Source organism: Cryptomeria japonica, chromosome 3 (assembly GCF_030272615.1).
Source record: "Cryptomeria japonica chromosome 3, Sugi_1.0, whole genome shotgun sequence".
Taxonomy (NCBI): Eukaryota; Viridiplantae; Streptophyta; class Pinopsida; order Cupressales; family Cupressaceae; genus Cryptomeria; species Cryptomeria japonica.
Genome location: NC_081407.1, coordinates 162,195,299 through 162,267,387, shown reverse-complemented (window position 1 = coordinate 162,267,387; position 72,089 = coordinate 162,195,299). Strand labels below are relative to the sequence as shown.

Below are 72,089 nucleotides of genomic sequence, written 5' to 3'. Positions count from 1 at the left end.
TGGACAAGTTTCCTTTGTTCGACCTTGTTTGTCTCGGGCTTGCTCCGATGTGATTTTTTACTATTTGCAATCTTTTCTTGTTATAGTCTCTGACTATGTTAAGGTTCAGTGCCCTAGTTAATGCTTCTTTTTTAATCAAAAACAATAATATGATTGCCCAATAAGTAAAAACATAAAAATTAGCCTTCTCTGAGAATATTTCATGCATGTAAAAAATTACACATACCAAAAAAAAAATTGTTCCTACCAAAAATAATCCTATATATTTTATATATTTTTCTAAAACTATACTCGTTTGGAATAGTAGCCCAAATAGGTATGCAGCTAATCTAGATTAGAAATATTTCAAAAGTAACCAAAATTGTGTTTGGAAATACTAGGTTTAGGTGTTTTTGAACTGTATACTCTTTGATATACTTGTCTTGGTTGTAAATAGTGAACAATGGATAATTTTTAGAGCATAAAGTATGGAGGATTTCACCACCTTGTACTCACACTATCCCAACCACAAAATCAAATAGTTGAAAGGATTCCTAATTTTATACATACATACATACATATATATATATATTGGCACTTCTTATATATCATGAGGTACGTTGAAACCAAAATTTGTATTTAAAAATTGTTTGAACAAAATTCTAAAATAGAGGATTTTTAGGGGAAAAAAAATAGTTTCAACTGTTAGTACCCCACTACATTCATCATTTTTTATCAACCAAGATCCCATGAAGGGCAAGCTAAGAGCATGAAAATGGTTATTGGTAGTAATTCGCTAAATTATAGAATTGAAACTTGGTTGCAAAAAATAAAAGACAACAAAGATTTAAATATGCAAAAAAAAATTATAATTTGTTGATATTTCTACCCATATTGCATGAAGTGTGACTTTTATTATTGTGCTAACATATTAATGTTTTTCATTCTCCAAAATTGGTGCAATTTCCACAAAACATTTTCCCAAATACATGTAGCAATGAAATGAAAGTTATATAACTAAAATAATAGATTTAGAACGGAAGGAGCTTGACAACATTTTTTTCTAAATGTTTATATGCTTGAGATTTGTCAAAGTTGTGAGTTTTCTCTTACAATGATATGTCAGCCATATGCTCCCTATGTCCTTATATAGTCCTATATAGATTTGGTAGAGGCTATAGATAAGATTTGGAGAGTAGTTGTCTAAAATAGTAAGTTGATTTAACAAATGATTAACTAGTATAACTCAGCTCCTTAAGAGTAGTTACCTTATAAAACATGACCATTTAAGATAGAACTTTACTATCAAGGCAAATAGTATGCAAATAAGTGAGCATTAATTAATACATTATTCATGAATTATTACAATGAATTTTCATAATTTATTACAAAGAATATCCATGGATTATATTACAATGAATACGTGTGCATCTTAAAACTACACAAAAGTGTATCTTTAGTTAAATACACTAACAACAAAAATAGAACTGCAATTATCAAGTCCGAAAGATAATTCACCTTCAATAGCTCTTCTCTAAACTATTGGGCCTTCTTTTCATTGTTTTCATTTCCTTTCCACTCTTTCTCACTCTTTTTCTTAATGAATTTGTCACCATTTATAGTCAAGATTGATGCAATAGGTTGGCACCAACCAAAAATTTAGTATAGTCCTACATGCAATTAAGATAAAGATCATGGGAACAATATTAAATTATTTCTCCATGAAGTTTGTCATTCAGTAGATGCAAACTATTGGAACATGTAAATGGTCTTTTTTTCTTATGTGACAAGTTAAATATCTCTAAGCTCGATGTGACTCTAAACATGAATATCCTTATAACCAATGATGTCACCAATGACATTATTGTTGGAATCCAAGAACACTGAGAGGGGGGGGTGAATCAGTGTTCTATCAGTTATAATATTTTTATCCTTATTAACAAATTCAATTATTAACCGGTATGTATAAAACAAAGTAACAAGAAGTAATATTAATGCAACCACATGAATCAACATCATAACACAGATATTTATACATGGAAAACCTCAAAGAGGAAAAACCACGGTGGGATTCGTGACCCACAATATCTATCCACTGGCCAACTGAATAAATATTACAAGAGGGGCTTGCACATGCAAGAAGGCACACTGCCTAGAGCACACTACTCATCACAAAAGGAGCCTCACTAACTACAAATCCAAAGCACTGGATTACAAAAAAAAACTTAACTCAGAATGTGCATCTGCTATGCTAGATGAGTTCCAATTTAAGCATTGGTTGTACCGGTTTATACTGTAACCTCCCTTACCGGTAACCTAGATCGCTTCCCAAACCTCTAGACAAGTAATCAAGACTGATTACATATCTTTATATTCGCATTCTATCAATCAAGATCTTGCTCGCATAACATCACATAACCTATCGCATCTCATATTTGTCATATCTCGAAAATGACCTAACCTGAACTAACTTATATACCCATTTACATGAATAAACATAAATGCCTTATGTCGCCATACAATCATATTTCAAAAGATAAGACACATGTCAGCCCAAACAAAATATAAACATGAAACAATATGGCAGTTACCACTTCTACACTTGTCGGATCAATCTCCTATGTCGGCCTTACAATACCAGTTCCAAGTTTGTCGGTTACATGCATGTCGATTCCAGAAATGTCAAATCTCTCATGTAGTGCGTTGTCATTAATGACAACACCTAGAACCCAGATGAGTGTCAATTGCCAACAATCTCCCCCTTTGGCATTGATGGCAACACTCATGTGAAAAATGGATCGTTGAAGTGTTGTACTGGTTCCTGTCCAAAATTTGATCTCCCAAAGCTGGTCTCAGAAGGATGCTCCCCCTGAGTTGTATATTGCTTCTTATGTCCCTTAACATTTTTCACATCCGACCTCTCCCCCTTCGACATCAATGCTAAAGGTCAGGGCAAAAAATAAGAAATGAAATTTTGTACAAATCAAAATTGTGAATTTTGGATCTAAATGTACTTGAAAATATCCGGATAAGCACCCTTCAAAAAGGCCAAATAAGTATCCTAGCCGGACTTTAAATTTCCCAAAATTGATACAAACTTGTTCAGAATGTAAGCGTGCAGTTCTTCTTCTGTTAGGGTTGTCGGTGTGGGCATATTAATCTGGTCCATACATTCCCGCTTATAAAGTAATAAAGTATTAAGTCGGGGACTTACCAAACCTCTTAATTATTTGGCCCATCGGATTAACTTGTCATTTTCCTTCTCCAGGGCTGAAATTTTGGACTCTAAAAGAAAATTTTGACCATCAACAGTGTTGGTCAATGACTCGGTACCATCAAAACTAACTACAAGTTGTTACAACTTGTCCTTATCCGCCTTAATTTTATTATCCAGGTCTGTTGTTAGTTTGGTTGTGTTAGTGCAAGACCAGTATATACAACTACATTGATGAAGAGCTTCATAAATCCTTGTCATCTCTTTTATCAGCTTAGCTTTGTCAGATGTGATCATATTATCACAGGTGACCTTCCTAGTTGCATCATATCTTTCCACCAACTGTTCGTTTGACACTTATTGAAGAGTTTTATACTCTTTTACAATGTGCTTATTCAAACCTTTCAACTTACCAAATGGACTTGCAACTTGATCTATCTTGCATTTTGGTGCAAGCTACTGCAAAATTGGAATAGCCTGCTCAATAACCTGCTTATCCTCTAATCCTTCCTTCCTCAAATTTTGAGCTGCAACAAACATCAATTCAAAACTGTTGAGTTGATCAATATTCTTATTCTCAAAACGACCAAAATCTTATTGACTAGATGATTCAAGTGCCAACAATGAGGGACCAACAACGGGTGAAGGTGTCGGTACCCTAACTTCAATCTGTTCAACCTGACCTTTCTCCTCTATCTTTAGTTCAACTGCATCCTTTACCTTCTCCTCAGTACTGGTGGCTTCACCACTTGGTGCAATTATTTCTACTGCCTCTACCTCATGAATTTAAATTGACTCGACATCAATTACCAAAGGATGATTGTCTTCTACCGGTATGTTGATCTCTACATCCTATACATGTGTTACTGCTAGAGGAACGTCCTTAGTTATTTTCTGTTCCAAAACTAGTGGATCTCCACCTATTATACCTTTACCCTTAGCATCAACCGGGATGTCTAGAATGTCAAACTTAGGAGGAGAATCTGGTGATGTAAAGAAACTTGGTTTATCAACAAAGAACTTAACCCAAGCCTCATGAATTTCCTTGACAATTTCATTTACTCTGCCCACCATAACACTTATATGTCGGTGTCTACTCTGGAAAGTTGTTTTGTTAGCAAAATCTAGACACTATTGCATCTCATCTCCAGTAATAGCTCCACAAACAGTTAATATTTCTTGAACCTTGATATGTTTGTCTTCCTCAATAGCAGACAATCTCCTAGAATCTAAATTATTATACAAATATGTCGATATTTTCTTCTCAATCTCAAGTAAAGCTTTCTTATATATGTCTAAGTATAACAAAATTGATTCCTCTATCTCTTTTTTCTCTTTATCATCCATATCGACATAATAATGTTGTATGTTACTCAAAATACCATCCTTTGTAATTTGATCAATTAATTCAGCAACAGAAAGAGGACCAATAACCTTAACATGTTTACCATATTCAAGAGTTGTATCTAGATCTGATTTCTTCTTCTTATCGAGGGTGGAAGCAGACTCCTTGACCAGTTTTCTTTTCTTATTAGCCTTCCTCTCCTTCAAAATTTTCTTCTAAGTTGTCGAAGGAGTGACTTTCATTTTCTACAACTTCCTCTGGCTTCTTCCTCTGAATTCTCATGTAGATCTTAGGAATCTTCGGGGGTTCATCCTTTGTCTCAAAACCAGATTCAACAAGGGCAATGAATTTTTCCAGTTTATTCCTCTTCATTACACCTTTGTCGGTTCCTGCTTCTCGAGAAGCTTGTACAGCTATCGGAGGAGATGTCTCTGCTAAACCAATGATTTGTTTGATCTCATAAGACATCTTCTGGATAGCCTGTCCAACCTTCTATATTTGTCCTTCCCTTTTCTTCTTGTTGAAACCTATCTTTACTTAATATTCCTTCTGCTTTGTAGTTCCAAAGGTTTTATCCTTCTCATCAACCAGGGCATCTATAAGCATCTTGGCATAAAGGTCCAAGATCTATGCATCAACCTCATAGCCCATTTCAGTAACCCAAATAGTTCCAGGTTACACTACCTCCATTAAGGTTTCATCCTTCTTGACTATGAAGCATATGTCGATAGATTATTTATCAACTATATGCTTAGGTATCCTTTCCCTCTTCTTCATTGCTTTCTGAAATGCTTTGAAATAACACCACATAATGGAGTCTATGTCCGGTCCCAAATTCCTTAAGGTATCCTTAATTTGTTTTCCTACCGGTATATCTAAGGCCCATTGCCTCTCACCGGATCTCGATATCTCATTTAAAATGAAAAGCATTAAACAAACAATGAGATTTCCATACCGGAATGTACCTTACTTTTCTCCCTTAATCTTTCCCAAATTAGAAATCAATTCATCGCACATCCATTGACATAGATCATATTTCACATTTTCCTTTACCATCTTATGTGCACATTAGATAAAGGAACTAGAAATTGAGTTCAACCGATTGGATTGAATTACCTTGTATCTAATTACCATGCTTACAAATTGAACATATTTGTCCCTGATTCTGCTAGACCACATCGACCGGTTGTCAAAGGTGGCACTGATTAGCTTGTTCACTTCATTGTTTGGAATCTTCCTCTTACCCGGTGTCTGTCCGACCTGGGGTAAACCGGTGATAGCACAAATCGCCTTAAATTTGCTCTGCTTCCCTATGAGTGTTGTGTGATCAGAAATGAAGCAACTTTTCCCTTTTAATCTATGAAACCCTAATTTCTTATTGGCATTAATGCATATCAGCATATCATACCAGATACAAAATACATTATCTCAGTGTCGGTTATCCTTCAGAGTGACTTCACCAAGATCTGAAACAAGCTTTCAGACCACTACCGGGGGTAATGCAAAATTTGTCATTACTTTGCCTCCCCCTAAGGCTAATGGCTTAGTTACCGGATGTGTTTCCTACCAGTGTAGAAACATTCTACTATGTTGATTGAGTAACCGAGGAATTTGCATCTGTTGATTGATCTCCAGACTTTCTAACCCACTGTTTAGCATGAGCTTGTTGGATTTCATCGACCTTTTGCTTTCACTTCTCATTGGATGTGTCATTCATTTCCGATGTATTCTTGCTTCTACAATATTTAGCAATGTGTCCTATTTTGTTGCATGCATAGCAAGTAACATTGTTCTTCTGAATCGCCTTGTTGATTCCTTGATCATTCCTTGACCTACAATGATTAGCCATATGTCCAAACTTTCCACATACATGACATCTCACATACATTCTACAATCTTCTATCCTATGACCATACTTTTTACAATTTGAACACTGACCGAGAACTATATTATTATTCTAATTTGCTCTATTCCTGCATTGACTTGCTCTATGACCAAACTTATTGCAAACAAAGCATCTACCATTAATTTTATGTGCATTGGGTTGCCTTACCGGTGATCTCTAATTCCTATTGTCTGGTAGGTTCTCCTGATTTGCAATATTGGAGCTTTCTCCATTCTCAAATCCAAGACCTCTAGTGTCTCCAGTGTCTCTTTGATCCTTCAGTAATTCATCAAGCTTTGGAGACCTGACCCTTAACTTTTCTTTGTATTCATTTGCAGCATCCAGATCACTACTTAGGATTGTTATCATTCTTTCCAACTCTTGCTCATTGTTTTGTGATTGCACCAACTCAGTTCTCAACACATCATTCTCATGTGCCAACCTAATGCATTCCTCATATCTGTCTTTCAGAGATATAGCAAGATTTTCTTCATTCTTCTTCCGATCTTCAATCTCCTTGGACATCCTCATGGTCATGGCTTGCATTTCATTATTTATGACATTATTCTCCTAACTCAAATTCTGACATAATTCCTTAAGGACATTCTTCTCTTCATCATCCTGATTTTGTAAGAGTTCCTTCCTTTTAGCTTGAGCAGATGATAACCTCTCTTGCAGGGTAAGGATGAATTCCTTTGCAGAATTTAACTCATCTTGCAACTTCAAGTTCTTCAACCTTTCAGCATCATAGTCTTCAAGTGCTACTTTAAGTTCCTTCTGTAGACTCATCTCCATGGATTCCAAATTCAGGATCTTCCTCAAGTTGTTAGACTTTGTAAAGTGGAAGATTGGATCCTAGTGACTCCTCACCTAGGAGAGAGAAAGGAAGCCACTAGGATGATTTTCACTTGGAAAGACTTTACATTCAAAAGAGGGGCTTGAATCCACTAGATCCAATTCCAAGGGAAACAAGGATGTGAATTCTAGGTGGATTGCAAGGGTTGAAGTGTGATTTACCCTCTTTTGTAAATAAGAAAATTGACTTGTTGACTATGTAGAAAAGAGAAATGAAATGAGTGAAAGGAGGGGCTACCGATTCGGGATCATGTTGTAACTTCGGATCTGAGATATCTAGACTGGTACAGATCTACCCTGTGAGTTTGAGGAGAAGTTGTCAGGACCATGTTGAAAGTGTCCACGGTCCTCCGAAAAATCCACGAAATGAAAAGGGTTTCTTTGTCTCTGCAAATGAATCCCAAACCCGCAATTATAGTTGTGCACCTGCAACCTTGTAGATCTGCAATTTGTTGATAATGGTTTCTTTGCTTCTTGAATGTAATCACAAATGTTGTATGCAATGGCATGTAACATGACAAAACCCTAACACACACATATGCTTACAAATAAATATTGTAAATATTGTTCCAATAGATTAATGAAGAAAATACATGAAGAAAAAGACTTGATGAATGATGGAAGACTTAAATGCTTGAATTTCACCTATTGTGTATATTTCTTCCTTTGTCTCTTTTGTATCGCCCATTCATATATATCCAAATGAGAGGGCCATCTCCCTTTTATGTATGCCTCGGAGGATTAATTCACCAAAGGTCAACATCAAGGAAGTTCAGAATCTCGAAATATAGATAGGACCGGAGGGACCTATCTTGGGACCACCCTAAGAGGGGGGGACAGGAGTGCCATGCCCTTGTCCTGCCCTATCTTGGCATACGGACAGATTCCTGAGGTCATCTCAGGGCTTTAACAAGGAGAGGTTCAAGGTGGAAATGCAGAGAGAAGTCTTGGTTGGGAAGGAAGATGTTGTCATCAAGGTGAGGACCTCAAATGTGGTTAAAATTGCTAGGGTTGCAATTTTATGACACTACAGACTTATTTCAAGGCACCATGCTCTGATACCAATTGTTGGAATCCAAGAAAACTAAGAGGGGGGGTGAATCAGTGTTCTCTCGGTTATAATATTTTTAGCCTTATTAACAAATCCACTTATTAACTGGTGTGTATAAAAGAAAGTAACAGCAAGTAATATTAATGCAACCACATGAATCAACACCATAACACAGATATTTATACGTGGAAAATCTCAAATAGGAAAAACCACGGTGGGATTGATGACCCACAATATCTATCCACTGGCCAACTGAATAAATATTATAAGAAGGGACATGCACATGCAGGAAGGCACACTGCCTAGAGCACACTACTCATCACAAAAGGAGCCTCACTGACTACATATCCAAAGTACTGGATTACAAACAAAAACTGAACTCAAAATGTGCATCTGCTATGATGGATGAGTTTCGGTTAAAGCACTGTCTGTACCGATTTATACTGTAACCTCCCTTATTGGTAGCTTAGATCGCTTCCCAAACCTCTAGACAAATAATCAAGACCAATTACAAATATTTACATTCGCATTCTATTGATCAAGATCTCGCTTGCATAACATCACATAACCTATCGCATCTCTTATATGTCATATCTCTAAAATGACCTAACCCGAACTAACTTATATACCCATTTACATGAATAAGCATAAATGTCTTATGTCGGCTTGCAGTCATATTTCAAAAGATAAGACACATGTCGGCCCAAACAAAATATAAACATGAAACAATATGACCGTTGTTGCTTCCATGCTTGTCGGATCAATCTCCTATGTCGGCCTTAGAATATTTGTTCCAAGTTTGTCGGTTACATGCCTATCGGTTCACTAAATGTCGGATCTCCCATGAAGTGTGTTGTCATCAATGACAACACCTAGAACCCGGATGAGTGTCAATTGCCAACAATTATACATTTACACAAATGTCAAAAACATAGTACAAAGTGATTTGATGAGCCACCCATATAAAGAACATAAATTATTAAAGTGGATTGCGAAGCTCTTGATGCGACGCGGCTGGATGCCTCTGTTGTGGATGGTGGTTTTGCTTCAGGGGTTTCAAGAGTGGCTTGCTCCACTTTCGGGGCTTCTAAGGGTTCTTATGCAGATCGTCTGGCTTCTGGAGGGGGTAAGGGATCTTCTTATGTTGACTCTAAGCCTTTTCCTATTTGTCAGTCTATTTCTATTAATCTGGAAGAAGAGACGGTTAATGTGATTGATCAGATTACCTCTGATCTTTCAACTCTTGCGATTATATGTCGGTTTAGGGGTTTTTGGCCCAGTCTTTCGGGACTCCATGAATGGGTCTCTAAGCATTGGGAACCCCTCATTTCGGATTCGGTTTAGATTATTTGGCCAAAGGTTTTTTTTATTGCTAAATTTGAAAAACTCGTGGATAGAAAGATTATTCTATGTGAAAATTTTTTTACTTGGGAGAATCGCTTCCCGTTGATGATTAAACCCTGGCATGAGGATTTCAACGCATCACCTGAATCCTTCTATAAAATGTCGATTTGGGTTAGACTCCCCAACCTCCCACTTCATTTTTGGGTGGACCAACTCCTTGAGGAAGTGGGTTAGGCTTTGGGAGATTTTCTTGTGGTGGATGTGGAGTCCTCTGATATCCTTCATTCTATCTACGCATGTATTTTGGTAGATATTGATGCTTCTAAGGGGTTGCCAGTAGAGATCAAACTTTCGACCCCCAAGGGTTTCTAGATTCAATCTTTGGATTATGAAGGGATTCCCTTCATATATAGAAGATGCTTCAAGATTGGGCATGTCGCGACTAAATGTGATTTAGAGAGAGTTAAAATAAAGAAGCCCCCTTCGTGCTGGAAAGGTGCCTCTTCTCAACATTATACAGTATTCAAGAGCTCTTCTCAAACGGTTGGGCAGGATCTTCGCATTAATGGCTCTAAAGTGTTTGTGGTAGATTCTGATGGATTTTCTCCCAAGGTCCTTGTTGATAGGGTTGTCCCTTTAGCTGACATTTCTAATCGTGTTCCTGTTTCGATTCCTTCTAAGCCAACTGGTGGTTCTAATTTGTTTGTTGGATTTGCCCCTGTTGTTGGATGTGATAGGATTCTTGTGGGTACGTTTGTTGGTGTTGCCCCTTTGCCTGCTTCTTCTTCTATAGCTTTTGTTGGATTTGACTTACTGTCAATCTCGTCTTCCAGTGATGTGTCTGGCCCTGGCTCTGTTGGTCTTGTTGGCTTTTTGGGGTCTGCTGGTATCTCCTTAGATGTTGGCTTTCCTGATTTGGATTCGTTGGTTTGGCAAGATGAGGTTGCTAAGGTTGAAGAAGGTTGGATTTTGGTTAAAAGCAAACACTCTAAAAGGTCTTTGCCTTCTTTTGATATGACCCTTAGATCCCAAAAGAAGGTATCCAAAGGGAAATCCTAATGTTGGTTGGTTTCTCCTGGTTGGGGGTACTTATTGTTCGAACTGCCTATAGACTTTCCATGCATATATTCTTATTTGTCAAGCAACTTTTCTTTCTGGAGGGGTCCGTCCGCTTAGATTCCCTTTTCTTGGCTTTGATCTGCCTCTTCTTTGTTTCGCTTTGTTTTGTGGATGATGATCTTGAATATTTTTAGTTATGGGTTTCAGGTCCTCCCTATTAAACCTACTTTGTACAAGATTTCAGGTCCCTTAAAAACCTATTTCTAACTTAATCAAAAACATAAATTATTAAAGTAATATGTTGAGATGCACTATATGTTTTGTTGATGATATAAACAAAATCTCATGGCAAGTTGATCCATATGCATTATTGCACAAACGAATTTCTCTTCAAGACTGAATGTTGAAAATGATAATCATGTCTAGTAATCCAACTGAGACAAACTAAAATGATTGTTATTAAACTAGGAACTTTAAAAAAATACAATCAAACATAAAAATGAATTTTTTTGTTGATGTAAGATTCTCTATAGGCTTGAGATACTCCTACATCATTAAGGACAATAAATTAATAACAATTTCCAAAATTATATATAAATAGACAATTTAATCTCAAAAATAAATACAACAATAAAGAATATTTTTATACAAAAATTCAAATATAAAGATCTACAATACCAACTTTCATAATAAAATAAAATATTATAACTTTTTACATTATTTTTTAATTACTTAATCTATAAATTTGACATATATCAAATATATTGATATTATACTAGTTAAATAGACATAATTGCTATTTGTTAAATGCGTCACTATAAAAGAACTTTAAATAATTTATGTAGCCTAAGATGTTTATATCATCCTCATAGCTAAGTGATTCTTATTCAATGTTTTGCAACTTGGTCTTATAACAAAGCTTGTGATAACTTCAACAAGGTTACTCCAAATAATTAAAGGACTTTGAGAATAACAGCCTCCAAAGTTATTATACAAATCCAAATCTAAAAATATTCAAAAAAAATTGTACTTGAAGTGACTAAAATTATTAGTATAATCTTCAATTCAATGTAAAAAGATGCATTTGAAGTAGTGCAAGTATCTTTTGAAGTTTCATATTTCAAGAATGATCTACATTTAATTATTCATTTTGCAAAATAGCATTTCAAAGTATATATAAATCATCAAAGGAAACATTTTTTTAAATCAAAAGTATCTCAATCAAACCCCACTTAAAAAAAAGTGAACAATCATTTGAGTGCTAAATTCAACATTAATCATTGTACACGACTTTGTGCACCTACCCCACTTAAAATCCACTTTTAAATTTTTTGTGATTACTTAAAAGAATAACCCTCATTGAAGAGCGCCAAATTTTACTTGAGATCTAATTATAGCTTTTTGAAAGTAAATGCAATTTTATAGATAATATTTTTAGATTTTTTTAAAGTGTTTTTATGATCTAGGCGATAAATATGATTCGTATATATTATTCAATTTAATTATAACTTTTGAAAGAAAATATTTCTTAGATATTCTTTTTAATACTGATGAATTTTATAGGTAGTAGAAATGGTTATTCTTAAATATCATTTTATTTAATCATAACTTTCAAAAGTAGATATAATTTTATGAAATATTATTTCCAATATTCTTATGAATTTTTAAGGGATGGAAATGGTTATTCTTAAGTATCATTGAGTTTAATTATAATCTTTGAAAGTAAATACAACTTTATAGATATTCTTTCACATAATTATTAAAAAAAATATTTTGTTTAGTTATAATTTTGAAATCAAATATAATTTAATAGATAATCTTTCTCATTCTCATTAAAATTATAAGTGATAAAAATGACTATTCATAATATCATTGAATTTAATAGTTAAAGATAAATTTTGGGTAATAAAAATAAGACAATTATTTACCACTTTTTAATGATGATAAAGCATCAAATTGTTATTTGCTTGTTTGACCATTAAAACCAATAATATTTAAATAAAATAAATGGAAATAAGAAACTAGATGTCTTTGAAAATAAGTTCACATCCAATAAATTTTATAGCACTAAATGAATCAAATTCATTGTTGTTTTATTTCTTTCTTTTTTTTGAAAAAGAAGCAAACAATACTGAGTGATAAGTCTTATGTTACAAACAAAAGTGTTATGTAGGTGTTAAAAAGTTAGATAAAATTTTATAAAATTATAAATACAAATAGATTGCCTATATTTTTTGTTTGAAATTTATATTTTATAAGGATATTATTGTTAGAATATGTAAACAAATATGTAGCTCAAAATTTAGTGTAATGAATATAATTATCAAAATGATAGATTAAAATAATATTCAAATCAAAATACCAAAACAAAGCTAGTCTTTAAGAGAAATGCAAGAGTTCACAATGGCTTGCTTTAATGTTCTATAACAAGGAAAGAGGGCTACAAATATATATAGTCTAATTGTTTTCAAAACTAATGAGGATGAGGATGAGGATGTGGCATGAAAAAAAAAATTAAAAACCTAATTATCCAAGATTTCATATCTATTAAAATAAAGAAGAAAGTAGAGTGTGGTGAATGTGGAACTCATTATCCTATCCTACCAAAGTAATTAAAGTAAATTACCTAAGTAAATTTAAGTAATATGTGCAATATCATACTTAACGTAAACATGTCCAAAGTAATTAAATATTACACAAAAAAAATATTTTGAAGATATTGAGATTTCGAGATTTGAAGTAATTATCCTATCCCAATTGAGATATGTGAAGGAGGACAACATAGCATTACCACCCCATAAAGTATATAACATTGAACCAAGCCTAAAATCATGCCATGTTAACTAAGTTAATGCAAATAGTATTAGTTGAAGTAGCCAAATTGTTGATGTCACAAGCACCCCCATAGAAGACAAAAAGATACTATAAAGCTCACCCACAACAAAATAGCCAATGTGCCAAAAAAGGATGCACATATAAAAATGTTAAAGATTATCTATTTGTGTCAAATGACATTTCTCCCCTTAGGAAGAAATATCTCCAATGGTGAATGTTGAAGCAACTCCCACCAAAAGAAGCAATGTGAGGTAGGAAGTCTCATTATGCATCATGTCTCAAAACTTTATTCAAGTGTCCCCATGTGAATATCAAAAGGTGTTGCAACCAAATTGAGGTTCTCATGCCTAAATGAAACAAGTGTTCTCAAACCCATGAGGAAACAAACAAACAATAGGTGTCAAAGGAGATGATGAGGCAATGTCAAAAAACATTACATCAACAAGGAAAACAAGACCCTCAAGAATGTCATCTAAATCCAAAATGTGGGACTCTACAAATAAGCTAAAAATGTTTTGTAGAAATCTATCCCAATGAGGTGCATCTAGAAAACAAATATGATCCTACTAGGAAGAAGCATTAGAAACTCTTGAAGAAGTGACTCTAAACACTATAGTAGCAACATGGAGAGGATTTGGAATGTTCTTCATTGTGTCAATCAAATAGATTTATCATCCCATGATGATATTTCCACAAAAGATTGGGTAGTAGAAGTCATACTATCATCCACAAGTGTCTAGTCATCAAAGGAAACGTCACTATCAAATGAAATCCAAAGTCTTTGGATACAACTGTAGGAGGAGGATCCAAGCAATGAAAGGACACTCAATGTACTTTGTGCTATTGAATATCATCAAAAATAGGTAAGACATATCAGTTTGTAAACCATATCATTGTTGTTAAATCATGCATTTTTTTGTTCATGTCACTTGTCTTAGAAATGAGTCCAAAAAGATAGGGCAATTGACATACTCAAAGATTGTTATTTCCAAGAAAAATAATTCTTTGAAGTTAGCCTAACAATAGAAAGATGTTATCTCGTGACGCAAGGGTGTTGCGACCTAGTGGAAGGACGTTATGTTAGATCATTTGACTATCTATGCTTCTAAGGAGATTTCAGATGGCTCGGGTGAGGAGTCCCAAGATGCGTTTACAACTGCTCCTTCTTGTGAGACTCAGCAGTCTTGTTTTGTGGATCCTTTGCAACCTACTACAACTTCACTACAACCTTTGGATTCTACCAGAATTGTCCCAGTTGTGGTACTTGTCCAACCCTTCGCAGCTCCTATGTAGCCTGTTGCTAATTCTTCTAGTCATATTCCTACGGACCCCCTTTTGAATGATCTCTCACTTGATGAGCCAAATGATTGTATTGCCTAGACAGTGGTTCGTCGTAGGCGAAAGCGGAAATCCTTCCCCTTTTCCAAACCCCTCCCAATCGAGGCTTGGGTGCTTCTACTCCTCCTTGATTCAGGTTTGTTTTTCTTTTGGTCTTGCACACTCCTCTGTTTGCTCGTCTAACCTTGTTTTGTGGGACTTGCTCCCTTAGTTTTTCTTATCACCTGTGAGCTATTGTTAAGGGTCAACACCCTAGTTTTGCAGCTATAATTATCAAAAACAATAGAAAGATGGAATTTAATATAAAAATTCATGATTAAACACCCAAAATAAAACTTTATTCAGTGTATGATTATAATAACCCCATAAAAGATTCCCTTGTAACTAAATCAATGAATCATAATGAAAAAAAAAAGTGAACAAAAAGAGCACATATACACCCCATCTTTTCACTAGTATATAGAATGAACTCCCCAAAATTACAAAGTTTGGTACTTTATAGTTAATGCATTGTACAATGTTTTTGACTAGATAACAAGTTTTTAAAGGCCCAATAATAGTTAAAATGTTGGAATCACAATCAACTTATTATAGTTAAGGGATGGCAATGATTATAGTTAAAAGTACACCAATATGTGGAGCTAAAAAGAATTTTTTTTAAATGGCACTTAAAAAAGAGCCTACTTGTGAAAGTTACAAGAGTTTGAAGTAACAAAATCATTTTTTTATAAATATTAAGTTAAATCAAAAAACTAATTTCACCACTACGTAAAGCACAAAATCCTATCTCAAATAAAAAATACATCAAAAAAGACCTCTATGGCCAACAACAAAACCTCGTGAAGTTGAGGTGCAAAAATGAAAATGTAAATGGTGAGGGGGCAATGTTGAAAACTTTGTTCTAGACCCAAAACATTATTCACTACTAAAAAGTTGGAAAGGTCACTATAAAAAACTATTCAAATCCCCAAAAATATTGTTCACAACCAAAATCACTATTAATTGTGAAAGCATTGTTCATTGTCAAACACTCTATATCACTGAAAACACTATTAACATGGTTGTACAACCTATGGACAAAAATATTGTCTTTTCTACTCTCGACACTAAAATAAGGCAAACTTTATATGAAAACAAGGGTTCTTAGATCTTATCAATGTAATGGTAAGGTTCATTTGGCTTGAAAGTATCATGTTTCTGAGTTGATTGTCCAATTTGAGCTACTATTGTGTTATATGTTCTCTAAATAGCATTTTCTAATTTTCTCAATCCTCTCACACATGTTGGAATAGCTAAAAATGCTATCAATATAACCAAAAAAGTTACAATCACCCAAATTAGAGAACACACATTTAAAAGCCTAGAATTTAAAAAACTCTCATTTAAGTTTTTTTGTTTCTCCAAATCATCTGAAGATGCAAGAGAACAAAAAATTTAGTTTTCACAAAACTTGCATGTTGATTAGTCCCCCAAAATCTCTTATATGCGAGGACTATAAAAACTATCCTATCATTAATAAGAAAGGGAAGAGAAAATACACAAGCAGATGGCCACGGTGCAGTTAGTGTTAAAAGGGTGTGCTTGACTAACCACGGACAATGACATAGATCATTTTTGCCCTCCCAACCATAGACGATATAGTATTATCGTCTCCCCCGAGCACAACTTTTTTGGATAAAGCAGATTAACTATATATTTGATCTACCTATGTGTCGACTTGCTTGTCTTCTACACTCTGCTATGTCTATTTGATCTTCTTATTGTGTGTTCTCTCAATATGCTAAGGAGAAGTCTATCTTCCTTTATACCGATGCAAGGTGACTCTCCATGAAGAGTCGGCGCCTTTCAGGCAACGTATCCTTTCATTAAGGGTGGTGGACTTTCCCAAAAGTCGGCCCTCTTAATAAATAAATATATTATATTTATTTTGCATATAGTTAAGAGATCGCACAACTTAGGTGATTATCAAGCATCATAAAATATTGTTTACATTTAATAAGTTGATTCACATGAATGTCTAAGGCTTATAGGCCAATTAGACATTTATGTCAGCTATGTCGGTCTAAAGGAATCCGACCATAGCTACCTACCATTAACACTCCCTCTTAGCTAGGGAGGAATCCTTCTCGATGTCTAAGTCATGTAGTGATATCCACCATGGCTACTCCCAGAGGGTGGGTCCATCATGGCTACTCCCAGAGGGTGAATAAACACAAGTGCTAAGTCATGGAGTCTCTCAACGTGACATCCACCATGGCTATTCCTAGAGGGTGGATCCACCATAGCTACTCCTAGAGGGTGGAACAAGGGCTTTCACCTCAAACTTCTCTCTCACAGAGAAAAATGCATTAACAAGGGCTTGCACCTCAAACTTCTCTCTCATAGAGAAGAATGCATTAACAAAGGCTTGCACCTCAAACTTCTCCCACGCAGAGAAGAATGCATTATAGTACATCTCATGAAATCACTGATGTTGAGACTCCCTCTCAACAAGTGCTTCATTCTCCACAACTCCAAGCTTGTCTCGAAAATGCACAAACTTCACTTTGGCAAGAGGCTTGGTGAGAATAGCGGTCGTTTGATCATCAGTGTTAATGTACGTCAACTGAAAGGCTTTCCTCAACACGGTCCAATCAACTACCTGCACTTGGTATGATCTACCAGATCTTCATGATGATGTGGCTCCCTCTGAAGCTCCAAGTTCTTGCATCAACCTCCTGACCTCCTTGTCCAAGGTTGCCTGCAATGATGTTTAAGAGGAATGGTTTCCAATGCAGACCTCTGGCACTACTGACTTGCAAGAGTTCAAGACTGTCCTTCTCAACCTCATCTTAGATCATCCTATTCTGAATAGGTTTGTGGTGCTACCAAAGTCAAATCCAGATTGACTTGTCTTGTGCAATTATGTTCTCTATATCTGAAGAGGTCTTCCAAGGGGTTTTGCACTTGGCCTTGCAACACTGCAACCTTCACTTCTTCTCAGAGCTCCCTCTTGATCCCTCAAGCCTGAATCTTCAAAAATTAACTCCCTCTATATGTCATTTCTAGCTCAATCACATGGCTGCAAGCATCAAGTTCTTCCCTTGAATGCAGTCTCTTATGCTTCTTGGTTCGTCCTAAAAGCATTTTAGAGAATTTAATAATAGCATACATGATTCACTATCCCAATGTTACAACAAGAATTACATAAAAATTCATGGTCATTATCCAAAGTACAAACATAAAAAAGATACTTATCTCTTTATTACAAATATCCAATCAGTGATGCCTTTCAGATTTTGATCTTCACAGCCATCACAGCTTCATTACGGCTTCTCCTATAGATTCACAGCTAGAATGATGTCTTGGTAAAGCAATGTTGACCCAGTTGCATTCTACCAAGTATCGAGCTCCTTTATATTTAGCTGGTTGCAATTGTGTTATTTGAAGTAGTGCGAACTTTCTCAGCACGCATCCGAATGTGTCGTGGAGAGTTGCACCTGGAATTGTCAATGAAGACTCACAAAGTCGAAATGATGATAAGTTGTGATTTCAATACTCAACAAAGCACGAATTCTCTAGCAAGGAATTGATCACCAAGATGAATTCGATCCACTCAATACTGAAATAATTCTTTAATGAATCAAACTTCCCAATGTCTGAAAATACTCCTCAAAAACTTCACAAAACCGAACTTCCAAAAATCTAGATATTGTACTAGTTGAGTGGACAACAATTGAAGATAACGGCGCCCAAAGGTGGTGCCCTCCCTCAAACCGCATGGAGAATAAGCGCCAACAAAAAATCTCTTTATATTTTCCGACACTTGCTCCATTTTGTTGGACTACATCAACAACAAAATCTTCAATAGACTCGACAAAATTATGACTCCATTCATCACAGTTGTAATGAAATGCCGCTATGTCTCTGTCATGGTGAGGGAGGCTCTAGTTCGTCGTGTTAAGGGTTGTAATACCACATCGACTGTCATCAGCCCTGCCAAAACCAAGCGAGGTTTGCTCAGTCAACTGATCTCACGCCTCTGATCTCAACAGAGGTCGATGAATAACGAACATGTGTTGTTCAAATATGGGTGGCCCGTGCATAGAAGAGGCACCAATGTAACACGCCTTACAAATTAACACTCATGAAGGTCCGCAATTCGATCAGGCATGAAGGCATCAATAATATTGCCACAAAATAGAAAAACGGCACCACGAGCAGCGAAGGACTAAAAGAGGTTTAGAGCCCCTGATCAATAAGGAACAAAGGTACCCACAAGACAACACTATGTTATACTAATGAGATGCCACCGCTACATTTGAATGAGCTTGATTTGTCAATATCATATCGGCAATGAGGATGGATGGCCTGAGTAATACGCCAGCGTTTAAACTCAATGTAGGTGAATGTAACTCGCAAAGCAAGGAAGTGCAGTCAAAGACCGATCACAATTATCCTTAATATGCCACAACAATGTGCACTGTCCAACGCAGATACACATTGCGTGCATATACCTCATGCTAATACACAATGCGACTCTTCTATTCTTCAATTGTCGGATGCTTGAATCTCTGACATGTCTTCAATCAAGAAGACTTCAATCTGTTATGCTTGAACTACTACTTCTAGAATACCACAGAAAGCACCTTCAAAGAAATGATGCCACACAAACTTCCTCATATAGAGGCTATCATGCTAGAAGGGATATCACTGCAACATTCATTCAAATCGTTCAATAGTTCCTTCCTCACATACCTGGAAGTATTGCCTCTTCAGTCATAATTGCTCGTCTCAGACATAGACCTGGCCAATATAAGCATTTCACATCACAATAATCCTTCAATGGTAATATGCTTCGCTTCACGATAGGATATAGAGGCTCCGCTCAATACATATACCTCACTCGGTTAGTTAGAGGAGCCGCAGAATCCTTGAAATGGTGTGCTTCAATATACACAAAAGCCAGTGAATGTCTCAAGAGAACATCGGCCGCTTAGGAGGGATTGAGTGCATTTAGATGCAAGGATCCCAATTATTTGGTAATGTCGGCGCTAGCATAAAATAATCTGGTGTCTCATGGATTGAACAATTCCCATGGTGTCACTATTGGAATGCCCGACAAATGATCATACAGTCGTTGTCGTCTGATGGTAACAAGGCACTGCAACCAAATATTCATCCAATGTGTGTTGATTACTCCTGTGCTCTTATGGACAATTAGAGACACATACATGCCATCGGATTTTGACTCGCAACCTTCCTTAGATGATTCTGCAAGAACCTGGCTCTGATACCATGTTAAAAGGGTGTGCTCGATTAACCACGGGCAATGACACGGATCATTGTTGCCCTCCCAACCATAGACAATATACTATTATCGTCTCCCCCGAGCACAACTTTCTGGATAAAGCAAATTAACTGTATATTTGATCTACCTGTGTGTCGACCTACTTGTCTTCTACGCTCTGCTATGTGTATTTGATCTCCTTATTGTGTGTTCTCTCAATATGCTAAGGAGAAGTCTATCTTCCTTTATACCCGTGCAAGGTGACTCTCCATGAAGAGTCGGCACCTTTAAGGCAACGTATCTTTTCATTAAGGGTGGTGGACTTTCCCAAAAGTCGGCCCCCTTAATAAATATATATATATATATATTATATTTATTTTCCATATAGTGAAGAGATCGCACAACTTAGGTGATTATCGGGCACCATAAAATATTGTTTACAATTAATAAGTTGATTCACATGAATGTCTAAGGCGGATAGGCCAATTAAACATTTATGTCAGCTATGTCGGTCTGAAGGAATCCGACCATAACTACCTAACATTAACAATTAGTAGATAATTAAAGATTCACTATGCACCCTCCATCTTCAATTTGAAATCATAAACTATAGCTATTCGATTTGAATAAGAGAAGATTAGTATGCATTGTATTTATCAAAAAAATTAAATGAGATAATTTGAAGCTTTAAAAAAAAAAATTGAAGAGTTATAGAGTAAATGAAGGTTTTGCAGTTGTCCTCTCCCTTAAAAAATTAGAGTGCATAATGAACCCAACAAATGTAGTAGGAAGAAATATTAACAATGTATACGAAAGAAAAGAATAGTTATATAGTAAAAATATGCAAGGGAAGGAAAAAGAACTGACATGTGAAAACTACTACTTCTGGTGAAGAGAACTATGGAATCCCCTAGAGAAAGATTGGCTACATAAAAGGGCTTTGAACTTTGGTGCACAGTATTGTACAAAGCTTGGGTATGTTATCTCAAGCAACTAAAATGAAGCTGTAAAATAGATAAACACATAAATCCTATATAATCGGTTTCAAATGTGCAAGGATGACTACAAAAGTGGTTTTAAATGTGTCAGGTTGCGTTTCAAATCGCCTCTATTGAAAGCAATGGTTTCATTTGAACTTAGAAAAACATCCCGTTATGTTGCGAATTGTTTTGTTTCTTTAATTTCTTTGATCTTTCCAACTTCTTGGAGTTTCTTAAGGCTTTGTAATCTATTATGCAATATAAAGTCGAAATGGGTTTCAAGATGAGCAAGTAGGAGATTCAGAGTAACATTTTATGCACGATTCTGAGTTCCTAGTGAATGTTGTAAGTTATTGGGTGAGGTTGTCGGATTCTTGTGAGATCGTCGAGGTCTGTGAGGCAATATAGCATGCAGTATGATTCTAAGTGATACATATTGGGTTTCTCCAAGGTTTATTGGTGTCACTATGGTATCTAATTCTCTCTAGTTTCGCATAACTTAGAAGTCAATTCAATCAATTAATTGGTTTCAACTAATCCATTATTGGAGAATGGTATTTCTCTACTAGTTTATGAATCAAGAGGCCGTAAGCAATGAAGCAGCGTGGAGGATAATGATGAAAAGGAAAATAATTAAGCGTAGACTGAATTATATACACTAACGCCTCGAGTTGTCATTGGAATGTGGTTTAGAATGATGGAGTGATTAAATCCTAGAGTGCGATGTGAAAAGTAACAATGTAGGCAGAGTATGATTCAAGTGGATAAGTGGATGTTTAATTTTTTTGAATTAAATGAGGTATAAATGCAAAATAGCTCATATACGATTCGTGTAAATATTGAAAATGAAAGTTCATGCATGGGAGTAGGGTTACGCACAAATTTAGCCTCATTGTTAGTGTCGAGGTAGATTGCTTATGGTGTTAGGATCCCTCTCAGGGCAAAAAGAAACCATTGAAGACTTGTAAATTGAATGTATGTGAATTGAAATCTAGGAAATCTATTTAAAAATGTAATTTGTAGTTTTCTATCTTTGTGGAGAGATAAACTGGGTTGCTTGTGGGGATGTGGATCATTCCTCCCCCATTTCAAAGGAGTAACTTCTCTTTCCTATCAAGGCTCTACTCCTTGTCATTCCATGTGCTCAAAAACCTTGTCACACATTCAACCCCTCTATTCAAAGTCCCAAGGCTTTTTTGTTGCACTCATCTAGTTTTTCAACATCTATATGCTGATGTATAACATTTATCAAAGATGCCAGTATTTATGGTAGACAAGTATGATCCCTTCAATAGATAAGCTTTTTAAAGGATCAGACTGCAACTAAAGGCAAGGAATTTTGTTTTTGTATATAGTGATGGGGTTATCATTGGGCATTGTGAAAGACATTGTTTGCATCATGTGAGAAGTCAGAATACACAGGATCTGCTTATGATGGTGGTGATGATGCTGTCCATCTGGTCTATCAAAAGCCTCATTTCTCTTTATGGTTAGAACAGAGAGTATTCCATTTATGGTCTTTAGCACTTCACCTTTCAATTAATCATCTTCCAGATTATTCATTCATGGTATTGCTCTGGATGTAGACACTCGAGCTGTCACCATCTAGGGTTAACTCTTTTAGGAAGTACAACCCTACACTTTTAGAGATTTCCCACGTTGATTTCTATAGGGTAAACTTGTGTTCAGTTTACTGTTTTTGTGTTATTCCAGCACTTATTCATCAAGATTCTAAAAATGTTTCTTTTCTTTAGCGAAGTACTAAAAAGACAACAATCTAAATCAGCTATAGCAAATTTCTAGTATCTTAAAATTTACAGCAGTGAATTAGGAACAGAATATCTATCCTAGCTACAAATTAGAGAAGCGTAGGGATTAAGTCACTAAAATCTCTTATTTGTATTGGCTTGTCATCAGGATTAAACTAAGTATGATAATCTACCAGGTGAGCAAATTAAAGCCTATATGGCTCCAGTTATTTGCCTGCTCATTGGTATTTTTGAGTAGTTACTTTCCATTGCTGCACAAAAACTAAGTTTTAAGTGAAGCAAATTTTATTCTTGCCTGCAAAACATGGGAGGTGGCCAGCATGGATTATTGATGTCAACCAATTGCAGATTCATATCCGATATCCAAGGAGATACTTGAGGATCAAGAAAAATGTGTGATAGTTGAATTGTTATAGGTTATTCATGGCCTGCTCAATTAATTGGGGGATTGAACATTTTATTATTCAAGAAAATGAGCAGTAGCCTGGCAAGACCACAAATCAAATGAAAAACATGGAGGTGTAGCTTAAGGGTGATTATAAATGGCTTTTTGATCTGAGTTCCACAGAATTATAAAGCTAACATTATAGGTAGGAATGAGGATTTCCAGAAGACCGCTTATGTTTTTCACTACTAGCTTCACGACAGTAATTTCATGCAACCTAAGCTGGGGTATACAAACATGGCTCAATTCTGTTATGATTCTTCCTTCACGGAACTCAAATGGGGAACCCAGAAATTTCTCCTCCAACCTATAATGATATACTTGTTATATGACAAGTGACAAAACCCTCAATCCCGACAGCGTATGTTAGAGCCAAATTGTGGTATACTAAAAGCTACTGCAGAGTAACAGGTAAGGTTATCTTCTTCACCCTATTTACAGATGCCTCCAAAAATCCAGGAAAATAAGTTGAGGTGTAGACAAAAGTAACTTCTGCAACCCATCAGATATTACTTATACTACAAATACTCCTAATAGTGATAGAAAGGAAATATTCATGGTCTTGAAGCAACCTCTTTGCAACTCATACAAACAATGAATGGTTTCGATTTTGATTTTGAATATAGCAGCAAAACTAACAACCATTTCATCTGGTATTTCAATGATCCAAACTATATTGAAATACAATTTTACAAGGAACTCAAAAATCCATTATGCAGCACATAGAATCTATTTAAACAACTTAAGTAAAGTTTTTATAATGTTTGAAAGCTTCCATTTGGGATAAAAATTATCGATGAAAACTGAACTCAACATTATGCACAACAAATTATTTTAGCATCATAATATTCATTTAAAAGTCTCCTTGAAATGCAAATAAAGAATTCCACTGTTAAGGCAACAGCAGCCTCACGTCAAGATGTTTGTTTTCATGGACTTCCAATCAATAGAACCACTTTCAAAAGTTGTGTCATCTAAAATATGAATTTACGAGGGGGCCTGCCTGCATCCTCATCTTGCATATGCTGCACCCAAAAAAGAAATAAACAATTATTTTTTGCATGGCATACTTTTATTGGCTCAAATAAATGTTTTATCGCAATATCTATAACATAGTTCATTTTAATGATATGAAATTTCCACAATCCTGGTAAAAACTCTCACAGTCGAATCCAGAAGCACTAAATTAATAGTTTGTTTTATTGAACACTCTGAAACTATTAGGCAACGACCCTAATGATAGATTCCAACAGTAGGTAAATTTACAATATTTTTAAAACAGAGATTCAGATGAGTAGGACTCGGTGCATTATCAAGTTTCACAGCAGGAAGAAGATAAATAACTTCAAAGAAAATATACAGGGAAATTATTTAATGTGCACATAAATTCCTTGAATGAATTATTTTAACATCGGAAACATGTGAAGAATACTAGTTTATTTTATGATTCAATTATTTCTGACATTATGTCCTAATGTCAATCACTGAGTGCTCGACTCCAACACATATCCCAATGAGTTTAGCCCAGTAAATGTTGTTCTTACACCTGATGATAAAAGTTATTTTATTGTTCTATGAAGAATTTTTCATCATTGAAACTTGTTTCACACTTCAATGAAATAAAACATTATTCCTCTTATTTTTCAGAAACCAAAATTTCATCAATTGACAAGACTTACAGAAGTAATGTATATAACACATCAAACAAATTGTAAACCCATATTTGTCTTTATTTTCTTGTCTGTTTTATTTGAAAATTTTAGTAGTTGGAGACGGATTGCTATCTTTAAATACATGACATCAACCATTGGCCAATAATTTTGCATGTTGAAGCAAATCAGTACCCATATTATCAAAGCAGTCCACAATGGAAAGAGAATGACTATCTTGGGGATAGAAATATAGAGTCGAGCATTTCCTGGCCCAGTCCAAACCACAAAGAACTTGTTTGTTGATACTTATAAGAGTTGAAAACTTTAACGTCATACTTGGTGAGTTGAACAGAACAGAATCTTTCATTTATGTTTTCCCTTGAAATAGCATTGAAGTCATGCAGTGCTCACAGCTGATTACTTTAAAAAAGTGCCCAACCCGTAGTTCTAATCCAATCAATCTCAACATCCAACCACACCGTTCAACTTGGAGAACAAAACAATGCAACTGGATTGGGGATTGCTGATTTAATTGTGTTTTATGTCAGACAGACCTTATATCCACCATGGCCTTGAAAGGGGTAAACCATTCATTTTCTATTTTTACTTGGCAATCCTTGAAACTCTGCACAAGCAGCTCAGTCTGGCCACCCAAAGAACAAAGGACCTGAGAATTTTTTGGCAACCCCTCTTGCTAACCCAATTTCTGAATTTGGCATTCCACCATAGCATACATTTACCCCAAGTCCTCCAAAACAATCAATCCTTTGAGATAAAGATCCATGCATTTCTGGTTGGCTGCCAATGGTGAAAGGTCTGATTACCTATGCTTCAACAAACTATTGCTCTATGCTCTCTTGACTGACCATGCAGCCTTGACGTGATCCGCAATAAATATTTTCATTTTGAACTTCTGGCTTGGAAGGACTGTTGCTCTATGCTCGAGTTCTTGACTGATGTGCAGCCTAGATGTGATCACTGATAAATGTTTGTCACTGTAATATCGAAAGAATAACAGAGTTCATGGCCACCTGTGACAAATCAAAGGGAAATTGTTGATGACTTAACTGTAGAGTATTTAGTATTTACCTTAAGTAAAATTTGGGTCATGTCTTCTAGAAACTTATGAATTGTTTTACTATTATTTGAGAATTTGCCTTTAGCATTCTTTTAAGTTTCTTGACTTGAAGTCACAATGATCACATACATACTGACTTCGTGGTTTCCAATTGCAAGAACAGGCAAACATCCAGTAAGTGAGTCTTTTGTCAATTCCTATGATTGATAGATCTGTTTTGTGCAAGCTTTGTGATGATAATCGCAATGGGTTGAGACTTGTAAGGAAAAGAAAGCTTCAGAGGATTTGCATATCTGATGTTTTGTTTGTCTTTTATTTCTGATAAACTGGCATGTGTAGCATCCCATGATTTACTCGAGTGTAATACACAGGAGGAAAAGGTAAAAGTGTTACAAAGTAGTCAGGTGATAGATTGTATGGTTTCAAAAGGACCAGGGTCCCTAAATCTGTGAAAAGGCTTTTACCCGTACTATGTAGATTGCAAAGGACCAGGTTCTCTGTAATATGAAAGCATGTTTTACCTATACCAAAAACCTTCCCCATTGAATAGCCTAGGAGCACTTAATTTATATCATGTTATCAATTAATTTCTGTTTGCGAAGTAGGACATTGGCTAGAATCAAGAATGGGTGTTATATAAGAGAGTACAAGCTGTGGACCTGCCTCTCACTTCAATGGCTCCACCTGTGAAATGTTCAGTAAGGATCAATACTGAAGAAAAATCAGTTTCCTGTCACAAGTGACCTGTAGCTTGAAAACTATATGAACTATGCTCCCCCATGGTATCTGCTGACTGTTACTGGATTGATCTTGTCTTGAAAACCATAACCAAGTTGGTTCAGACCTATTAGATTGATCACACAAACCTTAAAGTTACAAGAAGAATGGTTTCAATACATACCCATAGGAAGTGGAACAAACCATAAGCACCTAAATCCATGGAACAACCTCAGAGTATTAAAAACAACCTATGTGCAATAGAAACTGAATAATAGCAACAAGGCATGAAGATGGACTATGATCTCAGTGTCTATATAGGACATATTTTATTTTGAGTACATCTTACTTTTCATTAAGATGTGGCATTAGATATAAGAAACAAGTTAGGAGTAACAAATTGGGTTCCCTCCCATTATTTCCTTGTAGCCCAACACCCAATGCTAGTGCATACTGCATGAAGGGAACCTGGAACCACAGAAAATTAGGAGAGTTGTGCCTGCATGGACCAAACCACTGTCATCATTTTGTAAAAACATAAAACCTAAGACCCTGACCTAGACCTAGACCTTAAACAGCAAATGCAACTAAATTAACACTCACAGAAGCAAATCATACAGAAAAAGTATCATTGGGTTCTTTACACTTTATAAAAAGACAGAAGTTGCACACGTTACAAGAAAACACAGGTCCTGTCCTGATATACAGTCAGAATTCTATGCCAATCACTTGATGCAGAGAAGACAGCTTTTACGTAACCATCAGTTTGCTAGGTTGTAAATATAATCTGTTACGGATTTGAGAAAAGATGGGAATAAAATTTTCAGTTTTGGCTTGAAATTTGAACACTGCATCACTGTAAAATGCATACAGTATAACTTAGTGAACAAGATGTGTATTTTTGACAGATCCAATCAAACTGATTGCTTCAATTTCAGGATTGCTGAAGTTTAAATTAGCATGCCATTTACTGAAGATGAGAATAGGTTACAGAATGATTTGGTATACATTGGTTACATAAAATACATCATACTTTGATTCTGTTAATGCATTGGATGTAAGAGCCAAATTTCGAAATAGGGGGGCCTCTCACTTTCCCATTATTTCCTGAGGCCCAATACACATTATTAGTACATACTGCATGAAGCAGATCTTAAGGCAGACAGAAACTTCAGAGAGTTGTACCTTCATGGACCAATGTCCAAACCTTTGGTATCTTCTTGTGAATATATACTAGCTATGCTTTGGGTAATATATTAGAGGGCAGAAATAAGTTGGAAGAGATGAACATTGCCTTTGTTAGGGGTAATTATTAAGAATGTAATTGAATAATTCTTGAAATGTCGAAAAAAAAAATGAATGGATGCAACTTATAATTTAAACTGGTATGCTATGGAAAATGTTCTTGTAATACAAAATGTTTTTATGATGTATGAAGATGATTAACTTAGGATATTGGCTACATTGAGTAGATTTATTCTATATATTCAATAATATGATCATCAACAATGATAGTTAATTAGCCAAACCTAAAAAATAACAACTCTTGGCATATATATTGTAGTTCAAAATCAAAAAAAAATATCTAATTTGTAGGAGGTTAGTTGAAGTTGTTGTATAATATATAACTCAAAAAGGTTTGGATTGAATATTTTGGATCAAACACATTGTCAATTCGATAATATTCATTATATTTAAATTCACGCATGAAATCATAATATGCCTCTAGTGCTTCACATGTTGCTCTTAATAATTGTTCTTTGTAATTGTTCTCGTCTTTCTAATCAAGGGAACATCAATTGTAACAAGCTTTTGTGGGAATGACAATTTGGTTTCTCCATACTTTCAATAACAATATATGAGTATAAAGTTTTGAATTTGTATATACCTTTCAAAATTATATTAATTTTGTAGCCTTTATGATTCTAAGTATGGTTGAAAGTTATATTATTATATATATTAATAAATCTTCTCTTTCAGAATGCCTTGTAAACAAAATTAGGTTAGAGAAATGGATACTTAACCCTGATTTTACAACAAACGTAGAGCAAATAAAATGAACAAGATGAAATTACTTGTTTCCTAACAACCTCTCAAACAAATCCGTAAAAATCCCTTACAGAATTATATAATATCACAATTTTAAAAATATTAATCAACAATTTAGTAATGCTTTTAAATAATACTATTACCATTATTTTAAATAAAGTACACGTGTGTATACATGTATACATATATATACATATATAGTGAGAATTTGTCTATAATAACCAAGCTCTAGAAAAATGCAAAATAATAAATATATTAGAAAAAGGTGAACCGTCCAAAACCCAATTTGTCAAAATCATGTGTAACTAGTTTCTAATTGCAAAAATCTAAGATCTCAAAATTATGAATTGTTTTATAATTTATACTAGTTTTATAATTAACAATGAATAATAAATAATTAGAATTTTTATTTAAATTTAATTTTTAATTGATAATTTATTATTATTTATAATTACAATTCTAATTTTTAATAATTATTGATTTATAAAAACATTTTACAAAATTAATATTAATTTACTGTTTTTAAAATTAAATGTTACTATTATTAATGAGTTTATTTTTTTGAATTATAATTTTTTTGAATTATAATTGAAAAAAAAAACTTATTTTCTACAATAAATATTAATTATAAATAAATTTATTTTTAAAATTTAAAATTAAAAAAAGTTAAATTTTTAATATTATTAATAAATTTATTTTCAAAGATATAAATTAAAAAATAATTAATTTTTATTATATTAACTATTATTGTTAATAATTATCAAAATTATAAAACTTTAATATTAAAAATAATATTAAAATTTTAAAAAATTTAAAATTAAAAATAACACTCTCATTCACGGACTTTGACAAATAAGTATCGTAGTATTTCTTAAATACATGAAAAGTTTTTCAACAATGTTTTAATTGTTCGTATACGCATTCATTGGAGAGCAGAATGCATTGGGTGTTGCATTTACTCTGTGTCTCTGCGTTCTCTACCATGCCGTTGAATACACGTTGAAACTAAAATCTTCATTCTCACCAGAAAAGAACGAAACCGTGCTAGTGTCTTCCAACGACACATTTTCTACAAGCTTTTATGCCACTGGAGATAACACCCAAACCCTGCAGAATCGTGTGGATGGCCAATAGAGATCAGTCGGTCAATGGAAAAACGTCGTAAAAGATTTCAGGTTGCAGTCGGTACGGCCAGGGGGCTGGTAAGATATGGGCAGACTTTTAAATGAAAATATTAAATGCGAGACCAAGACGTTTCTAATTGCACGGAAAGTTTTTCATCGACTTTTTTTCAGGCATTATTTTAAATAAAGTACATATGTGTGTATACATGCGTACATATATATATTGTGAGAATTTACCTATAATAACCAAGCTCTAGAAAAATGCAAAATAATAAGTATATTAGAAAAAACAGTTAAGCCCTATAAGCATGGCTAAAGCAATGTTACTAATGATTAATTTTTTTAAATTACAAGCTTTAAGCTTATTCATAGTTTTGTAAATAATTTTAAGATCTACCATTTTCCAATCCTAAATATTCATAATTTCAGCCAACTACCCATGCAACTTTCAAACTTAAAAAAAGCACCTAAGGTTTGAAACCTTAAATATATTCTAGAAGAGATAACGTGCAATAGAGTTTTCAAATGGGCCTCAAGTTCAAAGTTTACATTATATCTATATAATTCTATAAACAATTTTAATCTCTTGACAACTAACTTAACACAAAAAACAAAATTTATTAGATGTTAAGTCTTATTATTTATTTACTTTACTAACTATGCAGTAAATTAATTTATACCTCTTATCCACCAAACTAAATCAATTACAAGAAAACTTTTAAATAAAAAATCCACTTAATTTTTTTAAATAAAAATTTAAATTTTTTCCTCTGTTATTTATAGTCAGTTGTAAACTCTATAATAATCACCCAATTGCTTATTATTTTGTAAAGTGATTATTTGTAATAGACTTCAGTTTGAAAAAATGATTTAAAGAAATCTATTCAAAATAAATAAATAAACTCGGCATTTGATTTCAGTATTTCTCATGTTCCATATAAAAATTTATTAACAGTGGTATCAAAGCCACATTTACCATTGCAAGTGTTTATAAGTGTAATTGAGAAGTAACTGGACAAGCTTAGATCTTAATACTTTGAGTAAAAATATCAATTTTGTTTGGTTTTCTATAATGCCAGCTAACAATGGTACAATATAAATTCCCAATCTAAAGATGACAATTTTGATTTAATGGGATCAATTGAAAAGACAATTTTTATGGATAGAAGTATGAGATATTATAGCAAGTGGGTATGTTGATACTCAAGATTGGAATGCACTGAATGCAAAAACTTAGTGAGAGATGAAAGAGGAGGAGAAAAAGGATGATCAAGTGTTTCTCCATATTCAGAGTGCAATAGATCCAAGTATTTATCCACAAATTGTGAAATGCAAGACACCAAAGGAAACATAGATAGATTTTAAAAGTTCATATTGAAATACAAATCAAGTAAAGGTTGTGAAGCTTCAATTCTTATAAATGAACTTTGAGAATTTAAGAATGAAAAATTAAAAAGTTGAAGATTATTGTGTAGGTGACAAACATAGTGAATAAGATGAAAACATATGGATAGGCAATTAAAGATGATGTGGTAGCGAAGAAGATCTTGAGATCTCCTATACCCAAGAGGATGCAAAGTGTTATTGCTTTTAAAGAATGCAAAGATTTACATACTTTAAAGATCAAAGAGCTAATTGAATCATTATTTGCACATGAAAATAGGGTAAAATGTATGACCATTCTAGATCAAGTGCTTATGTCAAAGGTGAAGATCAATAATAATCAAGGAGCAAGTACTAGTTTTCCTAAATGCAACAGGGAGGAGGACTCATACCAAGGGTTTGATTCTAACTCCAAAAGAAAAAGGACATAGTAGAAGCTATAATTCTCAAAAGGTGAAGGGAGATTTAATACAGAAAGGCAACTACTACAGTATTACTATAGCAAGAAATTTGGTCATATAGATAGAGACTATAGATTCAAAGATTCAAATGAAGGAAGAAAACAAACTATGCACAAGAAAAGACAGAGAATGTAAATCAAGATCCAAAGAAAGGAAAGGATGAAATCAATCACATTACTCCAAGCAGTGAGGTACGGTTTCTAAATTCAAGTTGTTCTAATCATATGATACGTTGTAGAGAATTATTCTCAAAGATTAATGAAAATTTAGAAGTCAAATAAGATTGGGTTATAATTGTTACAATAATAATTCTTTATAATGTTAATGGTCAATATTGTAATTAGGTGTCTAAAGTAGTCAGTAGTTAGAGGTAGTTAGACATCATTAATAGCTACATTGTTTTGTCATTTATATATATTGTAATTTTTCCTCAGTTAATGAATGAAATATTTTTACCTGTGAATCTCTCTAATTCACATGGTATCACAGCTAGGGTAAAGGAATTTTTCGAAAATTATGTTGTGTATACTATTTTTGAAATTTCTCCCAAACCCGTCTAGGGTTTTCTGTGCCTAGCTCCCATGCAAGGGTTTTCGTGACCGTTCTAAACCTACAACCCGCGAACTTCCTTTTTCCATCGCGTTTTTGTTTTTTCCCAAAAACCCTTGTCGCGTTTTCCATCTCTGCTAATGCGATTTAAAATCGCGGGTCTGTTCCAAGGCATTTTCACCCTACCCACCTTTGTTTTTCAGCACAAATTTTTTTTTCAGTGTTTTTTTTTCGAAATCACAATTTTTTTCACCAACTGTTTTTTCTGGGTTTCGGCTCATAAAAAATTAAAAAACCTGCACGCAACGGCCGTTTCTTCATTTTGGCGATTTTTTTTTTGTGTTTTTGGACGGATTTGTTTGGCGTTTTCATTCCGACAGCGACTAAGTTTTTTTCCTACACAGTTTTCACAAAGTATTTTGGCGGGATCTCTGTGTTTTTCGGCCTAGGGTTTTCAAAAAACCCTCAATCATTTTTCAGCGCCTACCATTAATATTTTCGGATCGGCAAATTTCTGCAATCTGCACGTTTTTTTAATGGCCTAGGGTTTCTACAACTTCTCCTAGGGTTTTGACCCTTCGTTTCAAGGCGAAATTTTTTTCGATTGCAGATTCTTGGTGAGTTTTTCGAAACCCCAAATGGGTCGTTGTTAGATTTTTTTGGGTCTTCCGAAAAAAATTTGCCTGGAAAACCGTGCTAGGGTTTCAAAATCTGACTTGCAAAACTTGTTTCCATCTGTTGTTTTTTGTTCCTTGGAATTTGTGCCTTCACTAATTCAACCTCGGGGTATGTGACAGCATCTCTGACGAATATAATGCTCGAAAGCAGCCAGAAGTTCCAACGGCCACAATTACAACACCTGGAAGCAACGCATGTTGACAATTGTTTAGTACCAATGTGTCTTGATGCAGTTGTTCTGGGCACGTCTCAACGTCCAACTACTGATAGAAAAGATCAGGACAAATGGGATGAGCGCAACCGCAAAGCAGTCATGCTCATTAAAATCTCTGTCACAAACGAGCAGCTACCTCAAGTACCGTCCGGAAAAACTGTGAAGGAGATATGGGATCATTTGAAGAGTCTCCATGAAACCTCTGACAAGAGCAGAGCATTCTTTTTGAAGAATATGCTCTTTTCGATTATGATGGACGAAAGGACACCTCTACAAGATCACTTGACAAAGATCAAGGACATCCGTGACCAACTTGAGGCAATTGGTCGCACAATGGAGGAAGAGGACATGGTCATCATCACTCTGAAGAGTTTGCCCAAATCTTATGAGCATTTCATCGAAACACTCAATATCACTTCCACTGACGTCGATTTGAAGTTTTTCAATCTTTGTAACAAGCTTTTACAACAAGATCGGTGGCACCAGCAGTTTGGAAGTACTACCAGTACCCCCTCCACCGAGCAAGCCTTCTCTACCAAATCTTCTACGAAGAACAAAGGGAAGGCTCCATCTTTTCAGTCGAAAGGCTTTGGTTCTTCTCAGGACAGCAACAAGAAGAAGAACATTCAGTGCAATTATTCTCATAAGTTTGGTCACATGAAAGCCGAGTGTCGAATTCGATTCACTTCTAAACAAAAGAAGCAGGGAGGGTCTCAACAAAAGGCAAATGTCGCAAAGCACTCGAAGCAGAAAGAATCTGCATTTTATGCTTTTATGGCCAAGAGAATAGCAGATCCAGTACACTCTTATGCTTGGTATATTGATTCAGGGGCTTCGTGGCATTTTACTCATCGTCAGGATTGGTTCACGAAATCTGAACCATTCTCAGATTCAGTAATCTCAAAGGAGGAGAACAGTACACAATTGCTGGTAAGGGCACTGTCCAGATTCACTCAGGAGGTAGAAATTTAATTTTTCTTGATGTCTACTATGTTCCAGGCATGGAACATAATCTCCTCTCCGTTAGTCAGATCATGAGGCATTCTCCTCAATTAGATGTTGTCTTCAGTTCATCCATCTGCAGCATTGTTGATAGGGAGACTCGTACTACAATCGCTATGGGATTCGAGGATCATGGTTTGTATAAACTTGTTGATTCCAGTGATTCTCAGAAGCACGCTCTGGTTGCTAGGAGTACATCCATCAAAACACTTTGGCATCAACGTTATGGGCACTTAAACGTGCACTATCTCTCTCAATTATATCGGGAGGGTTTGGTTGCTGGTCTACCTGAGATCCAACCTCAAAATCATGGAGTATGTGGAGCCTGTCAAGCTGAGAAGCAGCATCGGACACCATTCTCGGATGGTGATTCTTGGCGAGCCTCCAAGGTCCTTCAATTGGTTCACGCTGATGTATGTGGGCCAATGAACACTTCATCTATTACTAGTTGCAGGTACTTCTTGTTATTTGTTGACGATTTCAGTCATAAAATGTGGGTGTATTTTCTGAAAAATAAATCAGATGTGTTCAATACATTTCAGCAGTTTAAGGCCTTAGTTGAGAAAGAATCCGGCTCTCAGATTGTCACTCTAAGGTCAGATAATGGGGGGGAGTTTTGTTCCAATGACTTCTCTATATTTTGTGCTACACGTGGCATTAAGCACTAACTCACCACACCATACACCCCTCAGCAGAATGTTGTCGTTGAACGTAGAAATCGCACCATTACTGAAATGGCTTGTTCTATGATAGAGCATAGAAATGTTCCTAAGAAATACTAGGTTGAAGCAGTTTACACTGCAATCTACCTCTTGAATCGGTCACCTATACATGCTATCAAGAAGAGGACTCCTGATGAAGCCTGGTCAGGACGCAATCCTAAAGTGGTCCATTTGAAAGTCTTCGGATATATTGCTCATGTATGGATTCCAAACGCCAAGCGCGCTAAGCTGGATTCAAAGAGCCAAACACTTGTATTTACCGGTTACAGCGACAACCACAAGGCCTATAGGTTGATTGATGTGGAGACAGATCGTCTCATTTTCAGTCATGATGTTGTGGTTGATGAGACTACTGGTCCATTTATGCCTTCTACTACTCCTAATCATGCGACTCCTTCTACGAAGACTTCTAATGTTGGTGTTCGTCTTCCTCTTGGTTCACATGATGGGAGGGATTCAGAGCATTCTGACTCTGAAGATGAGGAATCTACCGATCTAGCACCACCTGATTTGTCATAGGATTTGCATCCAGATGGCTTTGTTCCGAAAACTCCAGAGGATGTTGTTCCTCCAATGCCAGATGTTGGTACTTCTACCCTTCGGCCTAAATGGTGGGCCAAGACCATAGGAGATATTTGTGATGATGAGCTTCTTGAGGATAGATCAGTTCGCTGCAAGAGAAAGCAGCAGAATACAGCCATTGCACTTATGGCCAACATCCACAGCATCCGTGAGCCCCAGACATATTCTGAGGCTAAAGGTATTCCTGAGTGGGAAAAGGCTATGGAGACAGAATACCATAGTCCTCTGAAGAATAACACTTGGGTTCTTTCTGATCTGCCTCCTGGGAAGAAACCTATCAGCTATAAATGGTTTTACAAAGTCAAGTATCATCTAGATGGTACTTGGGATAAGTACAAGGCCAGATTAGTTGCTCGAGGTTTTACACAACGGGAGGGCATTGACTACGAGGAGATGTTTGCTCCTTCTGCCAAGATGAGCACAATTCATCTTCTTCTCGCCATTGCAGCTCAATTTGGATGGAAACTTCACCAGATGGATGTTAAGAGTGCATTCCTTAACGATGAGTTGCAAGAAGAAGTTTATATGACTCAGCCTCCTGGCTTCAAGGTTCCTTGTAAGGAACATCAGGTTTGTAGATTGGTAAAAGCCCTATATGGCCTGAAGCAAGCCCCTCGAGCTTGGTACTTCAAGATTGATCAGTATTTGGTTGAACATGGTTTTCAGCGCAGTCCCTCTAACACTAATCTGTATGTCAAACTCTCTGGTGATGATATCCTTTTTCTTGTTGTCTACGTGGATGAGTTGATCATTAATGGCAATCTAGCACATTTGATTACAGCCATCAAACAAGACTTGTGCCAAGCTTTTGGCATGACACATTTGGGGCTTCTCCATTATTGCTTAGGTGTCGAAGTCTGGCAGACTGGTGACAGTATCTTTATTTCACAATCCAAGTATACCCGCAATTTGCTTGACAAGTTTCGAATGCAAGATTGTAAACCTACTTCCACACCTATGGAGAAAACGCTGAAGTTATCAGACAAGTCTGATTCACCTGCAGTAGATGAGACCGAATTTAGGCAACTAGTAGGCAGCCTCATCTACCTCACTGCCACTAGACCTAACATCTGTTTTGCTATCAACTACATCTATCACTTCATGACAGCTCCAAAAGTTGATCATTGGATTGCAGCGAAGCAAGTGCTGCGATATGTGAAAAGCACTTCAGACTATGGCATTTTGTATAGCATGTGCAACGATCCAAAGCTGATTGGTTACACTGACTCAGATTGGGCAGGATCAGTGGATGACAGAAAATCCACTTCTAGGTACTATTCAGTTTGGGTATTGGTGTCGTCACTTGGAGCAGTAAGAAGCAACAGGTCGTGGCTCTTTCCTCGACCAAAGCTGAATACAGGGGAACAATCAAGGCTGCATGTGAGGCAGTTTTGGCTCCGAAGGATGCTTTCTAACATGCAGATGCCGCAAGCAGGTCCTTCTCCCTTGTATACTGATAATCGAGGGGTGCTCAAACTGGCCAAAAATTCAGTCTTCCATGAGCATACCAAGCATGTCGAACTTCATTGTCACTACATCCGCAAGCTGGTAGAACACGGATCAGTTCAATTGCAGTATGTTTCGACAGCGGATCAGACTGCAAATATTCTCACTAAGTCTCTAAGCCCAGAAAAATTTGTAAAATTTAGGGGGCAAGTTGGTTGTGGAGACCTTAATTTTTTAAGGATTGTACATGTTGTATCAAAAAAAATTGGTAAATGGGTTACCAAAGATTCAAGCAAGAGGAAAGGAAGTATGTAACAGTTTGCACTCTTGGGAAACACCACAGGGACAAGTTTCCTGGAAGTGCATGGAGAGCAAATCAACCATTGGAGCTAATTCATTCAGATTTGTGTAATATCATGTCCAAGGCATGCCAACTAAAGGGAATGCAAGATATACTATTATTTCAAGCATAGTTGGAAAACTCAGACTCAGCAAAAACTCACTAGACCCAAAAAACTCATCTCAGCAAAAAAAACATGGCAACTTAAAAAATGTGCTTAAATTTCTTTAAAAACACAGTTTCTTTTTGCAAAATTCAAATAGAAAATATATCCAATGAGTCCATAAATGAATAGAGAAGTGCTTTCTATTAAATTTGATTAATTTGAATACAAGTTGAGTACAAAATTGCATCATCATGTGAAATCCCGATACAATACTTATTTGGCAACTATTATGAATTTACGATGATTGCCTTTGAAACCATTATCATAATTCATAAATTGCATATTAAAACATTTGACATCTTCCTCTTCCCTAGTCTAGTGAAAACATGGGGAGGTTCTAATCTTTGCACTTTGTCGTAGCTCCTTACTCGACATTGAAGGATGTGTTTGTGGCTATAATTCAGCCGAATCAAGGAACATCTCTAATGTGTTGTCTACCTTTCTTGTGCAAGGCTGAAGGTTGTATTTATTTTATTATAATAATAATGGCATTTGAATTTTTTATATTCAGACAATGATACTTCATCATCAATCAATGATATTGTGATAGTGATAAAGATAATTGTCTAACCTGTCAATTCTAGTCTCCACTGCCAAATCCCCTCATCGTAACCAAATTTCTTATATGAGAAAGATCCTAATAACTAGTGGGGGTCTAGGAGTGGAGATCCCAATGGGGTCGAGGTGTAGTGCCCCTTGTGAGGGTTTAGGGGGCAACACCCCAAGCAAGGTCGAGGGGCAATGCCCCTCATCGGGATCTAGGGGCAATACCCCTTGTGGGGTTCAAAGATAGCACCCCTAGCGTGTACCCTGTTGCAATACAAGGGTTGAGGGGCAGCACCCCGCCACCAAGCCCAAATTAAGGCCTTTGAAACCACACAAAACTTCTTGTCACACCATTTCACAATTTTATCACTTAAGAGCGAAATTTGGTATTTGGCATCTTTTTATGAAGAATGTTTGCTCTCCAAGTGTTATGTGAGGAAGCGTGAAAGGCATTCATACATTTATAGGGCAAAATAGTGAATTTTTTGACTATTTTTACGCAAAAAAAATTGTGTTATTTTTCATGTTTCCCATTTTAATGTCTAGTAAATTTTTTGAGAAACTTGCCAAGTTTTTGGAGAACACTCGCCAAAAAATCAGCAAGTATTTGCCAAAAACTTAGTGAGATTTTTTGGTAAGTAAAACCTAGGAAAAACTCATTTTGCATTTTACTCAACGAGTATGCCATCTATGAGTTCAAGTTGTTGGTGGATGAAGGTTCAACACCTATCTAGGTAAATACCTCACATAATTCTTAAATTGTTGTTACGTTCCCATATGAAAGGCTCACACCTTGAGGCCACCGTAGCAGGGACACCCTTCACCCAACCCTGAAGCTATCCATGGTAATCATTCTTTATCCTACTGTGGGTTACCCAAGCCCATCCACATTAGCCATCGCCTAGGCTTTGGCAACTCCCGAATGAAGGTGCCTTTATTTGAGCTTCTAGACCTTTGTGGCTAGTAGAATAGAAGTCTAATCCCCCTCACGACTCCTAGAAAGGGTTGTGGCCAATTCCTTTCAAAAGAGTTAGTTCTTTCTTTTGTTGGAAAGAGTTCAATAGTTTTGACCAGTAGAATAAATGTGGTTGCCGTTGAACCAATTCTCAACATTAAGGAGATTAACCCACTCTATCTTACTCCAATTTTAAACACCTCACAGAGAGGTCCTTTGGGGCTTATAGTCAAAAGAGGTGATATTCTAGTGTTGTAATGTTGGGAATTGGTAGTTGGTAGTTGGTAGTTGTATTATGTCCAAGGAAAGCATAGGTATGAAGTGATACATGATTGCATTTATACATGATTTTACTCAATAACTATGGGTTTTTTTACACAAATACAAGTGAAGTTTTTGAAGCATTCAAAATGTTTAAAGCTATAGTAGAAAAATAAAGTAGAAGATACATAAAGTGTTTAAGAACAAATAGAGGAGGTGAATTTTATCCAAAAGAATTTACTGAAATTTACACAAGGAATGGAATCAAGAGACAATTAACAGCAACTTACATAACACAACAAAATGTAGTGGGAGAGACAAATAATAGAATAAAAATGGTATCAGCAAGAAGCATGCTGGAAGTAAAGAGTACAGACAAAATGTTTTGGTCTGAAGAGTTTAACACTGTTTTTACATCATGAATAGGAGACCAACTATTGTTATAAGAAATAGGAGACTGTATGAAGCTTGCTATTGGAGAAAGCCTACAGTGTCACAATTGAAAGTATTTGGTTGTTTAGCTTACGTTCACATAGATGATAAGAAAAGATAGAAATTGAATGCAAAAAGTGAAGCATGCGTATTGACATGTTACAGTGCAGAAAGTAAAACCTACCAATTTTATCGATGTAGGCCAAGCATTATTTCAAGAGATGCTATATGAGTTGAAGAAGTAATCTATGTAGGGTATTTGATGATAGAAAAGGAAACAGTACATCAAAAAACTCAAACACCTCCCCTGAACATCTCAGAAACCTACATATATCCTCCCCATCTAGCACTTAAAAGGTGATTTTATTTAAAATAGGATTTTTTTTTAATTTGAATCACTAACCCTAACGCTAATAGTCTAATGTCCCACCCACACCCTGTTGTTTGTAACTAGGGTTATGTATGGGTTCGGATGTTGCCTTGAACCCCCTTTAGGTCCGGGCCCTATCCTAGGGTAATGTGACTCTAATATATGCCCAGCCCAATCCTAAACACACGCCACCTAATTAAATTAGCACCAAAAACCAAAGGAGGCCAACTTGCAATCAAGGATTTCAATGTGTATAAATAAGAGACATTTGCAAGTCAATAATCATCAAGTTCGAATCTCATACAAATGCGAATTAGCTCTGCTGTGCGAATTCTTCAAGAAGGGTGCGAACTTAACTTCAAGGAAGAGTGCGAACCTATCCAGATTGGTGTGAAATTGTCCAAGAGGACATAGTGGATTTTGATGCAAGTTTTGAAGCATGCAAAGGGACAGATCTGATATGTGAAGATCAGATTCAAGCTAAGTATTGTACTTATGATTTAGAGGAGAATATATAATCTGACCTGTGGGTCTTTCATGTTGGGTTTTTCCTCCTTGGAGATTTTCCCAGGGTATGCTTGTTTGTCTACTGTTTTATTTTTTATTTATGTTGGCTTATTAAATACTGCAAATCTGATTACAATCTAGGGCATAATTAATTTATGTTGGCTTATTAAAATACTGCAAATCTGGTTACAACCTAGGGCATAATCAATTATATAAATCTGATTAACATACCTAGGGTTTAAAATTACATGGTATCAGAGCCAAGGTTATTCTAACCCTCAGATTTCAGTAAGCTCTTACCTTCAGGTTGCTGTTCGTCTTTTATTAAGATAATGACAGGGGTGAAGTTAGCGGGCATCATCGGGTCCTCATCAAGGAGTCATTCTTTAATTCATTGTGGAGATTCGAGTGATAAACAAAAAAAAGAGGTGTCTTCTCACAAATGACACGAACTCTTGAGAAGAAGAACAACCTCTCATCATTTGAGGTAGGATATAAGACACCATTCCAATGCCCAAGGAGACATAATAAGATTCAGATTTCTACATCTCTCTCAGCAGAATTGGGTTGAACTCCAGTGATATCGTTTCCTGTACACATACATCTAATTGATGACCATTTCTGCATAAGGGTATCTGTATATTTCTGCATATTCATTATATTGTATTCTGTATATTTTAATCGAATACTGCCGTTCTGGATATCCTTGTTAAACAGTATATTATGTTCATACCTGCTAAAATAAATCTGAATTATGAGATATTACTGTTGGTATTCTGAGTATTAATTTTATGATAGAGGAAGAGAAGTGACAGTTAGAGGAAAACGGTGATGGGGTCACCTTCTAGGCATGCCACCTCATGGTATAAGACTGGGGAGTCCCATGAGGCCAAAGGGGTACGGAGGGTGCTGCCTTTGGGCCTATGAAGGATGGACTTCCAGGGCACCCTACTGTGACAGCCCTCCTACTCTTCATCATAATGAATTGATGTGTAAATCATGAGGCATAGGACAAGGATTGCATGATTAGGGAAAATGGTGATAGGATACCTCACTGGGTTCTCCACCTCAGATGGTATGGTAGATTTATTTGCTACTAGTCATGCAACTGCTATTTTGTATTGCTAACAAAATCAGTTGTATACCCACCAATCTTCAAACCCTAGCTGACTGTGCTAAGGCACATCAAGAGGAGATTGTGAATCATGGATTTTGAAGATAGACTGCAAAGATAGTTTCTTTTGGGGAAGCTTTCGGTTCCAGTGTCAGTGTTAACTAAACATCAACAGGTGTATTTTCCTTTATTCTTTATTAACTTTGTGATGAGAGACTTTATGATAATTGAAGATTAAGTATTCCTGTTGAATAACTTTGTCAATTTGTTTACATAGGGTTTCATTTGCTTTTGTGTTTACTTAGTTTTGTAAAACCCTTGTTGGGTTGTGTGAAAGGAAAAAGATATTCTCCTTGATTTAACCCGTGTTGGGCCAATCATGTTGTGAGGTTCCCTGTGACAGGTGTTTATCCTTGGAGGTCTGCAAGCAAGTTTGTGCCTATGTTATCCCAAGTTAACATACTTATTGCATTTGAGCTCATGTCATTAAATGTTGTGGCAAATGCAGTTTTATTATGTGCCAGTTATCTGTTAAAATAACTGCATGACAGATTGCTTTCAATTAATTGGTTATGATAATGCTCCTTCCTACATAGTAGAAGTTAGAATGTATTGTTGATTTCTTAGGACTTTTCTATCGATAACATTTATTGGCAATCTTGCTGTGTAATCTCTTGATGGAATTTATCCCCATCTTATCTCAACAATTGTGCTATGGGTCCACCTTATTGAAAGATAGATGGACAGGATCCTTGAGATTAACATAAAAGATTGATTGTGCAGAAGTTAAGGAGGAGCGTCTCCTTCTGAGTTGGTATACTCTAACCTATGTTGGTTGATTACCTTTTATTATGAGTATTAGCATGTAATTCTTTTCTTGAGTCAAGCATTTTGTTCCTTTTTCAATTTCATCATAGAGTATGATTTCCTATCCCGGAGTATAGGAAATTGATTGGATCTTTCAGTGGCTTGGAATGCTTCTGAAACAGGGCATACTAAATCTACAAGGGAAATTATTGGGATGGGCATACACTCAAAGGAAGTTCAAGTACCTTGGAAGCTATGATTGGACACAACTGCTGCTGAGAAGGAGTTCCAGCTATTTTGGTATATCTTAAGGGGTTATGAGATTCAGGTGTGCAGATTGAAGAAAGCTCTGTATGGCCTCAAACAGGACTCTCATGCTTGGTATGAAAGAATACTTGTTAAGTTTAGAATTTTGTAAAATGATGCTGACTCTAACATCTACTTTAAGTCATACAATGATGAAATGCTAATTATAGTTCGATATGTGGATGATTCATTTCTTACTGGTAAAGATGAACTTATCATTAGATGTAAGAAAGAACTAGCTTCAGAATTTGAAATGAAGGACTTAGGTTTAACGCATTATTTTCTAGGTCTGGAAGTATGGCAAAGGTCTAACGAAATTTTTCTAAGTCAAGGAAAGTATACTATTGTTATTTTTGAAAAGATTTAGAATGATGGATTGTAAACCCATGTCTACTCCTATGGAATCTAACTTAAAGAAGTTAAGTGTTTCTGCAGCTAACTCTGATTTTGCAGATCCATCAGAGTACAGGCAGTCGATTGGATCACTGATGTATCTAGTTAACACTAGACCAGACATATGCCTTGCAGTGAATGCTCTCAGTCAGCTCATGAGCTTGTCCAAACATGTTTATCGTGTTGTAGCCAAGCACATCATAAGATATTTGCGAGGCACAGTTGATTATGGGCTGAAGCTGCTTAAGTTCAAATTGGTCAAGAAGTATTACGGAAAAGGAAAACTCTTCAAGCATTCACCCACTGCGATCTCTTGGACCTACAGGGACAGTCCTCAGTGGCATTAAGTATTACTGTAGATAAATACATTGTTGCAAGTGTTGCATCGAGAGAAGCAGTGTGATTTCTTAAAATTCTTCTTGTGCTATTTTGATTTATTATCAGGGTTGTATATTGCTGCCTGACAATTTAGTGTTTTATGGCAGGACAGTCCTATGTTGCAGATGTCCTCACCAAGTCTCATAAAGCTTGAGATAGACTTGGAGCTGTGGAGAACACCGCCTTGGTTGAGAGGGAGTCTCAATCTCTGTGATACATTGTGTTGTATCAACCTCTGCGGGCAATGTAAAATGGTAGAAAAGATCCTCTCCACCCTCTGCAGGCAATGTAAGGTGGATCCAGTCTATGCTTGTGTGCGAGATGGAAGACTATGTTATGTAGTTCCATTCTATGCTTGTGTGCAAGATGGAAGACTACAATATTCTGATTATGTCTATTCCATTTCTTGCTTGTGTGCAAGATGGAAGATTATGATGTTACATTCTTCTTTGAGAGAAGACTGAGGTAAAGACAATGAATGATGGATATGCGTGATCGATGACATGGAAAGACTCCATGATGTGCATGAATAAATTATGTATGTATTCATGACTTGCAAGTGTGCATGTTAAAGTTTGAAGTCATCCTCCACCGGCATTACAAGATGGATACTATGGGATATTGTGCAAAGAGGAGCAAAGAGGCACCATTCAGCTAAAGTATATTAGCACAGATGAACAGGTTGCCGATATCCTTACCGAACCCTTATCCAGAGTGAAGTTCGAATACTTCAGAGACATACTTGGTATTGTGGAAAACGGAACCCCGATTGAGAGGGAGCTTCAATCTCATCGACTATTTGTAGCACTTTGAATCATTCCTTGCTTGTGTGCAAGAATGAATTACATCCAATCTATGCTTGTGTGTTAGACGATAATTGTAATAATGTAAAGACCCACTGGTGTATTACACTTTCTATGCTTGTGTGCTAGAACCATCCTATGCTTGTGTGCTAGAACCATCCTATGCTTGTGTGCTAGGTGGAAGATGTAATTCTATGCTTGTGTGCTAGATCCATTCTATGCTTGTGTGCTAGATGGAAATTAAAGGTTCAGATTATGTATTCTCCTCCTCCCTAGTTAAGAGGGAGTGTTGTTTGTAACTAGGGTTAAGGCAACATCCGAACCCCCTTTAGGTCCGGGCCCTATCCTAGGGTAACGTGACTCTAATATATGCCCAGCCCAATCCTAAACACACGCCACCTAATTAAATTAGCGCCAAAAACCAAAGGAGGCCGACTTGCAATCAAGGATTTCAATGTGTATAAATAAGAGACATTTGCAAGTCAATAATCATCCAGTTCGAATCTCATACAAATGCGAATTAGCTCTGCTGTGTGAATTCTTCAAGAAGGGTGCGAACTTAACTTCAAGGAAGAGTGCGAACCTATCCAAATTGGTGCAAAATTGTCCAAGAGGACATAGTGGATTTTGATGCAAGTTTTGAAGCATGCAAAGGGACAGATCTGATATGTGAAGATCAGATTCAAGCTAAGTATTGTACTTATGATTTAGAGGAGAATATATAATCTGACCTGTGGGTCTTTCATGCTGGGTTTTTCCTCCTTGGAGGTTTTCCTAGGGTATGCTTGTTTGTCTACTGTTTTATTTTTTATTTATGTTGGCTTATTAAATACTGCAAATCTGATTACAATCTAGGGCATAATTAATTTATGTTGGCTTATTAAAATACTGCAAATCTGATTACAACCTAGGGCATAATCAATTATATAAATCTGATTAACATACCTAGGGTTTAAAATTACACACCCTAAACAATTCAAAAACAGCTATAAAAGTTGTCTTACCCTCATTATTTAGATGAGTCAAATTCTTCAACTTTACTATCGGTGCTTTGTAAAGAAGTTTAATTAGAAAGAGCAAGGACTTGGTGTTGGAGAAAACATAGTGATAAAATTATGAAAATGGCAAGCACCAAGAAATTCCATATTCTCTCAAAGGCTTTAATTTAAGCTTAATGGCAGGGGCTCCACCACTCAACCCCACCTTATACCATGAGAGAGAATATACCAAGGGCACTTCCCTTGGAACCTAAGGGGAGCGATTCCCCTCAACCTTGTTGGAGTGGAGCCCCCAAACCCCCAACAACCTCTATTCCCCTACAGTCCCCAAATCAAAATTCCCCTCCCCACCAATCTGGTGCCTATCCACCTATAATCTTATTTTGAAAAATTATGGAAGTGTGCAATTTAAGTATATCTAATGTTGATCACCTAATTTATGTAGAAAATTCAAATAGGATGAACAAAGAATTCAAAGAGGCAATAATGAAAGAATTTGAAATGACTTATTTAAGACTTACAGAATATTTTCTTGGCATGGAGGTGCACCTCTTTCATGGTAAGATCTTATTTGTCAAATTAGGTATATTCAAAATATGTTTATGAAGTTTAATATGCTAGATTGTAAAGAAGTCAACACACCAATTGCATATGGATTAAATCTGCTGAAAAAGATGAATCATTGAAAATAGATGAAAGAACATATAGAAGCATTGTAGGAAGTTTAATGTATAACAGCTACAAGGCTAGATATTATGTTTAGAATATTATTGGTTTCAAAAAATAAAAGTGAACTTATAAAAAGTCATTTACAAACAGTAAAAAGAATACTAAGGTATGTGAATGGAACAAAGAACCATGGAATCTGTTATTATTCAATTGAAGATTCAAAGTTGTTTGGTTAAATTCATATTCAGATTGGGTAGGATTATCAAATGATAGAAAAGTAAAGTACTTCAAGAAATTGTCTTATATTAGGAAGTGGATCAGTTACATGGATCTCAAAAAAGAAAAATACAGTTGCATTATCTAGAACAAAAGAAAAGTATGTTGCATTAACAACAGCATGTAGACAAGCAAAGGATTTGACAACAAAGTTGCACATATGAGAGTTTGACATCAAGGTGGAGAATGTAGGAAAATTTGATATAATATCAACAAAATGCTGATGAAGTTAAGAGATATTGGTGAAGTCCAGTGATGCTAATGAAGTTAACTGATGTTGACGAAGTTGAACTATTGCCACTAGAGTCATCTATTCTACAGTTCCCTGGAAATTTCAGGTATATTTTCTTCTAACTTGAAGCACTGCAATTAATTCAGTCATTTGTAGATTGCAAATGCAGCAAGTTCTTGCAATTTTCCCATGTCCCCAAATAATCACAGGTTTAACTCACCAGAATTCCACATTGAGTTTTTCAGTGAGTACTCACTGAAAACTCAACGAGTCCAACAATTTTGAAGAGCACTAAAATAATGAGAAGGGGGGTGAATCAGTATATTATGAAATTTCATCCTTTTAAAAATTGATTAAGTAATCTTAATGCCTTTTTAAAACCTAATCAACACATATGCAAGCTTTAGCAAATAAGGACACCAAAGAACACAAAATTTACATGAAAACCCTAATGTGAAAAACCATGCAATACATGCTTATATATAAATATCTTCTTTTACAATGTTTGTAGGCACCAACCACTAACTTTGTTTCTGAAGTACCAACTCCCATTTCTAAATTTGTGAGCACCAACTCACTAGAGACACCAATCCCCACAATTTGTAGGCACCAACCTACTGGAGCCACCAACCCCCACTGCTACGCACCAACTTAGTGAGAGACACCAATCTCTCCTTTAGGAAGCACCAACTTCCGAAATATGGTTCCACCTTCAAAAAGTTGCTTCTTCAACGCATGATGGATATTATGATGATAACATTTTTCTTCTTCACCAAATCTGCATTCTAATTTTCTTCTCAAAACTTCATAAGATCTTATTCACCAATCTGCTATTAGTTCTTCTTTAAAATTGCACATAAACCTCCTTGAATCTCTCCTTTAAAATTACACATAAACTTCTTTGAATCTCCATGTTTTTCTTCACAAATCTGCCTTAAATCCTTTTACGAATTGCTTTAGAACTCTTGTCAAATCTGCTTTGAAACCTTTCATTTATTCTCTCCATTATGCTTCATTTCTGCATATACTCTTCTTACAATTCTCTCTTCATCTGCTTATGTATTTGATATAATTGCTTTTCCTCTCACACTTCTCTTGAAATCTACTTCTTTTATTTCTCACATAATTCGTATTGCATGCAACACACACTTCACTCGATCATTCCCAATCTCTCATCTGATATGATCTTTCCATTTACAATCCTCTGAAAATCAGGTGTATATATATTGATTGTCTTTAGAAATTACATACACCACATACACACTTCTTGCACTCTTCTCAAACAACGAATTGCATCTCCTTTTAATATCTTTCATATGCCCTTTCAAAAAAGTTGTGACTTTTCAACAACCATTAAATGGTTGTCTCTTCTTTTTAAAATTAACGATTAAATAAAACCTTTTCTTTTAACCATAATTGCACCTTTCAAGATAATATTTATTTATTTGCTTTCATAAGCATTGTTTTCCCATAAACATAAGCGCTGCTCCTTAATCACTATTACTTTTAAAAATGCTTCTCTTTAATTTTATCGCTGCCTATTAGTTAGACTTCATCACATTATAATGCATATTAATTTCTTTTATTTAAATTGCTGTAGTTTATATTTGAAGTCTGCTTATTAATAAGAGCGCTACCACTTTCACCGTATAGACACTGCCTTATGAAGTTGCTTCTTCAATCATACAGATCGCTGCATCAACATGTTATAATCCTTATCTATAGTATGTCACTGGGCATTGTCTTTTATTTCTGTTTGTCACTGCTTGTTTCATAGACATATGATCGCTGCTTATAATGATATCTATTACCGTTCCTTTTTTAGGTCGCTCATAAACTATTACAAGAAGTAATTGGTAAAAAACTTGATTGATTATTTACAAAGATCAAAAAGATCTTAGAGAGTTACATGGACGATGTTTCTAAATAAGAAACAATCGTAAAATAGAAAGAATCTAATATTACAATATATTTACATAATTGACCATTAATTAATAAAAATACAACATATTTTAACACCCTCCCAAAATGGTCAATCGGTCAACAACACCAAGCTGCCCCTTGAATTTAGCAAACTTATCTGGGCTGAGAGACATGGTGAGAATGTTTGCAGTCTGATCCGCAGTTGGAACACATTGCAATTGAATTGATCCGTCTTCAACAAACTTCTGAATAAAATGACAATGAGTTTCTACATGCTTAGTTCTTTCATGGAAGGCGGGATTCTTGGCAAGTTTGAGAACTCCCTGATTATCACAGAACAAGGGAGTCGGGCCTGCTTGATATATTTGCATATCTGCAAGCATCCGATGAAGCCAAACTGCCTCACAAGCTACCTTAACTGCTCCTCGATACTCTGCGTCTGTTGAGGAGAGAGCCACTGCCTACTACTTTTTACTAGTCCATGTGACTGCACCAGATACCAAACTGAACACATATCCAAATGTTGATTTCATGTCATCAACTGAACCTGCCCAATCTGAATCTGTGAAACCACGGACTCTAGGATCATGACTCCTAGTGTAAAGAAGTCCATAATCAAAAGTGCCCTTCACATAACACAGCACACGCTTCGCTGCTACCCAATGATCAACCTTGGGGGCTGTCATAAAGCATGAAATGTAGCTCACTGCAAAACTGAGATCAAGTCTAGTGGTAGTGAGATAGATGAAACTACCCACTAGTTGCCTGAAAGTTGTTTCATCTACAGGAGAAGAATTAGACTTGGCTGACAACTTCAGTCCTGTCTCCATAGGCGTGGAAGCAAGTTTACAATCCTGCATTCGAAACCTGTCAAGCAAGTTCCTGGCATACTTAGACTGAGAAATAAAAATGCTACCATCAGTCTGCCAAACCTCAACACCTAAAGAATAATGGAGAAGCCCCAAATCTGTCATGTTAAAAGCCATGCACATGTCTTGTTTGATTTCTGCAATCAAATGTCCTGAACAGCCAGTAATGATCAAGTCATCAACATAGACAACAAGAAAGAGAACATCATCACTAGAGTGTTTGATATATAGATTACTGTCAAAAGGGCAACGCTGAAAACCATGAGCAACCAAGTACTAATCAATCTTGATGTACCATGCTCGAGGAGCCTATTTGAGTCCATAGAGTGCTTTCATGAGTCTACATACTTGATGTTCTTTGCCAACATCCTTGAAACTAGGAGGTTGCGTCATGTAGACTTCTTCCTGCAACTAACCGTTGAGGAAGGCACTCTTAACATCCATCTGATGGACTTTCCATCCAAACTGAGCTGCAATAGCGAGAAGACGAATTGTACTCATCTTGGCAGTAGGAGCAAAAGTTTCCACATAAACAATACCCTCTCGCTGTGTGAATCCTCGAGCAACCAATCTAGCCTTGAATTTATCCAAGGTACCCTCTACATGATACTTGACCTTATACACCCATTTGCAGCTAATGGGATGCTTCCTTGCAGGAAGATCAAAGAGAACCCGAGTGTTGTTCTTCAGAAGGCTCCGATATTCTGCGTCCATTGCCTATACCCACTCTGGAATCCCTTTCGCCTTTGTATAAGTCTAAGGCTCGTAAATACTATGAATGTTGGCCATGAGAGCAAAATTGATTGTAGATTGTTGTTTGCTCTTGTTTCTGGATGATCTAACCTCAATGAGCTCATCAAGACGAAGATCACTAATGGTCTTAGCCCACCATTTACGTCGGAGAGTAGAAGAACCAACATCAAATGCAGGAGGAATAACTGGAATTGGAGTTGGAACAGGTGGAAGATTAGCATCATCCGGAGGAAAATTAGGTAGTGCATCATCAAATTCAAAATTTGCATCATCCCTCCCATTAGGTGAACCACATGGAAGACGGACACCCAAATCAAAAGCCTTCAAAGGCTAATCCTCATAATGTTGCTCAGACGAGGAAAGCTAATATGGTCCTCCTTCTTCATCAAAGACAACATCACGACTGAAGATAAGACGATCAGTGTCTACATCAATCAGCCAATAAGCCTTGTGGTTGTCACTGTACCCTGTAAACATAAGCTTTTGACTCTTGGAATCCAACTTGGAGCGCTTGGCAACTAGAATCCATACATATGCTAAAGAGCCAAAAAAACTCAGATGACTGATCCTGGGTTTCCAACCAGTCCAGGCCTCCTCAGGAGTCGTCCCCTTAACAGCATGAGTGGGAGACATATTAAGGAGATAGACTGCAGTGTATATTGCTTCTGCCCAATACTTTTTAGGAACATTCCTGTGTTCCAACATTAATCTAGCCATTTCTGTAATGGTGCAGTTGCGATGTTCTACAACGTTGTTTTGTTGAGGGGTGTATGGTGTGGTTAACTAATGTTTTATGCCATGTGTATCACAAAAATTGGAGAAAGCAGTAGAACAAAACTCCCCCCATTATCAAACCTAAGAGTAAGAACAACCAAACTCTTTTTCTACTAAGGCCTTAAATTTCTGAAATACAGGAAACACATCTGATTTCTATCTAGGAAAGTACACCCACATTTTATGACTGAAATTATCAACAAAAAGCAAGAAATACCTACACCCAGTAATAGAAGGTGTATTCATTGGACCACATACATCAACGTGGACCAATTGTAGTACCTTAGAGGCTCGCCATGAGTCACCATCCTAGAACGGTGTCTTGTGCTGCTTCCCAACCTGACAAGCTTCATAAACTCGTTGATTCTGAGTTTGAATTTCAGGTAGGCCATGTACTAAATCTTCCCGGACAAGCTGAGCAAGGTAGAGAATGTTCAAGTGACCATATTGTTGATGCCGGAGACTGTTGATAGAGGAGGATTTAGCTGCAAAAGCATGCTCAAGAGAATCACCTGTATCCACAAGTCTGTATAGACCATGATCCTCGATGCCAACAGCTACAGTGGTGTGTGTTGCACAATCAACAATCGAACACTTGTGTGCACTAAATATCACATCAAGCTGAGGAGAATGCCGCGTGATCTGACTCACTGATAGTAGGTTTAGTTCCATGCCAGGAACGTAGTATACATTGAGGAATATAAGATTCCTCCCACCAGACTGTATCTGAACGTTGCCCTTGCTGACAATGGTATACTCTTCACCTCCTCCAAAAATGACTAAATCAGTATAGGGAGAGAATTCTTTAAACCAATCACGTCGATGAGTGAAATGCCGAAATGCACCAGAATCTATATACCACATAGAGACTTCACATGGCCTGCAGGTCTTTTAGCCATGAAGGCATAAAAGGCAGACTCTTTCTGCTATGTGTGCTTAGCGACATTGGCTTTAGGCTGAGACCTCCCATGCTTTCGTTGTTCAAAAGCTATCCGATTGCGACAATACTTGATCATATGGCCATATTTATGACAATAGTTGCATTGAACCTTCTTCTTCTTCGAACCATCCTGAGATTGACTGGAACCCTTCTACTGAGATGAATAAGATTTGCCTTTATCCTTGTGAAAGGATTTGGCTGCAAAGGCTTGCTCTGAGGAGGATGAAGTGGCACTACTACCAAACTGTTGTTTCCAATGATCCTGCTGCAGAAGTTTGGTGCACAACTCTAGAAATTTCAGATCAACATTTGTTGAAGAAATGTTGAGAATTTCTATTAAGTGCTCATAGGATTTAGGTAGACTTTTCAAGGTTATTACTACCATATCCTCTTCCTCCATTTTTTGACCAGTAGCTTCGAGTTGATCTCGAATGTCCTTAATCTTCGTGAGATGCTCCTGTAAGGACATACGTTAATCCATCATGATGGAGAACAACTGGTTCTTCAGGAAGAACACTCAGCTTTTGTCGGATGTCTCATGCAATTCCTTCGGATGCTTCCAGATTTCTGATGCTGACTTGCGAAAGGGAATCTGAGGCAACTGGTCATTTGTGACAGAGAGCTTAAGGAGCATGACAGCTTCCTGATTCCGGTCATCAAACTTGTCCTAATCTGATCCAGTTGTGGTAGGAGACTCTTTTCCCAAAACAAGATCATCAAGGCCACGATATTCAAAAATAGTCAGCATGCACTGCTTCTAGGTGTTATAATTCTCGTCGTTGAATCTCTAATTGCCTTCCAGCATTAAGTTGGTCAATGACGCCATCTTGCACGCTTCCCAATGCATGAAAAACGAAAATCAAAGAAGAGACGGTAGCATGGAATCTGAGGCATAAATCCCAATGCAGCAAACAAAGGCAGGTACATACTTTAAAAAAAACATATGAAGTACGACTGGCACGAATTCCAAGAAAAAATTTGACTAACCCAAAAAAAACTGATGAAGACCCAAAAAACTACACAAAGAACCCACAAAGAGTCTGTGGTTTAAATTTTATTCTGACCAAAAAATCTGAGGGTTTTGATAAAACCCTAGTCAGCTAAAACCCTAGCCGCAAAAAATACAAAGCCGCAAAAAAAAAACAAAGCCATGGAAATTCACGACATCACACAAGGCAAAACCGTCGTCGCACGCGTGTAGAAAAGAGCACCAAAAATGCGACTTAGAAAAATTGCATCGAACAAGACAAGGGAAAAAACGTGGGTCGTAAGTTGAAGGTCGCGAAATGTGCACAGACAGTGCGAAAAAACGCATCGCGCAGAAGAACAAACGTGGGATGAAGCAAAAAATCGCAACACGCCGTGTCCCACGAAATTCATCACACATAGCCTGCAAAATCACGTCACGAAAGCAAAAGACCGCGAGAGGTCGTGCGATGAAGACGCGCACAGGTGCAGAAGTCGCGAAAATAAATCGTGAGCTGAGGGTAAAACACAGAGGTGATGCGACAAGCGGAAAATGACGCCGAAAACAAAAAATCATCACAAAAAAAAAACCCTTTTTTTTTCAAAACCCTCGAGTTGCAAGCCCTCAAAAATTCGTATTTCATAAAACCTTTAAAAAGTTCTATTTTTAGAAACACGAATTTTTTCTTCTTTTTTTTTTACTTTCAGGCTCTAATACCATATTACAAGAAGTAATTGGTAAAAAACTTGATTGATTATTTACAAAGATCGAAAAGATCTTAGAGACTTACATGGACGATGTTTCTAAATAGGAAACAATCATAAAATAGAAAGAATCTAATATTACAATATATTTACATAATTGACCATTAATGAATAATAATATAACATATTTTAACACAAGTACTATAAGGTTTCCACAATCCATGCTGATATTCAATAATTTCTTCTGGATTTGATTGTGCATGCAAATTTTAAAAACAAATCCAATGTTACTTCTGATAAACAAATCCAATGCTAGTTTATTCGGATGATGTGGAATATAAATATTTCTTAATCACTGCATCTATTATTGTTTTATTGTAAACTATATACAGGTTGCTCTTTTGTATTTGCTAGACCAACTGAACCTTACCATATTGTATTCTTGTTTACCATGAATCTTCTTTGGCACTCGCTGCATATTGGAGTATTCACTTAGCATTATAAATCGAAATACTATCATCGGTTTTAGGAGGTCATCAGCTATCTTTATAATGGATTGGCCATATTGAATTAAGTCGACTTTATTAAGGATATGATATTTCCATTGTTTCTATCATAATCTTCAGATTACTGATTTCTTTTGATCCTTCTTGCAAACAATAATCTTTGTAGTCGCTGATCTAAAGTCTTATCTGCTGTGCATTATCACATATGGTACTCGCACTCTTTCATCACTATGTATTACTTGTAACGAATCATTGTTTTTAGCATATAAACATTGCTTTTGATGGATCGCTGTCCTCCTTATTTCAACCACTCCATAATTACATCTCTTCTTAAGAGAGTCGCTTGTTGTTCTTTGTCTTTAGCACTGTCCTTTAGTCACTATAATCACCGCTGCCATTAACTTTCTCAATTTTCTTGATTATGTCTTTACTTGTAAATTGATCAGAAATTTCTTTGCCATCTTTGCTTTTTCAAACTTCCTTTCTCATGTTTTATATAAAGATAACTTCATATTATGTTGCTTGCTCTATGGATATGTTGCTTATTGCTTTAATAAGAGACACAACTGAATAGCTTCATCCAGAACCGATTTGGATATTTCTTATGGTCCAAAATTGCAGTGTTAAAACCATTCTCTATGCTCCTCGGTTTTGATGATTCTCCAGTTCCTTTAAAGTGACGTAGTCCTTGTGAAGCACTACATTTTCTTTGACACAAAAACTCTAATCTTCAAATCTTTGTTCCAAAAGTTTAAATCTTTACTTTAAACTTTAAGATGATTGCTGCACTTTTTGACTTCTCTTCTTTCAATCTTGTAAACCTTATCTCTAATTTCTTTGACATCAACGACATTGAATTCCAATCATCTATGTACACTTGACATCAATGACAACATTTCCAACAAACTTGACTCACCACCTAACAACGCATCAAAAACATGGAAAAAAATGTGGGTTTAGCACTCCAAAAACTTCATTTTGGAGGCTTTATAAGTATCATTTTTGCCTTTTACAAAACTATGAAAATGGTATGCAGCATGAAGATCTGAATGGTTTTAAAAACCCCACAAGAGGCGCTGCCCTCAGACCCTTGCAAGGGGATGAGCCCCTCGACCCCACTAGTGGAATTGCCCCCAAAATCCAAACAAACTCATTTGATACTTTCGTATCTGTATTGTGCATAAACTTTATGTTTATTTTTTCAATATTTCAAGTGTCTTTTAAAGTTGAGAAGTTTTGACCGAATCATAAATTTTTGGCTTGCTGAGTACTCTCCAAGTGCAAGTTTGAGTCTGCAAACTATGCAGTCAACATATATTTTTTAGAAGATAAATATAGGTTTTTAGTTATACTTAAATTGTTGCTTTTAGATGAATTCAGCTGCTGTTTATAAGAGATGATTTTTGATATTTTTAGCAATTATTTATAGGAGATCAATCTGCTGATTACAACTAGTTTTAATTGTTTTTCGCTTTATCACCCAGCTTGAAAAACTGAATGAGTGCTTAATTTAGTTGTTCTTGTTTTTCTGTTAATTTTAGTCAATAGTTAATTCTATAATAATTGCCCAATTGCTGATTATTTTGTAATGAAAATCAGAAGTGACTATGTTATGGGACTTTATCCCCATAAAAGAGAATTTATTGGAGAACAGTACAGGAAAGGGGAACAATTAGACAGAGCACACGAGAGGGAATAGTTAAGGTCTTTGGCTGGGCATTGGGCATTGGAGAAGGGGCACACAATGTGTGTCCAACTCGGGGTACAACATACACCCGCAAGTTTCCTGGCTAGGGCTGCATTTTTCATGCCGTGAAGGCAAGTGGGGTTCTGTCTAAGAACTGTGTCCTCCTGGAGTGCTTCCTTGCCATGGAAAGCCTGGACCTGTAACTGATTCTCTGCGTACCGGATAGCAGCCCTCTCCAGATTTCACAGATATATATTGAAATATATATTTGCAGTTACTGATATCGCATTGTTTAATTTATTGTTGCACATTAATGTTATTAATGTTTATTCATGAAATATTTGCTGCATATTATCATTGTTATACTTTAACTTTATTAAGAGATGAATGTACTTATATTAAATAAATTACCTTTAAAGTGCATTTAATAGTGTATAAGAACTTTATATTAATAAATTAATTACAAATAAATTTACTTGGGGTAAAATGGGGATTACAGATTATTTGTAATAAAATTGAGTTTGGAAGAAGTGATTCAAGGAGGTCAGTTCAGCATAATAGATAAATTCGGTATATGATTTCAGTATCACCCCTGCTCCATATAAAAATTTCTATAAAACCCATTTTCCCAAGTAGACACGGACATGAGGTTGTGGTATCCTGTACTGATCTATAATATCGCATGTTTCTTATGCTTGCTAGAGATTCACAGATTTTTAAGTTGCCCTACTTAAAGTGTACTTCAAATCAATTGAGATAGAATATAAGACTATACTAGAATTAATGTTCATAAAGCTGTTGAAAGGAAAAAAGGTGTTGTTACTGCATAAACAAGATGAAAACAACAGTGGAAACAGTAAAGTACAGCAACTATTAAAAAAAGGTACAATAAAAATAAAATAATCTGGAAACTCTTGCATAGGAAAATCAACTGAAAGTGGCAAATGTTCAACTTCCTCTCCTTCCTTTGGCCAAAATAGTTGCAAAGAGCTCAGATGAAGCATGCTACAGAAATACCCTTAAAACTATGATCATTTAAGCAACTCACCACAAATCTTACTCCAACAGCCAACTAAAACTTCCTAACTCTTCTTTTCACACTATCTCTCATTTCTTGTAATTGGGCTAACGCATCTTACTTAGATGTCATGTTGTGAATTAAAAGGACCCCCGACCATGATGGGAATGTGAAGAGACATAGTCCTCTGATGCTTTGAATAAAAACCACGAGCAAAGTTGCCAATACGCAACTGCTGCACCACTTAAAAAACTGCCATAACGTGTGCAAAACTACCACGACAGATGCAAAACCACCCCAACCACAATGCAACCCTAACCATATTGCATCTTACAGTTGTGTCACTGTACAAATGCTCCCTGTCTCAACTGTTTTTCTGATGGAATTCTCATTGATTAACGAGATGAAAAGTCTTCTGGGTCACAAAGAGTGGGTACATCTGAGTGCAAATCATGTCTAAAACCTTTAAAGTATGATCTAAGTGTACCCACTCAGGTTTAATTATTAAAAAATGTGATTCAAACTTTACCACCAGGCTTAATTTTTAAGAACGCGGTTCGAGCTTTCTCCGTACGGTGATAACACATGAGTTTACAGAACTGTACAATTGAATCATAATAATTTTTTAATTTATATTGTTCACAGTATTTTCAGTGTTCATAGTATTTTATTATTTGAGTCAGCCATTTGAAAATAAAATATATAAAGGTTCTTTTAATAGAGCAAGGAAAAGACCACAAGGACGAAAGATCTCTAAGTATGAGACAACTTTGGAAACCTAAGGAGCATTTCTTTCCAGGCCAAAAGAGGATTTATTTCCATTTACCTTACAATTTGTTTAAATTGTGAACTCTTGCGCTTTAACATCGTGACCAGACACCTTTATCCATCCTTGTGTAAATCACGTTCGAAGTTTCCAGGGAAGGGAAAAAAATAATAAATTTCAGAAAACCCTCAATTAAAACTTATGAAGCCCCGATGGAAGAAACTCTATGGCAATCAATCTGACATTGAAATTTGCCTTGGAAATAACTAACAACAATGCATACAGTTTATCGGGAAAAAAGCAATAAATATTACAATCCATCAATACGGGTTAACTCCAGTTTCAAATTTCTAAAATAGATATCGATATAACACAGAGAGATCTAAAATTCTTGAAATGTAAAAATGAAGATGTGTGTCTTACAAAATCTCTCACAGTGCCCTTGTAGACGAGGTAAGGCACAAGAATACCGAAGATGCCACAGAGGGCCAGATTACGCCTCGACCAACGGAAATTCTGCTCTAAATTTTCTCTAGCTGCGCCCCATTCTTCCACAAATTTGTTCTTCTTCACCTCCATTCCGCCCGCCATTGTTAAACGATCCAATACAACCCAACCCGAGGAAAAAACTTTAACACAGAGGCGTACCCAAAATGCACAATTTGATTCTGTTTCTTTTAGTAGTACCCGGTTTTATTTGTTTTATAATTTTATAATTTTTATTCTTTTCCTCTCCCTAAGATCCAAACTTCTAAATAAACTAGCAATTGCACCTTGGTGTGCAATGTATATGCCGAATTGCAAAATTTTGGAAAAAATATGAAAGGGTAATTATGAGAATAGTTGCTTAATGAAATAGGTAGATTGAAATCAAGTAATCGAAGTGAAGGAACAAAATAATAAAATGTTAGATTTTTTTATCATATATAGAGCTCAAAATCTCATTATTTACTAATTTGCTTTAGAAAAAACATTTACAAAGTGGAGAATTTAATTAAAAACATTGTGGAATTGAACATCTGGTTTAAATTAGTTGGAACCTATAAAGAAAATGCACTTAAAACGTTGAAAGAGGATTTGCAAAAACCATTTGCATAAGTTCTTCATTTATAGGTTCCCTGTAATAGGATACATAGTTCCACAATTGATATCATACTTTATAGAAACAGTTTTAGAAAACACCTGAAATTTGTCAAAGAGAGTAGTGTAATTGAATCATACTATATAAAAGAAAACTGTGCAAAAGAAAAATTGTCAAATTGAATTTGTATAACTTGAGTGAGTTTAATAATTTACCTTTTAGAGATCAAAATTAGAAGCCTTTTTTTAACATGTCTTGGATATTTACAAAACACCTGAAATTTGTCAAATAGAGTAGTTTAATTTGAGAAATGTGGTAAGATTGAATGGTATGCATAATACAAGTCTTGAACTAAGAATAGAAGGAACAAACCTCGTATGCATCTGATAGTAGATTGTGCATTTGATAATATCTTCAATCGTGCCTCCTCTTCTTTATGTCGAGTGACATGTGGACTTTGTTGCATTCGTGCATACCTTTCAAATGTGAAGGCAGGGTGAATGTGAAGGCTTGTAAGATCATGAACTCTTGAAATAGCTGTTAGTGGTATCTGTCATCGAAGACCACGACTTATTGGTGTTATAGGTATATTTGTTAAGTTATTGTGATCCCAAGTCGAGCCTGTATAATTTTGGAATTGAACAACAACAAATAAGGGCAGTTGAGGTGGGTTTTCACCATCATTATATACAATTTTTTTTACTTATCTGAGTGCACCATTGACAAGTCTTGTTTCCACCCATAGATTTGTAAACAACATAACCTCTTGGCCAATACATAGCAAGATCTTAGATTGTAGTTGTTCATCATCTGAATTTGAGCATGTCAATCCAGATGGACACCATTTCATTTGTTGCAAAAAGATGTTTGGATGGTAAGAAAATAGATTCTCATGCAGAGGTGAGTGATGAACTTGACCGAGACATTAGAAGTTGCTAGTTTGCAATTGTAGGTGTTGCATTTGGCAAATTTGAGAGGAGTTCGCGAAAAGCAATTTGTGCAAGTTGCTCTCCAATTTGATGAAATATTTTATCCAATGTTATAATTGTTGTGAAGCTATGCCATAGTGTCCCTCCATAAGAAGTTGAAACATACATTGGAATGTCCTTGACAGGTGGTAGTTGGCCCAAGTCACCAAATAGTATGATTGAGCGTCCTCCAAATGGGATTTGGTTATGTGTAGGGAATGCCTCACGCAACCTCATATCAATGCATTGTATTAACCTGCAACCAATGAAGCTCATTTCATCTATTAGAATATAATAAGTGAAGTACATGCTTTCTTGAAAGTTTGCAAGTGTTTGTCCTTGGAGGGGGGCCATTTTTTTTATTGGAATTGGAATGGTAGAATGAATTGTTGATGCTTGTATATTGAATGCTACAACACCTGTTGGTGCGAGGAGTAGTAGTGATGACTATCCCGGTGGTGCCAATCTCATCATTGTAGACTTTATGCTCGTTATCAGGTGAGACTTTCCTGTGCCTGCAGTTCCTTGAACAATAATCTTTAGTGGTGGCTTTAAAGTATTGTCATGTAGATGTGAAATAACTAAATCATATGCCCTTTGTTGTTGTATAGACAGGTCATATGGGCCCTGTTGATTGTAAACATGGTGGACTTGAAATTTTTTCCGATTGGAGTGTATGAAAGTAGTAGCTACAACTTTTTGTTGTGTGGGTATGTGGTGTTTTTCCCAATCATGGATCAAGTCAATTTCACGTTGGCCAGGCATATCAAGTTCATCCAGCTGAATAGGAAGCCTCGGGTATAAAGCTGAAAGGGCTTGAAATTCAGTAAGGAAGTCTTGTTGTATTTGTTCAAGCTCGCTTGAAGGAGTGCTAGCATCAATTTCTTTCATTGTTGTTGAGGTTGTTCGATGTACATGCCATGGATGGTAGTTGTTGGAGAACCTCTCCCATTATGCTTTTATTTCATCATCTGAAGAGACAAAAGCCATCTGAATATTGCGGAATGGATGGTATAGTATTAGTTCACTCCAACAAAATGCTTGAAAATATTTGTCCTCCTTTGAAGGGATGGATGTGAATCTAGGGGATACTCGAACTATTATTGGAGTGGTTCGCGCTTTCCATTGATCACGTTTTCAAGAGGCACTGAATGACCATTTTTGAGTTACGTCAATAAGACACATTCTGTCTAGATGTATAGGCCTTTCCATGTAAGCTGCAATATAGCTTGGATAAGTGGTTGTTCCTATGAGGGAGATTGAAACGCGCTGGAATTTTTTTTGGTTCACATTTAAAGAAATAAATGTTCTGCTAGAGAGAGATAGTGGTAGCTTTAGTAAAAGGTGATAGGTCTCTTGAGCACCTATATCACAGTTGACAAGGTTCTCTAGAAGCATTTTTTGAAAAGCATTAGGAGTTGGTTTATCAGGCTCAAAGTTAGTTGAAATGCGAGACAACATTTGATGATATGTCTCAGGTTTGTTTTCAGCTTTAGCTGCATATTTTGCAATATATTTGATCACAACATCTATTGAGAGAACAGGTTGACAATCGACATTGGCCCTCCATATAGAAACTATGAATGGGTTGTGAAGATTGAGGTGGTCATAATTGCGAGCAAGGGTGTGTTTCGTTTGGTCATTTTCAACATTTGAAAGAGTAGAATTATCTTGAATGGTCCAAGGGGCTTTGTAACAACATAGAAGAGTTGTGCCCTTTCTTTTGAGGCATGTTTGGGCAATACACTTTGTATGTCATTGAACATGATTGACTAACTCACAATAGTCAATTGAAGTATCACTTGATTGAATCATTTTTGTGTCCATCAAGCAAGAGTCATCAATAATTGATCGATGGAATGTTTGGTTTTTGAATTGCAGTGCTCATGGATTCCATGCAGAAACATATCTATCAATGTAGTGTAGTGCATTTTGTATTGATGGAATGTGATTCCACTACATTTTGTCAATGTTTGGTGCTTCTTGTAGCCAAATGAAATCATGGATATGTGCAGAGCCTCTATGTTGCCAAGTTCATACCTACAAAATTAGGTGTTTAGACTAAAAATAGTAAGAGATAAATTTTAAATTAAAAACTTAGCAGAGTTATACCTGTACTAGTAGTCAGTTGCACCAAGAAGTTTTTCCAAGACCTCGACACAAAATGTTGTGTAACCTCCACTTTGAAGCCGCATACGAATTTGTTGGTGTGGTGGATGTCATGATTTTATGTAAGTCTGGCCATTTTGTATTATTGCACTAACTATGAAAAACAGTGTTGGGCAACCAATTTGAATGACCATATCAATAAGTTCCCTTTTGCGTTGGTTCTAGAATGGTTTCGTACCACAGATTGATGAGCTAAAACACATAAGTTGATCAGCTAGCTTTTCATCAGGCAAGTCCTTTAATCTTTGACGAAGGGCACCAATTGTTGCAGGTAGTTCATCATGGAGTTGCTTTTGAACAAAAACAGATGTTGTGGCTTGACTTCGATGCCGCATAATTATATTCAATATGAAGTACCTAAACCGTGGGTGTTGGCCGAACCTGTTATCATGGTATCGCAGGAGATGGAGAGCATACTCATATAGCTTAACATCTTTGAGACGTGGTTGTTTGAATGCAACTATACCCTTTGGGAGCAAAGTGGGGAATGACATCAATTAGCTGTGTAAATATTTCTTCTAAATTTTTATAAATTAATTTAAAATAATATAATAATTCTAATGTATATTAGTTTAAACTAAATAATTATATTATATTATATATATAATTTTTTATAATATATAAAAATATTACATACTAACTATATATTTATATTTTAATTTTTTTATAATGTAATATATATAATTATATAATTTATATAATTTAAATATTATTTGTGTTATTTAAATCATAATTAATTATATTTAATTAAACTTTTTCTAATTATTAAGCAATTATTCTAATTTGTATAGATTATTTAAAATAATAGTATAATATAACACATATATATTGATTAAATTAAAAATCTATATTATGTAATATAAAATAATAATATAAATATAATAATTAATATATATAAATACAATTATAATGAACATAATTACTCTTTATAATTGTGATAATATTAGTACATTAATCAATACAATTGTGATACTATCAATACAACACCTATTATGTCTAAAGGTGACTAGTGATGAAACTCGGCCAAAAATTGTCACGCAAAACCCCAATGAATTCAAAAGGAGATTTTTGGCTCAATCAAAATATCAAACTTATAATATTATTCTAAAAATAAATTTGGTAATTTACATTATGTAAAATATACAATACATAATGTAATATAATTTGTAGTCTATAAAATATATATGAATTATTAAATATATATTATTGCACAATATATAGTAACGATATAAGTTATATTAAATGAAATATTATATAAAATATAAAATATAAATATTATATATATATAATTTAATTTAATTTATAATTAATTATAAACTATAATATTTGTTCTTAATATCATATAAAAATATCTTAACTCGAAATTTTATAAAATTAGTCTTATATACTTAATTTCTATACATATAATCTAAAAAAGTATAACTTAAAATTAAAAAAATAAATTTAGACCTAATGTGAGTAGGTTAAAAGACAACAATTAACTTATTCTATAGGGGTCGCTTGAAAGACACTCGTGATTAAAGATTACTTATCTTTAAAATGGTCTATTAGAATATTGTTTTGTGTGCATTAGATAGATGAAATATTTACCACACGCTTTCCTTTTAACATATCAAGTACATTACGTTGTAAATTTTAAACATATAAATAATAAAATTTGATCCTCAATAAATTGTTATCATTTAATCAATAATTCAAAAATACATACATGTATATAGTTTTAAAAGACTTCTATTACTTTCAATAAGTAAATCAATCTTTTAAAAAATTAATAAAATTAATATTAACATAAATTACTTTTCAAAATCATAAAAAAAAAAACTTTATGTTTAATTAAATATTATAATCATCTTAGTCATATATCGTATAACAATTAGGCTAGGACTTTATTCCCTATGATAAAATTAAAAGTAATTAAATGTGTTCCATGTTGTATTAAATAGCAAACAATATAAAAAAAATTTAAATAAAACATAAATTTCTGCTATGAAAATAGTGGTCCCAGCCTAGGTATACGGGCCCTTGGGAATAGCTTGTCTAGCAGACAGATTCAAATTGCTACCTCTTTAGGTATGCAAACAGCGGTTTAAAAACAAAAACAAGAACCTGTGACCATGGTTGACCGGTTTGGATGAAGTACCTGACATGAAACGGTGATTGAAGGCAGTATTTACACGGCTAGTCGTACTGACAACAGTACTGAGTAGGAAAACGTGACAGGAAGGAAAACAGCTGTAGACGTATTGGTCACTTGAATTAAAAGCATGCTTGATGATAGACAGGAAAGTCTCCACACGGCCACAGTACTTTCAACCCAGCAAAGATTCGACGGTCACGATCTTTGTGATCGTCTTGCAACCCCTGAAATGCATTAAAGACCATTGATTTAGAAAAGTTAGCCAATGCATTCCATAGTAGGAGACGCCTTCGGCGTAAAAATACCAGAGTTTTTATCTAAAAAGTTTATAGGTATAGCCAAAAAAAAAATTTATTTCAGCTTTCTAATTGGAAAAACATATAAGAGGCATGCAATTTAATGAAAATTAATAAAAATATTATTTATCTTAAAATTTATTAGCAAGAATTTTCGAATCTTGAAAAGTATTGCTTGATTTTTCTTTTCTTATAGCAACCTTCATTATTTAAGATAAATAATATTAAATTCTAATTGATCTAATTTTAATATTTTAACTATAAAAATATGTGCATGTCTTGATTAACCTATTCTAAAAAGGAAGTATCTAGTCAGGTAAAAAATGAGCAGGAGTGGGAACAAAGGATGAACTAGGGTCTTGGGAGTTGCAGAAGGAGACATAGATGTAGAAGCAGATAAGTATGTTGTGGCAGAGGCGGCTTTGGCTTTGCTCTGTGCTTTTATCTCTAATATGGCGACATTGTGTAAAGGGAGTGGTGTTAGGGTTTCAACGGGAGTTAGAGACACCGAAGTTGATGGGGTCTTTAAGATGATGGTGCAGCTACAACTAGTTTGGTCATGCTTTGGTCAAGGTTTGGTGTGCCTACTTTAGCCAATTTTGACCTCTTCTTTTGTGCCCTTCTCTTCATGCGTGAATTTTTATATGCTCCCTATTTTAGGTGGTGGTTGGGCATTTATGTTCTAGGCTCCATAGCTTCTGAATATGTGGTCAAGGGCAAAGGTCCATATGGTGGTGTGGTTGGAGTTAGTTGGTTGTTTTAATTGGTGCTCCTTGTCCCTATTGGTATATCTTACCAGTCATATACTATGTTTATGCAAATTGAAAGTTTAGCATGCAATTTCTTATATACAATGGAACCTTTACTACTCTGTGTATGTTGCTTTCTCTTAACCTTCTTTTTCACATTGGATTTGCCACTACACCAAATAGAGAATAGATATAATGCCTCTTTTGTTTGTAGTTTGGAGATGTGCATATCTTGTTATGTTGTGACCTTGTTTCTTGGGATGTTGAGTTGTGTGTGTGTGCTTTGCTCTCGAGTGTTTGTTCTCCGCTTTGTTGCAATGCATGTTTAGTGTTTTCATGCTTTATAATGTATATGGACCATCTTATGTAAGTCATTGTTGTTGAAAGGAAATAAGAGTGTGGAAACAACCTTCCTAATGTAAATCCCATAGGAGAGTGAATGCAAAAATTTCTTTACAAACCTCAAACAACTACAGATTCATAAAGATGCACATACATTTAAATTTCATGTTAAAGGCTAAAACCATAACACATAGATTTTACATGGGAAAAACCTTTCGGGAAAAAAATACACCACACCAAAGCACAAGTCTATTTTTATTACTGTAAAAACTATTACAATACAATGCACAAAGTCTATGCTCTTGCAGGTGTCTTCAATTTGTGATACAAAGTCTAGGTTGAATCTGATAGGATAACGGATTCTCGAAACAATACAAAATCAATGCATGACTAAGTCATAAACATTTTATAAATTTCCATAATAGGCACCCAAGGGAGTCACATGCCATCTCCATAGTCTCTACATGCATGCAAATTGATAACGGGCAACATGTGTAGGTCCAAACTAACCCATAAAGCAACTTGTCAATCCTATAAAAACATGCAACCACATGCAAGGCTCCAAAATATTTATTGCAAATAACATTTAATTCTCACATGTTAGGCATCCAAATAGAGAAAATCTAGCCAATCTCTATTTTAGAACTTTCTATTTATCTCCACATCTATCCAAGTGGTCAAATTGGTCCCACGGAGAATATTTCCAAATTCCGCCAAGTGCAAGCTAAAAACCATTGCCACATGTCACCTAGGTGCACGTTTGAGAAGCTCCTCAACATTGCTTCTCTCCAAAAGTATGCCAATGTGACAAGTTTCATAATTCCACTCTCCATTCAATGCATATTGCAACCCAACTTGTCATTCGGCCCCACAATGTAACTTAGCAATTTGGAAAATTATATTATATAATTAAATAAATAAAATCAACAAGTTAGGGACCAATTAATTAATTAAATAAAATATCTTGGGACTCTCTAAGGTTGAGACACCTTAATCACAACATTCCCCCCTTACCAAAGACCTTACAATAATCATTGTATCGCATCTTAGGCCCCAAAGCCCATCGAATCGGCACATCATCTAAACTTCTTTGTGCTCATTGGCATAGTAATGCATCAACAACATTCACCTAAGTGTCAACATTTTCCAACCTCAACTTTCCATCTTCCACCATATCTAGAACAAAATGAAACTACACATCAATGTGCTTTGTTCTAGCATGGAAAGTAGGATTCTTTGCCAAGCAAATGGCACTCTGGCTATCGCAATGGATAGTAATTTGTCCTACATCAAAACCAAATTTTGAACATAGTCTCTAAATCCAAATGGCTTCTTTGCAAGCATGAGTAGATTCCATGTACTCTGCTTTGGTAGTGGACAAAGTGACCACAGCCTATCACTTACTCATCCAACTTATTACACCAACAAATATTGTAAAAACATATACACTGGCGGGTCTTTTGCTATCAATGTCACTCGCCCAAACAAAATCCACACATCCATAAATACTCAAAGAATGTTGAGGTCAAGTAGGGATACCATGGAAACATAGAGAATACTCGAAACTACCTCGCAGATATCTAAACACTCTCTTCACTACATCCCAATTTACCTGTCCAAGATTAGCCACAAACTGACTAAGGACTCCCACTACATGGGCAATGTCTAGCCTCATATAGACTATGGCATACATTAAGCTACCAACGACACTTGCATAAGGAACTTTGGTCATGTCCTCCATCTCGATAGGAGACTTTGGACAATCCTCCACATAAAGCTTCATTCCTTGAACAACTGGAACAACTAAATGTCTGCAAGTTGTGATGCTAAATCTCTCCAACGAAAAGTTCACATAATTGCTTTGGCTAATCCAAAGCTTTATGTTAGCTCTATCTCTTCTAATCTCCATTTCTAGCATGTACCTTGTTGCACCTAAATCTTTCATCTTAAATTGTACTGATAACTAAAACTTCAAATCTAAAATCATTCTTTTACCATTTCCAATAAACAACATATCAACCACATGTAGGACAATAATGAGAATGTGAGGTCATTCTCGGATTTGAAATAAACAGTCAGATTTAGATCTCAAAAATCTGAAGGACAACACATTGGTGTCGAACTTTTGGTACCACATTTTAGGAGATTGTTTTAAGCCATAAAGAGATTTATTCAACTTGCATTCCAGATTCTCTTTGCCTTTCTCAACGAAATGCTTTAATTGGGACATGTAAAACTCTCTTCCAAGTCACCACGAAGGAAAGTTGTCTTCACATCCATATGCTAGACTTCCAAGTCATAAGCTATTGCAAGTGATAATAGGAAACAAATGGATGTCAACTTAGCTACGAGAGAGAATATCTCCCCATAATTGATTCCCCTCCACTTGGGAATATCCCTTAGTGACCAATTGTGCCTTGTTCTTCTCAACACTATGATATGGACCTTGTTTCTTCTAGTACAACCAAAAAGTTTGTCCCTTGGGCAAAGGTACCAAATCCTATTGAACACATGACAGGACTAAAGGGGTGTTAATCAGTCTAAAACTTCAAAACAAATTAATTATAAATAGCATCAACTTGTTTAACAACAACACATTAATCATCAACACGTGAACACCATATTTACATGGAAAACCTAAACTAGGAAAAACCACAGTGAGAGTCTAACTCACAATATGAATAAGAATGAGTAAAAAGTTTTAGGTTCACTACCAAGGAGCAAAAACACCTAAAAGACTTGCAAAGCTAAGACACACTACCTTAGGGCAAGATATAAGGACTTGCACAATTGAGGCTCGTTGCTTTAGGGTGAGATACAAACTATTGTTGAAGGAATCACTGTCAATCAACAACAAAGGAAATAGTTGAATTGAAACAAAAAAGGATTCTGTTGAACATGAAATTATCCTTGAACAAATGGATCAGGTGACCAACATCATGGCAATCATATGTGATAACTTTTACTATCATAACACACTGTCTTACTGAATATATCACCTTCAAAGCTCTTCTCAATCTAACTTTTGTATATTCACAAACTCAATTTTCTTTCATATCATTTGCATACACTTTTCATAAATTCACACACAATCCACACGCTCAACTCATCCATCCTCACTTCTTAAATATGAGATAAATCATTGAAAACCTAATTGAGGATCGACCAAAACAAAATAAGCCACCTAGACCAAAAAATACCCAGATTGGTTCACTCCAAGAGAAAGAGGGAACCAAAAAATATTAAAATACATCATTAATCCAACAATCTGCACATACCAATACATTCTCCAAAGTTATTACCAAATGTAACATGTAGATACAGTAATAAATCTACCACAGAACATCTTTCAATGCAAAATACTTTATGTAGATATGCAAATGCCATGGAGAGACCCATAATGACATTTCAACACAACTTCCAACTCATATTTGGATCAAAATAATATGATCCAATTAAGATAACTTAATCGAACACACCGAGCCGTAACATAACTGAATATCCAAAACATAAATCAGCAAAGCTCACTTGCAGAACAGAGAAACAAATTGAGAAATATACTGAGAATACTAAACATGCCATGAAACCATATCCACTAAACTGCAACACAATCTACAACATATCTGGAGGGTACCAAAGGCTTCCCAGATCATTTTGACAGACACACTTCCTGCCAAAGAACAAAGATAACTATCCAAAACAAAATGCCACAACCAACACCAAAAGTATTGAACACAATATGCAACACAAAACACAACTACAACAACCAAGAGCATATCTGAACCAACATCCATCCAGATAACCAAGTTTGACATCAATGACAATCATACAAGCTCATGCTTCGAACAATCTCCCCCTTTGTCATTGATGGAACCACTTGATCACAACATTTGAACAACTTGAACAATTCTAGAAAATCTCACAACAACTCAACAACTCTCTCCCCCTTTGACAACAAGGACAAAAGGTATTGCATAAGATATTGACCAACATACACCACTGCTCCCCTTGAGAGAAACAACAAAATCGATCCAGGAGATAAAGGATAAGTGTTGAATATCCCCCCTATAAAGATGCACCATTGTAAAGCATCTAGATAGAAAAAGGAGGGGCAATAACCCCTAGTTTCTACCTGAGATACTCAAAAGTATCATTTGCCAACACCTTAGTAAAAATGCATGCTACCTATTCTTTTGTACAAAAGTATTCCAATCTGTTTTCTTTCTCTGCAACCTTCTCTCTCAAGAAATGATAACGGATTGAGATGTGTTTTGTTCTTAAGTGCATAACTGGATACTTTGAAATGTTTATAGCACTGGCATTATTACACATAAACAAGATTTTTTTGTCATGTTTCAACTTCTATAGTAGATAATGACATTGATTCTTGCTTCTTACTTTTTCATGAAACCAATCTATCTCCCAAAAAGAATGCACCACCACTAGTACATTTCTTGTCATCAATTATTCTGGCCCAATCAACATATGTATATGCTTTCAACATGAAATCTCCATCCTTCTTGTACCCCAGACCAAAACCCTGAGTCCCTTTCAAATACCTAAAAATCCTCTTCATTTCTTGTTCATGAGTTTTCTTCATATTAGCCTAAAATCTCACAACCATTGAACATATGGCCTACATAATATCTAGTCTAGAGACAATAAGATTTAACAATCCTCCAATCATAGATATTTAATTCTTTTGATCAACATCTGGAGACGTATCATCTTTGCCTAATTTGCAATCAAGAGCTAAAGGGTTAGTAACAAGTTTGCAATTCTCCATATCAAACTTCTTTAACATTTCTTTGACATATTTAGCTTGAGAAATAAAGATTCCATCATCCAACCGAGTAACTTGTAGACCAAGAAAGAATGACATCTCTCCAAACATAGACATCTCAAATTCCTTTTACATATCTTCTACAAATTATTTACATAAACTATCACTTCCTCCAAGGATAATATCATCAACATAAACAATCAACAATCAACAACCTATTGCTTTCAACCTTAAAATAAAGATTGTTGTCTGTAGTACCTTTCCTGAAATTTTGTTGTAACAAATATTTGTCCAATCTAACATACCATGCTCTAGGTTCTTGTTTGAGTCCATACAATTCCTTCTTTAACCTACAAACCATATTTGGATCCTTTGACAATCTAAATCCATCTGGTTGTTCAATGTACACTTCTTCTTCCAGTTCTCCATTCAGAAATGTTGACTTGACATCCATTTGATATACCTTAAAATTCTTATAGGTAGAAAAAACAAGAAACATTCTTATAGCTTCCATCCTAGCTACTGGAGCAAAAGTTTCCTCAAAATCAATACCTTCTACCTGAGAGTAGCCTTTGCATACCAATCTCACCTTGTTCCTTGTGACATGTCCCTGTTCATTCAATTGTTTCAGAACACCCACTTACTTCCTATCATATTTATTTTCACTCGTCTGGGTACGAACTCCCAAGTATGATTCTTGTATATCTTATTCAATTCATTTTCCATTGTTTTTACCTAAATTTCTTCTTTGCTTTCTTCTTCATATGATTTAGGTTTAATAAGTGAAAGGGAATAGTAATTTACTTTCTCATTTACCTCTATAACACTTCTTGTGTGAACTCTTTTATTTTTGTGTCCAATTATTATATTCTTTTGGTCTGAATATAAGTTGGAAGTTGTATTGAGATGTTGTTATGGGTCTCACTATGGTGTGTGGAGATTCACATGAAGATTTTTGCATTGAAAGATGTTATGTGGCCGACTAATTACTATATCTACATGTTACATTTGGTACGACTTTCTAGAATGTATTAGTGTGTGCAAATTGTTGGATTAATCTTGGAAGGATATATTTTAATATGTTTTGGTTCCCTCTTTCTCCTAGAGTGGATCGATCCGGGTATTTTTGTCCAAGTGACTTATTTTGTTTTTGGTCAACCCTCAATTGGGTTTTCAATGATTTATCTCATATTTAAGAAGTGCAGATGAATGAGTTGAGTGTGTGGATTGTGTGTGAATTGATGAGAAGTGTATGTGAATGATATGCAAGCAAATTCAAGTTTGTAAATGTGTGAAAGTTAGATTGAGAAGATATTTGAAAGTGATATATTAAATAAGACAATGTGTTGTGATAGTAGAATTTATTAGAGATATTTGCCATGATGTTGGTCGCTTGTTCCAGTTGTTCAAGGATAATTTCATGTTTAGGAGAATCCTTCTCAGTTTCATTTCAGCTATTTCCTTCATTGTTGATTGATAGTGAGTCCTTCAATAGAAGTTTGCATCTTTCCCTAAAATAGCGAGCCTCAGTTGTGCAAGTCCTTGTATCTTGCCCTAAGGCAGTGTGTCTTAGCTTTGCAAGTCTTTCAGGTGTTATTGCTCCTTGGCAGTGAGCATAAAACTTTGTAATCATTCTTATTCATATTGTGAGTTATATTCTCACCATGGTTTTTCCTAGTTTAGGTTTTCCATGTAAATTAGATGTTAATGTGTTGATGGTTGATGTTCATGCATTGTTAAGTAAGTTGATGTTGTTTATAATTAATTTGTTTTGAAGTTTCAGACTGATTCACCCCCCCTCCCAGTCTTGTCATGTGTTCAACAAATCTCATGTAGCACTCTTCTTCAATGCAATGATCTCTTCATTCATGAATTCTATCCAAGAATTTATATCATGCATACCCATAGCCTCTCTAACAACCCTAGGCTCATTAGTGTTAGCAATCAAAGCAAATATTGAACTAGAATCTAATAGTGAATAAACAAACCTTTTTGGTTATCATTAACTCATGTAGACCTCCTCAAAGGCTAAGGTTGAGGATCTTGTTCATCTCCATAACTCATTGAGCACTAGATCTC

At 35.5% G+C, this 72,089-nt stretch overlaps 1 protein-coding gene across 1 annotated transcript; it reads right to left on the bottom strand.

Moving 5' to 3' along the window:
* Nucleotides 1-24,115: 24,115 nt before the first annotated feature.
* Nucleotides 24,116-58,217, bottom strand: LOC131031032 (uncharacterized). Its single transcript, XM_057962039.2, has 2 exons — nt 57,909-58,217; nt 24,116-24,393 (listed from the first exon to the last, which is right to left on the bottom strand). Exons 1-2 carry the CDS (start codon nt 58,074-58,076, stop codon nt 24,343-24,345), a joined length of 219 nt encoding a protein of 72 aa, XP_057818022.1. The 5' UTR covers nt 58,077-58,217; the 3' UTR covers nt 24,116-24,342.
* Between the last annotated feature and the right edge of the window lie 13,872 nt (nt 58,218-72,089).

What these genes read in the sequence shown, in the direction of transcription:
- LOC131031032 (XM_057962039.2), bottom strand. Translation starts at nt 58,076, where the DNA reads ATGGCGGGCGGAATGGAGGTGAAGAAGAACAAATTTGTGGAAGAATGG. An exon ending in AGGGCACTGTGAGAGATTTT is followed by an intron (nt 24,394 to 57,908) that starts GTAAGACACACA and finishes TTTTGGGTGCAG; the next exon opens with CATATGCAAGATGAGGATGC.